The sequence below is a fragment of the Rhamphochromis longiceps genome, linkage group LG13 (assembly GCF_057381845.1).
Source record: "Rhamphochromis longiceps isolate RC_006_pf linkage group LG13, R_longiceps_female_GT1.1, whole genome shotgun sequence".
NCBI classification, from domain to species: Eukaryota; Metazoa; Chordata; class Actinopteri; order Cichliformes; family Cichlidae; genus Rhamphochromis; species Rhamphochromis longiceps.
Genome location: NC_140569.1, coordinates 26148437 through 26218624, shown reverse-complemented (window position 1 = coordinate 26218624; position 70188 = coordinate 26148437). Strand labels below are relative to the sequence as shown.

At 41.3% G+C, this 70188-nt stretch overlaps 6 protein-coding genes across 7 annotated transcripts in view; 4 read left to right on the top strand and 2 right to left on the bottom strand.

Annotated features, from left to right (window-relative positions):
- pdlim1 (PDZ and LIM domain 1 (elfin)) overlaps window positions 1–1607 on the top strand; it is a 5836-nt gene extending 4229 nt beyond the window's left edge. Inside the window, exons 6-7 of the mRNA XM_085428745.1 lie at window positions 1–114; window positions 949–1607. The exon at window positions 1–114 is cut by the window's left edge and continues 4 nt beyond it. Coding sequence (XP_085284871.1) covers window positions 1–114; window positions 949–1135 — 301 coding nt within the window. The 3' untranslated portion in view covers window positions 1136–1607. The remainder of the gene's footprint in view (window positions 115–948) is intronic.
- Window positions 1608–1958: 351 nt separating this feature from the next.
- Window positions 1959–2990, bottom strand: neurog3 (neurogenin 3). The gene is made up of 2 exons (XM_085427322.1): window positions 2897–2990; window positions 1959–2598 (listed from the first exon to the last, which is right to left on the bottom strand). The coding sequence occupies exon 2, from the start codon at window positions 2595–2597 to the stop codon at window positions 1959–1961; it is 639 nt and encodes a 212-aa protein (XP_085283448.1). The 5' UTR covers window position 2598; window positions 2897–2990.
- A 4931-nt stretch (window positions 2991–7921) lies between these two features.
- sgpl1 (sphingosine-1-phosphate lyase 1) lies at window positions 7922–16842 on the top strand. Of its 2 annotated transcripts, none has more exons than XM_085428743.1 (14): window positions 7922–8183; window positions 10669–10834; window positions 11254–11321; window positions 11621–11768; window positions 11918–11997; window positions 12228–12356; window positions 12716–12804; window positions 12903–13011; window positions 13096–13194; window positions 13281–13427; window positions 14984–15222; window positions 15320–15466; window positions 15549–15669; window positions 16523–16842. In XM_085428743.1, exons 1-14 carry the CDS (start codon window positions 8172–8174, stop codon window positions 16664–16666), a joined length of 1698 nt encoding a protein of 565 aa, XP_085284869.1. In that variant the 5' UTR covers window positions 7922–8171; the 3' UTR covers window positions 16667–16842. The 2 variants fall into 2 exon arrangements, with proteins under 2 accessions (XP_085284869.1, XP_085284870.1); XM_085428744.1 differs by lacking the exon at window positions 7922–8183 and adding an exon at window positions 10064–10222.
- Window positions 16843–22003: 5161 nt separating this feature from the next.
- Window positions 22004–25171, bottom strand: pcbd1 (pterin-4 alpha-carbinolamine dehydratase/dimerization cofactor of hepatocyte nuclear factor 1 alpha). The gene is made up of 5 exons (XM_085428741.1): window positions 25018–25171; window positions 24183–24314; window positions 24006–24086; window positions 23116–23204; window positions 22004–22973 (listed from the first exon to the last, which is right to left on the bottom strand). The coding sequence occupies exons 1-5, from the start codon at window positions 25018–25020 to the stop codon at window positions 22910–22912; spliced, it is 369 nt and encodes a 122-aa protein (XP_085284867.1). The 5' UTR covers window positions 25021–25171; the 3' UTR covers window positions 22004–22909.
- Window positions 25172–25882: 711 nt separating this feature from the next.
- LOC146655973 (heparan-alpha-glucosaminide N-acetyltransferase) lies at window positions 25883–50969 on the top strand. Its single transcript, XM_085428742.1, has 18 exons — window positions 25883–26008; window positions 26302–26396; window positions 28471–28592; window positions 29424–29539; window positions 31238–31307; window positions 31399–31465; window positions 33395–33477; window positions 36306–36382; window positions 37215–37245; window positions 37353–37513; window positions 40481–40593; window positions 40975–41096; window positions 41744–41867; window positions 41964–42050; window positions 44604–44681; window positions 47581–47651; window positions 48730–48842; window positions 49299–50969. Exons 1-18 carry the CDS (start codon window positions 25927–25929, stop codon window positions 49478–49480), a joined length of 1794 nt encoding a protein of 597 aa, XP_085284868.1. The 5' UTR covers window positions 25883–25926; the 3' UTR covers window positions 49481–50969.
- Window positions 50970–52775: 1806 nt separating this feature from the next.
- The window catches only part of ret (ret proto-oncogene receptor tyrosine kinase), an 18441-nt gene continuing 1028 nt past the window's right edge, over window positions 52776–70188 (top strand). Inside the window, exons 1-19 of the mRNA XM_085428740.1 lie at window positions 52776–53078; window positions 62045–62290; window positions 62533–62826; window positions 63264–63499; window positions 63583–63766; window positions 63845–64044; window positions 65152–65434; window positions 65549–65680; window positions 66148–66258; window positions 66357–66473; window positions 66591–66835; window positions 66923–67070; window positions 67191–67298; window positions 67381–67595; window positions 67726–67848; window positions 67935–68005; window positions 68204–68341; window positions 68506–68605; window positions 69231–69378. Coding sequence (XP_085284866.1) covers window positions 53012–53078; window positions 62045–62290; window positions 62533–62826; window positions 63264–63499; window positions 63583–63766; window positions 63845–64044; window positions 65152–65434; window positions 65549–65680; window positions 66148–66258; window positions 66357–66473; window positions 66591–66835; window positions 66923–67070; window positions 67191–67298; window positions 67381–67595; window positions 67726–67848; window positions 67935–68005; window positions 68204–68341; window positions 68506–68605; window positions 69231–69378 — 3166 coding nt within the window. The 5' untranslated portion in view covers window positions 52776–53011. The remainder of the gene's footprint in view (window positions 53079–62044; window positions 62291–62532; window positions 62827–63263; window positions 63500–63582; window positions 63767–63844; window positions 64045–65151; window positions 65435–65548; window positions 65681–66147; window positions 66259–66356; window positions 66474–66590; window positions 66836–66922; window positions 67071–67190; window positions 67299–67380; window positions 67596–67725; window positions 67849–67934; window positions 68006–68203; window positions 68342–68505; window positions 68606–69230; window positions 69379–70188) is intronic.

Sequence of the window (70188 nt, the reverse complement as noted above, 5' to 3'; positions counted from 1 at the left end):
CTCGGATAAACCATCAGGCTTCAGGAGTGTGAAAGCGCCCACAACAAAGGTTGGAGCATCAGTGGGGAACACAGAGAAGTTACCCATGTGTGACAAATGTGGATCTGGGATTGTGTAAGTATTTTATGGTCAAGCTTGAACTCTGTAGGCCTCTAGATTGTGTTCATCTGAATCTAGCAGCACTTGGGAGAAATACTGTCTCCACCTTGTGGGCAAATGAAGTAACAACAACACACTTGTTTCCTAATTCCTGCTGCTGGAAGATATTTTAATTTTGCTTTTTATATTTTTAGAAAAGTCCATAAATGTTTTATTTTCCTTTCTTTAAGAGTATCCTTGAAAATCCTTACTTCATACAGATGTTTAGCACACTGTCCACACTGTCCCATCAGAAGATCTAAGTTTAGAAACTTCTACTTAAATCTGCCATGCCGAGGGTTTAGTATGGGGTTTACCAGGAACGGGTCTGCTCACGGGTTCACCAATGCTGGCTTATAATATGCGTCTTTTTTAGCAATAGATTAATTGCTTTTGTTTCTTACCATTATTTTCAACGTGGTTGTGGATGTTAAAGCCAGATTATAAAATCCTAGTGTACAGAATACGACACCGAATCTTTTCTCCCACAGGGTCATTTCAGTCCTTTCCTTTTTGAGATACTGTACGAGAGTATCACTTCATTTTCTGACATTTTCATGTCTGTGCTGTTTTGGGAAGTGGGAACATGGAACGTGCCTGTAATGGCAAGCAAAACATTATAAATCAGGCCTAATTTCTGACTCAGACGTTTCCTGATGTTCATCTTTCTCCAAAACACCTTTGAGATCTAAAAGTAAATGTGTGTTTAGGTTTTCTAACTTGATCAGCTTAGATCAGAAAATGCTCTTTCCTATAGACAGCGACCCTCACTGCCATTCTCACTTATTTTTGTTTTTATTTACACTTCAGAGGGATGGTTGTGAAGCTGAGGGACAAGTTCCGTCATCCCGAGTGCTACACCTGCACAGACTGCAACGTCAACCTAAAACAGAAGGGACATTTCTTTGTGGAGAACCAGATTTACTGTGAGACGCACGCCCGCGAGCGAGTGACTCCACCCGAGGGCTACGACGTGGTTACGGTCTTTCCCAAGTAGTTCCCCTCACTGAGCTCGGCCTCGGACTGCACGCCACCATAGGACACCAAGACATAAACCGAGACTTACAATATTTAGCTAATGCTACTTTAAGACTATGAACTGGTCTCCTTTCACACTATACTTCAGTACTGTCACTGGTAGGCAGGACAGTAAGGAACTACGTGTTTGAAAATGTTGATTTGCACAAAAACTTTGGCCTATAAGAAAAACCAGTGAATACTGTAAGATGGCATTTCTTTTTTTTCGTATCATTTAAAATAATTTGAATGACAGCCACTATGTTTTGATACTGTTTGTACATTTCAGCATCTTTTGAATCATGGAAGCAAAAGAAAGCCAGAATATTCCCATCCCTGTTAAAGGAAAAACATGTTTTCTACAGTTTTTATTGAATAAATAAACATTGTTTTATACAGCAAAATACATTTGAATATAATTGCCGAATAAATATTTTTTAGCTTGAACAAATTCTCTCATGTCGTCCTGGTTTATTAACTGTCCCTTGTGCTCTTTTTCTTTACTTTTAGTGACACTGATTGTAGGGTTGCAAATATTAGGGGTGCCACATGATCATTAAATTGCTTTCAAACACAAAGAATGATTTGAATGACAGTTGTGGCTTCAGAAAGTCTTTTTTCCCCCCTTTTTTTAAAAAAAAAAAAAAGCAAAACAAAAAACTTTAGTTGCTTTTTAAGAATAAACACTGAACATGGGTAACTAATGTCTTTGGACCTGGTCTTAAGCGTAACCTCGCTAAAGCGGATGGGGAACTGCTGCTTGCACCCAAATGTCTTTATGTGAGATGGAGCGGTATAGAGAGTCAAAAGTGCCACATACTCGTCAGGTCATTGTCAGCACACAGGGACTTGAAACAAAAGGTAACGGGGATGGCGCTGGATTCTTCTCCTGGGAAGATTCTGCAGCTCATCTCATTAACAGCGGTGAGAGAGCTTCTGTGGCTAAAGTCAGCATTGGTCCCATAACCACATTCTGAAGGTGATGCTGAGTCCCATTCGGCAGATAAAACGCTTGCCGGGCTGCTCAGATCTGATGCCAGATAGTCCTGAGTGTGTGCGTGCTGGTCTGCCATCCGGAGAGTCTCGGTCAGAGCCCAGATGTAGTTGCGGGCAAATCGCAGAGTCTCGATCTTTGTTAGTTTCGCGTCTTCTGGCAAAGCCGGCAGGATGCTCCTCAGCGCGTCCAGGGCGGAGTTCAGATTATGCATGCGGTGGCGCTCTCTATCGTTCGCCTTCATCCTTCGCCTGCCCCGCTGCCCGGACTGCTCACATCTGTGTTTGGGGTTTTTCACTGAGGACACGTCTCGGGTAACAGTCGCTGGTTTTCGCGGGAGCTGTCCTCGTGAGTCTCCTGAAGTGTCACCGGCTTCGTTCACTCGGTTGCGCAGTGTTGGAGAAAACCCGCGCAGGGCGTCGGGGACGCAGATTACTTTAGGATACATCCTGTGGCGACGAAGAAGATGAAAATAATCAAAAGTGATGCCAATGAGACAGCTTGGCTATAAAGAGAAAAAGAAACTCCAAATGATGCCCTGAGATATGCCACAAACCCTGGAAATCACGTTTCCCATTTTTTCTACGAGACTGAAACGTGTATCTACACCCCGAGTTCGTTAAATGTTTTAACTGATTAAAAATAACAACGCAACTGCACCAGTAACTAGAAATGAAATATCTGAAAAACATTAAAGGACATATTTTAAAAATAAATAAATAAACTTCTGAGTGTAGTCGCACTTACGTTTGCAGGCCTGCTCCTGACAGGCGAAGCTGGGATAAAGACGTAGTCCGCTCTTGTAGCTGGAGGCAGCAGACAGTGTATATGTGCAGGTGACAGTGAGGGATGGATGCGCATCTCTTGTCACTTTATATGGCCTTTATCTTATCTGTTTTTTGCACCGTGGACGCCTGAATCAACAGCGCTCGTCGAGTGGCCAATCAGCTTCCAGGCAGCGAGTCCTTCACCCTCTCCCTCATCCTTCAGTGTGCTTGCATTTCTTTGTGTATTCATTGTAATAGTTAATTAAATACATGTGGATGGCAAAGTGCCACGGATGTATGTCAGGCTAATAATACTCCTATTTTATGGACTAGGGTCATGTTTTTTTTCTTGGAGAAGGTAAACATTACGAGCCGATTTCCATAAGTTTGTCTGGGGGCAACAAACATGCAGCGTTCAGGATTGTGGTGGTCCTAAACTACCACTCTGGGAATCTTAATATATCTGTTTATTGCTTGTATTTATCATTATGCCAGCTATTCACTAATTTCCCTGTTTTGCTGGTCAAATGCTGGAGGTCCTGGTAGGAAAAGAAAACCAAAACATTTTGTGAGCTTTGCTTTGACCTCGGTTTAGTGAGGTCATGCGCTTGTTTCTGTCTAGTGAGATGCTGGTCTAGCAAAAAAAAAAAAAAAAGCTTGACACGAGACACAATATGGATCTTGTATATATGATGTGATACTCGATTACAGATTACCTTTAATTCCCATTAAAGCTTTCAAGGCTAGCTGTCTTCATCTTTATTGTTATAGTAAATCATAATGTGTTTATGAAAAGACTTTCGCAATGGTTGAAAAGTAAGCAACGTTTAGTTTTATGCGCAAAAGGTGGAACCGTATTCAATATTTGTATTGTGTTTAATTAAATATCACTGTACACAAAGTTTTATTTTGGAAATATTATCCGATCTCTATCCATAAGAGGTACTTGTAATGCTACATTTTACGCACTCAAAACATCGGCACATGCCCTGCAGAGCACATTATTGCCAGACTGGCTTCTAAAATCAGCTCCATGTGCACCAGAGTACGCTAAAAACCGAGATGAAGAAGAAAATGCAAAAGTTCTCTGCAGTTATTATTTTAATATTGTTTATTGTTAAAGATTGGGAGACTCTTTGCGATTCTGCGCACATCACACTACCTGGTAAGGCGGACGTTAAAAGAACTTTAAGCTCCTACAAGTTGGTCCTTACTTATTGCTTCGATGAGTCTTTTTTAAAGATTATTTTACCTCTTTGTTAGCTCAGAAAACCTTACCTATATTAAACAAGTGTTGTTTTTAAATGGCATATATTTGGATAAACATTTGCTTCTTGCGTTAGAGCGCAAAGCTCCGGTATTTGGATAAGACAATTACGCATGGAGCAAACTAAAAAAGGAGAGGTGGGAAGGTGAAATCCGCTGTGTAAATCGATGATACAAAGGGTCTTTTTGTGTTTCGCAACAATAAAAGCTCGTTTTCTTCTATAATGTGAGCCTGTGTCTGTGCGCTATGACATCTCCAAAAACTTGTCCAAGATCGCCACAATTCAGTGACGCGTTGCTATTTTCTAATAAAACTTTATTTTAACACATTAAAGATTAGAAAAAAGAGTCAACAGTGTGCAGATACGTTCTAGCCTGGGTAAGGGAGGAAAGGGAAGCGTGGCGGGGCTCAAGCATGATTTACAATTGCCAACAAAGGATCACAAAAAGCTCTCCTTAACTTTCTGTCTAAATATGTGTTTTGGGAACAATCTGATAACCATATGCTTTCAATAAACTGGACAAATATACTAGGGCGATAGGAGATGGTGCCTTGCTGTTATAAAAGGCCCGAAAAGTCTAAAGTAAACTGAATATTACCACTTTACAAATATTCATTGATGCCAAATCCATATTAGGATATCGTGGACAGGTGTGGGTTGAAGTTGTCAGTCTGTCTCCTTGATTTTTTATCAGTGTGCTGTAGTGTCCTGCTTGTTATGCAAAGTATAGGCAAACATAAGCGGCCAGTTGCTGTGGTAATGGTAGATATCGGAGCAGACTTGGTACGAAAAGTGATTTAACAATATTTAACAATAAACTAAGCAAGCTACCGAGCAGGTGATACCTGCCTGATGCTCCTGATTAATACTTCCTCTGCTACTTCACTTTACAGTCTCCTTTGCTTATTTATTAAACGAAATCTATTTATTATTATTTTAGCAAACAGAGGTACCAGGTGGGGCTTTATTTTCGTCTTCGGCTTTTTGTCTGAAGGACGTTTTGAGGGGGACAATCAAAGTCCAACAACTCGCTGACCAGATTGTTGTCATCCCAAACTAGCAGCGAAGCCATTCAATGTGCCCCCCTCCTCTTGTTCTTTCTAGCAAAGAGCTGCCGGGAGAGAAAAAAAGGAAAAGGAAACTTCTTCAAGAAAGGAAAAACATCTTAAAAACATTTAATTGCAACCCGGATGCCATATGTACACCTCTTGTGAGACCCCTCAACAATATGACTGCCTTTTAGAAAGTATGGAGTGCGCCTTTGGAGACGTGTGCGCTTTTGGAGAAGTGCGCGCGTCGTGACCAGCATGACCCCGAACACACTTTACACAAGAAGTAATTCACTTTTAATGTGCTTTGGAGTTTCCTTTCACAGGCAAGGCATTGTACCTCTCACCCCAGCTTTTGAAGACAGTGTACACCAATTATAGCGGAATAGGTGTCCTTTGGAGACAGTTTGTCTTTTTGTAAAGATTGGAGATTTTAAACACAAATAGGACGGTGGCTGCAAGTCGCCCCCTTTCACCCTCTAAACTACTACATAATGTTTTTTCTTTGTTTCTGATAGCTTATTTGCGAAACCTCGTGTTCATTAGCGGCTCTTTGTAGATAAAAAAGAGCAAATGTTGAATTTTCAGCGAAGGGATGGTAGCTTCAAGGGACATGTGACATTAAGGTTTTAATCAGTTATAAATGTTTGATTTAGACAGTAAAGATAACCTATTTATAAAAAGTTATTTCTGTTGGCGTTTTTAATTTATGAAGACTATTTTAGTCTTCTACAGAACACGTAAAGAAATATGGTGGATTTGCGCTTACCTGTCTGTCTGCTGGCAGGAACGTACCTGAATAAATCAAAAATATGATTTTATTTGCAGCGTTGTATATTAAGTAAGACAATAAAGAAATTATTTAATAAACTTGTAATTCAACAAACATATGTACTAATCGCCCAATTTCGTTCGCAACTCTAGTGAATCACAATGAACAGTTAACAAAAAAAGAAAGAAAAAAAAGTCAGTTCAGCTGAGTTGTTTGATGAAAGTACACAATCTAAAGGGTGAAAGCTTCCATATCAAAATCCCAAACAATTGTAATTAGCCTAAAAGCACAATTCTGGAGAAGTTTTCAAACCTGTCATATTTCAGGTTTAATTTGGGTTATTCGTATACATCATAGTATATATGATATATACACATAGTAAGATGCATGTAAAAAATTGACCCTGGCCAAGACTTTGTTCATAACAAGTGCCTATATTCAATTTTGAACAATAGATCTATTTAGAATATAAAAATTCCCATCGAACAGCAATAAATATATGATTGTTCCTTAATGAGTGTTTCAGAAAGCAGGGGGAATCTATTTTACTGGTATTACAGCACTCATTTTTAGAGGAAAAACATCTATTACCAGTAATATCATATCTTCTTTTACTTAAGAAATGAAAAAAGAACAGTCATAATAACTCAAATATGTTTTATTGAAAGTGAAAATGGCGAAAACATCATTCTGGAACAATTGGGAATTATCATATAAACATTTATAACCATTACATCCATTAAACACTCTGCTCAGTTCTGTATCATTAAAAAAATATCATCACTATCGTCTATAATGATTAATATAAACATTTTTTTAATAGTGTAACACTTAGAACACAAAACATAAAAGTTTCAGGTTTACCTCAGAACAGCCTCATTGCACAAGATTTGATAACACCTGTACCACAGGCTAAAATTTTAAAATGTTTGAATTTTGTATCTTTTGGGTCACTTTAGGGGAAAAAATAAATACATTTCAGGCTAAAAGAATTATATTTAGGATGTTTTTACTGGTTTTATATGACAAACAGATGAAGAGCTCAACTCTAAATGTGATAAAAGTGACGCACAGACTATCCAGGGCAATTTAACTACATGGACTTCAGTTACCACTACAACAACAAAAGAGCAAAACACATAATGTGTCTGGGTTATTGTGTTGGTTTAGCCTTATTCCACAAGTCAACCTAGTTTAATAACTTTTTATTCATGTTCTTTTAAGACGATCAATTTAATTTTATCAATAAAACGGCAGCTGTACAACTACTTTTTTAATTGTCTCCAAAAGAAGATATCCCACTCAAAAATAGTGTATTTAGATGTGCAGTTACAGTACCCGGCAGCTCTGCGGCGCTGTTTTCCCTTCTAGACAGAATTTCGTCTTGTTACACAAAATGCTAAATGAGGCGTTCACTGATGTTAAAATATGTATACTTTAAGTAGAATAAAAGTAAACGATTATGATCCAGTTGTAAACAAGAACGTGTCTATCAAGGAATGAGAGCCATTATCTGTCTTTATAATTATCTGAGAATCAGAGAATGTGACCCTTAGTAATATATGCTTTTAGATACCTTTTTTTTTAGGTTGCCAAAAAATTGATTGTTCTCCGCTGAACAAAACTGAAATGCCGAAATGATCTGAGCAATGCACAGTCATACATCTGAATAAATGTGGATAAATTAAGATTTATTACGAAAAGGTACTTTGTTGTCTGCTTGTCAAACATTTCTGGGGTAAAGGTCACTGACTCGAGGCGTAAATATTTCAATAAATACGATGGTTTCCATGGCATTACTGGACTCACATGACGGCAAATTGTCTTTTACGTGGCGTCTCTGAACGCAGCATTTCACATCCAGTTGTGGGTGTGAAAACGTGCGACGTTCCTGCGACTCGGAGAGAAGATCTACAAAGCACGCGGTGCCTGGTAGATTGGTAGATTTCACAGCGGCACAGCATCATCAGATCTACACATGCGCAGACCGCGTGCAGTTATACGCGAGTGTATTTGTGACTTCCTCAATCAGGGTTAGCTTGCTGCTGTGTTTGGTAGTAGCATGTAGATGAGAGCAGAGGACTCATAGCAAAGGCTGCTGGAGGTGACTTCCCCGAGAAGCAGGCTAAATAAAGGGAACTTTCGGTGACAGTTTGCCTCGAGAACATGGACTACTGGGTAGGTGTCTCTGTACTTTCTCTCCGTCTCACGTTACAGGCAGTGTAGCAGACGGGACAATGACAGTGCGGCTTCAGGACGCCCGAAGAAGCAGACTTGTTTATCAGTACTGAAGTGAGCTAATGGCCCGAGTTGTTTTCCTGTGAGGGATGCTCCGAGTCCACAAACACTGGCAGGCACTCTTGTTATGAGAGCTTCGTGTTACAGACATATGGTTGTTTTTCAGGAAACATTTAATCTTCATCGATACTTTTTGGCCCTGTTATAAAAAGATGGTATACAAGATGTAACTACAGGTTCATGGTGCACTTTTATTGGTTTAAAGTCTAATAAAATAAAATCCTTCCTCTTTGTGTGCGTGTTTTGCGGCTCATTCACTATTGTTTATTGTGGCTGCCTCTGTCTAAAAGTAGAAATCCTGTTCAACATAAACCTGCAGGAAGTTTAAACAAAGCACTACTCTTAGTAGTCCCACGGGAGAGTTGTTTAAGGTTGTGCAAGCAGTGCTTTTTTTTTCTTTCTTTCTAATTGAAGTAATCAGAGGCAGACAAAAGACATGGCAGCTGGTCTGAAACAGATCTGCTGTCCGGGCAGAAATCACTCTGAGCTCCTTCAGGTCATCACAGGAGAGAGAAGAATTATCTCAAGGGGGGAAAAAAACATAAACATACTTTTGATGTTGACCTAAATATCGTTTGATACTGTGGCAATCTGGAGGCTTTGTAGAGGTTTAAATAAAAAATTTCCAGACGCCACATCTGTAATTATTCTCCCCCCTCAGTGATCTCCTCATCTCTCTGAGCTTTGGTGATGTTTTAGCAAGCTGACTGTTTTTTCCTTCATGTATCCAGGAGCAACCACCTCACGCCCAGTATATTTCCACGAGAACATGACCTCCCATTTGAAACAACAAAAGGTCTCATTAGAAGAATAGTTAAATGTTGTATAGGGTGGGTTTGAGCAAAAGAATGGGTGTCCACTGTTCAACAAGGAGTAGCACGAAACTAGTACAAGAGGCTTTGTGTGAACCTGGTGTAGGTTTTCCTGAGGGGAAGCTGTGTGTGTGGGATCTGAGGCTGAAGTAGAGTCAAAAAAGGGAGTGATCTAATCTTTATTTATTTATTCATGTATTTATTTATTTGTTTAGTTGACAGATGTGTGACAGCAATCAAATGTGGGCGGTGTGCTAAATTACATGCCTGTCATGACTCAAGTCAAGCTTCCCATTCAACATATGTTAGTTGCTTATTTTCTGTTGCTTCAGTCAGCTCTTTGCAGCTGATCTTGCTAAACCTGTATGAGAACAGGCTGTCCAAAACAGGCAGGTATGGCAGCTGCTGTCTGGTCAGGGGGTAGGACTCCCATGGCTCACTAACAACCCTTTACCTAGGATTTAATGGGGGGGGGGGGGGGCAACATCTTAGGTTGTTCTTTCACACAGTAAACGGCCTTTCCGTCGCACTAAGAGGACTCGCCTCATTGTGTTATTTTTGCTGTGGCAGAACAGATTGTGATTAGTTAAGATACTGCTGTTGAACCTTAAGCTTTCTTATTGCAGCTGAGGTGGCAAGTCCTCACGATCAAACTGCCTGCTGTTATGTTGTAAAAAGACTTTGTGAGGGAGATAATGCAAAGACAAATTTGCTGCGCTTATGCAATCCCATTGACGGGCACTTCACTGTGATTAAGGCTCACTTAGATCTCCTCGGGCTAAATCATTACATGCGCATTTGAACTGACAGGAAAGTATTCACCTGTGATCGTGCTTTGAAAGAGACGTAAATTATACCTCGTCGTAAATTTGTAGCTCAGTCTTTCCCGTCTCGTCTAATCCTGACTGATTACCTTAATGGGCTCGATGTGTTATGTGACTAGTGGGAGGAGTCTGCTTGTAGATCTACAGTTCGCTGAACGTGTTCTCTCACTTTCACCTGGTGTACCGAGTGTTGGCTGTCTCTTCACCTGACAGTCAGGAAAAGTGCCGAGTGCGTTTAAAGTGTGTGGGGGTGGGATCTGTAGGTCTGGCAATGTCTTCAAAAGTAAGTACTCGCACTTGAAAGATTAGTTACTTTCCCTTAAAGTAATTGGATGTGTTGTCAGTCACTGTCTTTGATGGTTTATGGCCTGACCTGCAGTGTTTTACTGGATGCCTGTACATCTGCTCCTATTGCACAGTCACAAGTCATGTGTCTTGTTTAAAAAAAAAAAAAAATTCAGATTAAGTGAGATGAAATTTAACTGTTACCTCATTTTGCAGGAAAGCAGTCATTATGCTGTCAAACAGTGACTAACTTTCTCAATACATGGCACTCAGTGGTAGCTTCCCCATATCACCATAGTCGTGTAAGAGATCTGTATCACAGGAAACATGAGTGCTGTTGACTGAATAGTTTGAGCCTTCTGTAAATCCAGATTGTTGTTAGAGAAAAGCTGATGGTTGCTCTGCACTTCTCTTGTAATGCATATTGTGTGTCTCTATGTCCAGAGTGCCTTGGAGGTGTATAAGGAGATGGTGCTGCTGTATTTGGAGGAGGGCCGGCAGCAGGTGAACTCGCGCTGTGCCCATCTGGAGCCGTGGCAGATCATCGGAGTGACAGTGATCACCACAGTGGGAGCACTATGGGTCAAAGGCTTCCTCTTCCAGCAAGAAAGTAATCTTTCACACAATAAGAATGGGTCCAAAGTAGGCCTGCTAGAGTCTTTGAGACTTGAGATAACGCATGTAATCAGCTAACCATCTGCTAATGTAGTGCACACTATCTGGAATTGCGGCACAACCGAGCAAAGCCATCATTTGTCTCGACTTTCTAGATCTTCCAATGAATCGGTGCTTAAATTCCTCAGCGAGTAGGTCAGAGCCAGCCATCTGTAGCTCTCTGAGAGGGAAAGGTCAGAGTGTGGCTTCTTGGTAAAAATCTAGCTCTTTAGTGTGTTTGCGAGCAGAGTGAAAGGGGCTCGTGACTACGCCTTCCCTTAACGTATGATTATGGGTCACAGTCAGCTGCTTAATATTTGTGGATGCATGCTAACATTTCACCACAGCTGCTGCCTTGTGTTTTCTGGTTAATAGGTCTGACATCACGAATCAAGAAGCAGTGCTTTAGACTCATCAGAAAAATACCCTTCGTTGGCGGGGCAGTAAGTATCAGTGGTAAATCTCTTCCCTTTTTTATTTTCCCCCCTTCTGGTGTGTGCTGACGAGTGTCTGGGGTTATTATGAGTCATTCTTGGATGACTGCATATCAAAGTCATGGAGGGGGATGGTTGGGAATGACAGACCTTTGGCACGATTAAGATGATGCTCTGGTGATAACATGTGGTTACTTCTGTTCAGTCAGCAATACTGTTACTTCTCCTATATCCATTTTAGGTTATGGGTTACGTTACTCTACTGCTGTTTGTGCCTGTAAAGTAACTCTGTCCTCTCTTTGTATCAGATCCAGAGCCAGCTGAACAAGGCTTTGGATGACATGTCTGCTAGTCTATTTACCCTCAAGGAGGGGATGAGCTACACCACAGAGCTTCCCTCCAAAGGTCTCTCTCAGGCCAAAGTAATGGAGAAAATCAAGGAGTACGACACCCTGAGTAAGTCCTCATTCAGCCCTGAGATTCCTGCTTCTTTATCAGTATTTCTAATCTTCATTGCTGATAAGAAAACTTGTCTACTTAGCTTTCAAAAGGATAATATCTTTGAGAAAGCCAGTGGTTTCTCAAGACTCAATCTTTTGTTGCAGATGAGGTGAAGTGGGATAAGGGATTGGTTTCTGGGGCAGTGTACTGGGGTGATGAGTCACTGACCAACCTCCTAGTGAAGGTATGCATCTCTGTATACATTTGCAGATTTTGGCATTCCAAGCATTAATGGCCAGGGTCAAGCTTGAATACATTTTGGAGTTTTTACAGTAACAAAGTAATTTTTTTGATTTCATATCCTGGTCGGTCCTTTCGATGACATTGGTTTCACCCTGGTTTGAGGTTTGCAGTTTATGCAACACTTTACTACTTTTGTCATTCATTTGTTTGTTTGTTTGGGGTTATTTTTAGGTATATGGGGATTTTGCATGGAGCAATCCACTCCACCCAGACATTTTTCCTGGCGTACGGAAGATGGAAGCAGAGGTTGTCAGAATGGCTTGCACACTCTTCCATGGTGGGCCTAACTCCTGTGGCACAGTAAGTCACCATACAGTAGACACTTGCAAGAAAAGGATTTTCTTTATCGGCAGGATTTCCGTCACAGTTATACAATAATAATAATAGACAGGGACAATTTAAAACCCACTTCTAGTCTAGTCTCCTTAATAGAAATACAAAGAAATAAAATTGCAGTTTGTGTTGTAACTCAAAGTCATGAAAAGTTATAATGAGACTTTGCTGAATATCTGACCACTTTTATGATCAGTGAAGAAATTCTGGTGATCCCAAAGATTTCTTTTTTGCAACTCTGTTATCAGACCGATGCACAAACCTTTATCCCTACATTTAGAAAAGGTGGACTGAATTTGTCTTATCCTTGCCGCTCCTTTGTGCAGGTCACTTCAGGAGGAACCGAGAGCATACTGATGGCCTGCAAAGCATACAGAGACATCGCACACGAGCGAGGCGTCAAACACCCTGAAATGTAAGCCGAGCTTTACAGGACACAGGGTCCGTGTCAAGGCTTGTTCCTGCCAGAGAAAGTCATGAAATCATTTTCGTGTCCTGCTTTTGTTTCCGCAGCCTTGCACCTGTGAGCGTCCACGCGGCTTTTGACAAAGCGGCACATTATTTTGGGATGAAGCTGGTTCACATTCCTCTCGACAAGAAAACTATGAAAGTGGATGTGAAGGTGAGCGAGAACACGCGTAGACAGCATGTGCTGACTTCTGTTTCCAGGCATTATTTATTCCAGTGTTGTTTGTTCTCTTTCAAGGCCATGAGGAGAGCCATCAGCAAGAACACAGCCATGCTTGTCTGCTCAGCTCCCCAGTTTCCTCATGGAATCATAGATCCCATTGAGGAAGTAGCCAAGGTTAGAAGTGCACCATTTTTTTTATATGTACTGTTGACAAAAACTGGGAAGTCAAATCCCTCACACTTTCTCTCGATGTGTTGCAGCTGGCTGTACGCTACAACATCCCGATGCATGTGGATGCCTGTCTGGGTGGTTTTCTTATTGTGTTCATGGCCAAGGCTGGTTACCCACTCGCCCCATTTGACTTCAGGGTAAAAGGTGTTACCAGCATCTCTGCAGACACACACAAGGTAAGGAGTGGCTGAACAGCCTTCAGATCAAATCTTTCTAGAACAATATACATGTGTGTGTATATTAGAGATGGACCGATCCGATATTACGTATCGGTATCGGTCCGATACTGACCTAAATTACTGGATCGGATATCGGAGAAAAATAAAAAATGTAATCCGATCCATTAAATATCACGAAAGCACCTCACAAAACTTGCAACACGCCGTAACTCACCTCAGAACGTTAGCACGTCGGAGCAGTATGCATCACGTGATAGAGCGGCTGTGGCATGCTGGACCTGTCGGTGGTCTGGATAGCATGTGGAGTTTCGCTAGCAACCCGGCATTTCATCTCCGACAAAGTTATCCCCGAGAGAAGTAAAGCAAGTGTGTAAGTCCATCTCTGAATGTTTGTAAAGCATTCCTGCGTTAAGCTTACCAAACGATATATGGAGTGACTGCCTCTTCTGGCTGCTACTTCAATCATGAAACTGCTTAATGATCAGCTGATCGGCTTTTCTGTCGCGAGTCCGTGTCTCTAGTTTGCTTTTGGCCCACTTTGCACCAGAAAGAGGAAACCAGCGGCTGAACAACAGCAGCACGTTTAAGCTTGATCAGCTGTTGTTAGAATTTATTTAATATTACTTTCTACTCGAGGATCTTTTTCTACGTAGCTGACGCTGGTAACTGTGCAGGGGCGGATCTAGCAAAGTTTAGCCAGGGGGGCCGATAGGGCATGAACAGGGAAAAGGGGGCACAAAGACATACTTTTCTTTCTTATTCTCATTTAAAATGTCTAGCTTTTAATAAATAATTATCTGACACCCAAAGTTTTAATTTGATGTAAAATGAATAGAAGTCAATTACTGTATATAGTTACTATTAAGTCTAATATATATACCCTAGTAAGCTATAGTACTTTTTCCTTTGGGAAGGTACCATCTGTGCAGTCTGCAATTTTGTTGAAGAAAGATGTTGAATCTATTTAATATTTCTTGAAAAATAATTGATTTCTGTGCATTTTTTTTTCACACTGCATCAAATTAAGGTTGATTACGTCGATTAAGCATCATGAGGTGGCGCGTGAGGGGTGGTTCCCTATTTTTTTATTTATTTATTTATTTTTGTTGTTGCTGGGAGTTGGAACCCTATTAGTTAGGTTGCTTAATATTTACGCTAAGTACTCTTTAAAATACCAGAATAGGGAGGATGGTGTAGGTTTAAGTTTATTAGATTGATCAGTATTGCTGAACTATGAAATTTTTTTTTTTTGCATATAGGTATAACAGAATAGCTTTAGTGTAGTTGTTGTTTTAAACTTGAGTATGAACTTATACAAAATGCAGCAAGATATTTTAAAAAAACAGTTTTGTTGATTAAAAAACATTATATCGGATTCATATCGGTATCGGCAGATATCCAAATTTATGATATCGGTATCGGACATAAAAAAGTGGTATCGTGCCATCTCTAGTGTATATATACATACCACACATAGAACAATGTGTGGTATGTACAGGGATATGCTTGTTTTAATTCTGCACCTTGTGTGCATGTGTTACGTTTCTCTCCAGTATGGCTACGCCCCCAAAGGTTCCTCAGTGATCCTCTACAGCGATAAAAAGTACCGTCAGTACCAATACTTTGTAGCTGCTGACTGGCAAGGGGGGATCTATGCCTCACCCTCTATAGCGGGCTCCAGGCCAGGAGGAATCATCGCCGCCTGCTGGGCGACCATGATGTATATGGGAGAGAACGGCTACGTAGACGCCACCAAGAAGATCGTCAGCACAGCTCACAAGATCAAAACAGAGTAAGACACAGACTTGTTACACTGAACATAATAAATTACAGAGTCTGTAATTTATTATCTTCTTTAAAATTCTTCTGTCTTCTTCTCTGTTTGTCAGAATCCGCAAGATTAAAGGGGTGTTTGTGTTTGGGGATCCGGAGGTGTCGGTGGTGGCCATCGGCTCGGATGATTTTGATATTTTCCGTCTGTCTAACGCACTGACGTCAAAGGGCTGGAATCTGAACACATTGCAGTACCCGTCCAGGTAGATGTAAAACAAACGATAACGTCTCAGTAAATGTGATGGCATGATAAATATTTACACCTCACAATCGTTGCTTTCACAGCATCCACATTTGCTGCACAGTTTTGCACACTCAGCCAGGGGTCGCTGATCACTTTATTCGTGATGTCAAAGAGCAGGTCGCCATCATCATGAAGAACCCCAAAGAGAAAACTACAGGAATGGTGAGTTTGGTTTACTTATCTACATAGTCATCATTAACATGTGGGTTTTTTAAGAAGTTTAAATAACACAAAGACACCAATCTTTCTTTATCATTACATCACAGTTTTGCTTTGATGATCCATGACAGGATGTTGTAATCCTATTGTAATGACAGGGTCACAGTCTGAGCCTACTGCATATAGATAAATTCATACCTTATTCAGCTACTTCACCTGACTTTGGACTGTAGGAGGAAACCAAGGGAGATTACATATTACTGTAGATCCAAACTATACCTTTATCATTCAAATCAAGCTGACTTCACCTTTGTAGTGCTCGCTAGTGTAGCCACTGGAGAGGAATCATGCTGAGTGCTGTGTATTTAGCTTTCTTTTCGGTTTAACATTCTGTGGGTATTTTGGGAAGGGAAGTGGCATTTTGCATTGTTGCTGTATAAAACCTTCGATTTGAGTCGACACAAGCAGCTATTTTGTGTGCCAGCTTTTAAACTCCACCCACGTGGGACAAGCAGCACTGTGCCCGACAGGTTTGTCAGCAGCGTAGTTAACACTGAGAACAGATCTTGCTGCAGATTAAGGTGAATTCCATATAACTAGAAGTTAGTTTCTGAAGTTTCATTTGTTCTTCAGTCAGTTCACTCATCACATTGGAGAGGTACAAGAGGTTATATGAATCCAAATGCAACAAAAGCAAACAAAAACAGTAACATCTGTGCTGCCATTTAACTGGAATTTTTTTATTAATGCAGCTGCCTTCTGCGTCTGAAAGTATATAGCTAAGAGAAAACCTGTTTTAAGAGACGGATGATGTGTCTGGATGTTTGTAAGCTCACTTATGTTCCTGCTCTTGCAGGGAGCGATCTACGGCATGGCCCAGGCCATCCCAGATAGATCCCTGGTCACGGAGATCTCCCGAGGTTTCTTGGACTGTCTCTACAGCACTGAGGTGACCAAGTCAAACATCAGCCACATGAATGGCAACGGCAAAGCCCACTGAAAAGGGATTGGTCCCTCCTGGCCCGACAACACTGCATGCAGGGAAACGCTCTCGCCTCCTCCCAGAGCTCTGATTTTTAAATCGTTCAACGGTTGCCTTATCTTGCATACCTGCACTATATATATATATATATATATATATATATATATATATATATATATATATATATATATATATATATATTAGATGGATAGATAGAGATATAGATAGATGGATAGATAGAGATATAGATAGATGGATAGATAGAGATATAGATAGATGGATAGATAGAGATATAGATAGAGATATATATATATATATATATATATATATATATATTAGATAGATGGATAGAGATATATAGATATATATAGATATATATATAAAAAACCAAACATCTGCAGCAATCTTTGAAGCACAAGCCATTGTCATTCTAATCAGCCTAGAGGGAAATTCCTTGTAACACTGCGCCTAAATGGTACAGAGAAGACATGACTGGGTCCAAACGAGTTTTAACCTCTGATTTGATTTTAAATTATGTAGAGGAAATGTGTTTGTTTTTTCTGTTTTACATTTCATTTCGATTTTAGCTTTCATTTAATACACGTCTGTCATGATATCTACTGATTGCATAGTAAAACCTTTCAGTTTTTTTAAAATACCAGAACATTTCAATGCCGTCACCGCTTCACTTCACTGTCCACGACGACTTTGCAAAAACAAACTACTCGAAAGCTCAAAATGTGCTAGAATCGCTGTGCTGCCTGTAGCTTATAAACTGATGCACTGCTCTGAACTGGCTGTACATGCCTGTGTATTATCATCAAAAGGGTGGTTTAATGTAAAAGCATTGCAATGCCCTAAAAACTACATATCAGGTTAATATGTACATCACTTGAAACCAGAATTTATCTGCAAGCCTGAACATGTATGTCCTTGTTTTGTTAGCACTCATTTACCTTCATTTGTGGTTCATCTACTGTGGTTGGTATCATAGACGGTGGGAATGGGAGTTTTTAATGTTATTAATATCCACTAAAACTCTTAATTTTAATAAGAGAGAATAGGGGCATTAATATTTTGAAAGAGGCTAGTGATATCCAAAGCTCTCCAGCTACTTATCAGTTACTTGGATAATCAAGTAGCAGAAACTCAATTATTCCTCTGTATTCTGCAAAGTCACCTGTGTGTCACCTCGTTGTAATAATTTGTGTCCTAATTCAATCTACCTCAGTTTCCACTAAATGCAAACGTCATTATTTCATCCAGTGAAACCCATTCAAACTGGGCGTCAGTTTTCCATTTCTCACATAACAAAAGCGTTACAGCATTTGGGGCATTTGACCGACTGCACTAAAGTGTTCGTAAATACACTGAAAGGGAACATCTCCGCTGTGACCGATCCACAGATGGAGATTCTTTAAACTTGGGAGAAATCAGCTGTTTGCCCTGACTGACTGTGGACATGATGTATTCTAGTAAATATCTACTCAGCAGGATATGTTACTCACAGATTGATAACCTAACAATGCATACTGTAACACCAAAAGGACCTTGCTCTCTGTTTCTCACGAGCTTTCATCTAACGTTGCTGAAAATTCCTTGAATTTAGTTCCATGTTTGTGCAATATGTAACTTCTCCTTGATGAAGTGTAACAAATGGGAATGCTCTACATGTTTAGCAGAAACATTGTAGTGAATGACAACTTATCAGCCTTGATTAGTAAATTTTAAGCATTTGTGTGACCGCTCCTTTTTGCTTCATTTGACTCTTTTTGTCAACGTTTGTGTTTCAACTGTTTTTATTTACTGGGAGCTTTTTGAAGAGATTTGGCATGAATGTAATTAGTCTCACACGTGCAAGAATTTCCCATCTTGTAGCCAGTGCCTGGTTTAAAGACTGATTAAACAATCCAGCTAACAGTAAAAGTTCATACCATCGTGTGTCCATGCTTTCATCCTGAAATACTGTTGTCAGTAATAAGGTGCGGAAAGCCATGCTGATACAAAAAATTAAAAAGGACTAATCCTATTGCATTGAAGAAATACTACAAACTGATGATTGAATGTTCAAGAACTCTACGTAAGTTGTTTTAGGCAGTAGCTGGCACAGATAACCCTGTAACAGATTCTCTGAAGGTCTGCACAGTAAATCTTCACTGGCAGTGACATTATGTAGCAATGATGTGTTTGACCTTGTGCTGACATTGCAGCCTTTCCAACAACGGGGATTGGGCTTAGCTGACTGTAGCAGATGGCTCTACAGTGATGTTTTCAATAAAACGGATTCAAATCATTTCTTAGTCGTCTTTTTAAGTTACAACAGGAAACAGTGTGACGGGGGGAAAATCATTTTAATGACAAAGTTGAAAAACACTTAGTACACAACACACATGTTGGGACCAGAGGTGTGGTGCTATGTGATGAACTACCAGAGAGCACCGACCACACGCATTTCCACGTTAAGCGGAGCATGTAAACATAGTGGCAGTTTACATACTTATTCATTTGTCACTGATCACGCGATCAAATGTTAGATTGCCTTTATGTACAAATCTTAAAGTCGTCTGTGCACAGTTTCAACTTAGGTTCCCTCCTGCTCTCTCTGTTCCTCGCTTTTTTCCTTGCAGAATAAGTGAATTTGTAACCGGTTAAAACTGATGGGAGGTGTGTGATCTTGTTGAGACAGCTGTTCAAGAGAGGCAGGTGGTGCGTTTCCTCCAGAGAAGTAAAAACCTGAGATGTGTGTGTAACAGCTGGATTTCTGGACACTAGATGAGGCCCAGATATGAAGATTGTGCGGCCTGGTCGTCAACCCAGTTCCGACATAGACCGCCCACAATAAAAGGCCAAAGGGAAACCTGTGCAATATTCATGCTGTCTAATCAGCACCTTGACATGCCACACCTGTGGGCAGGGATGGATAATCTCGGCAAAGGAGAAGTGCTCACTAACACAGATTTAAACAGATTTGTGAACAATATTTGATAGTTATGGGTCCTTTGTGTGAGTAAAAAATGTTTCAGATCTTTGAGTTCAGCTCATGAAAAATGGGAGCAAAAGTGTTGCGTTTATATTTTTGTTCATTATAGGTACAAAATAACCGGCTAAGAATTGCTAGATAATATTAATAATCCAGGTTTGGCTAGGGAGGTGTTTTTCTTTCTTTTTTCCAGGAAAGTAGCAGATGCAAACGAGCTGAGACGTGGACGGAGTGGAGGAGAAGATCCACAGGGGGAAATGGCAGGACCGCCGCGTCACTATCCAGAAGATAGTCATACTAATACTTGTTTTTGTTGTGGTATAAAACTGTTTTGGCTGCTAAGAGGGGCATCCTTTTTGTGAAGCAGACCGCTGGTTCACATCCAGGTGTGCTAGATAGTAGACTTCCAGATGTGTAGAGAAGCACATACCCCCATCACCGTCAACGGCACTGCTGTTGACGGTGACAGATTGATCTTCTGTAGAAAGTATGGTGAATGGACTGCTGAGGACTGGGGCAAAGTCATATTCTCCAATGAAGCCTCTTTCCGATTGTTTGGGGCATCTGAAAAAAGGCTTGTCCGGAGAAGAAAAGGTGAGCGCTACCATCAGTCCTGTGTCATGCCAACAGCATCCTGAGACCTTTCATGTGTGGGGTTGCTTCTCATCCAAGGGAGTGGGCTCACTCACAATTTTGCCCAAAAACACAGCCATGAATAAAGAATGGTACCAAAACACCCTCCAACAGCAACTTTTTCCAACAATCCAACAACAGTTTGGTGAAGAACAATGCATTTTCCAGCATGATGGAGCACCGTGCCATAAGGCAAAAGTGATAACTAAGTGGCTCGGGGAACAAAACGTTGAAATTTTGGGTCCATGGCCTGGAAACTCCCCAGATCTTGATCCCATTGAGAACTTGTTCAAGAGGCGGGTGAACAAACAAAAACTCACTAATTCTGACAAACTCCAAGAAGTGATTATGACAGAATCGGTTGCTATCAGTCAGGATTTGGCCCAGAAGTTGATTGAGAGCATGCCCAGTCGAATTGCAGAGGTCCTGAAAAAGAAGGGCCAACACTGCAAATACTGACTCTTTGCATAAATGTCATGTAATTATCGATAAACGCCTTTGAAACGTATGAAGTGCTTGTAATTATATTTCAGTACATCACAGAAACGACTGAGACAAAGATCTAAAAGCAGTTTAGCAGCAAACTTTGTGAAAACTAATATTTGTGTCATTCTCAAAACTTTTGGCCATGACTGTACAAGAAGCGTTGTCAGAGGAAAGCAGGGAGGATCAATCACTCCTGTCACCCCAGTCACACACTGTTCAAACTACTTCCGTCAGGCAGGAGGTACTGCAGTATCCGGTCCCGAACCAGCAGACTAAAGGACAGCTTCTTCCATCAGGCCATCGGACTGCTGAACAGTGACACTTCATAGACGCCTCGCTCTCACCTACCGGAACTTCAACACTGTGCACTCCATAATGTACATATATGCTATTCTTTTTTCACAATATTCAAACTGCTGACGGACGTGATTTGATGCCCAGCGCGCTGTAACTTGTAATTTCAACTGATAAAGTAAATGAAATCTCAAATGGAAGAACAAATTATTCTGCAAGGTTAGAAACACCAATGGTGAGAATTTGGAGGAGTTTGAGTCAGCAAGGGTCAGAGGTCACTAAAATTATGGACAACCCATCACACCTGCTCCATTCCACCCTTGTAAAGAAGCACGGCTCCTCCCTCTAACTGATTCAAACTTTCAGCCATGAAGAACACTTCAGGAAATCATTCCTATTGTTCTCTCTGTAAAAGTGTACAATAACTCTTCATTATGTGGCAGGATAAATACAGCATCTGTCTATCTCTCTATGTAGAATTTTCTGTGGGCAGTTCAGTGGGCTGTAAGCAGGAAGAGGAAGGGTGATCCAGAGTAGGAATCCAGTGAAATATTGGCATCACCTCTTACAGTTTCCTTGTACTATCAGCTGAAAGTTGAGAATATGTAAATTGGGTAGAGTTAATTTTCTCTGAAACCATACAGTTAATTGGGCTGTGAGTCGGAGTGGGAAGAGTGAGGATGACCTAGAGTAAGAATCAAGTGAAATATTGGCGTCACCTCTTACAGCTTCCCTGTATTATCAGTTCAAAGATGAGAATATTGTAATGTAATTTGAGTAGAGTTTACTGTTAATTTTCTCTGAAACTGTAAAATTATTTGGGCTGTGAGGCAGAGGAGGAAGAGTGGAGGTAACTCAGAGGAAGAATCCAGTGAAATATTAGCGGCACCTCAAACAATTTTCTTGTAACAAAAAAAAACCCAAAGCAAACAACAACACAAAACCCCCCACAATATCAAAAATACAGTACAGCAATTTTTATTTAGTTGGGCATAAGGTCATGTGAACAGAAATGTACAGTATAGTGAGAAGACAATGCTTTGTATATGTTATCAACTCTTACAGAATATATAACATTTTTTGTTATTTTTAATGTGCAGTGTGAGAATCATAAAGTAATTTGTTATATATCAACTGCTAATATTTCAAAAGTCGAAGTGGATTGAGCAGTAAAATCGTGAAACGCCAGTATACAGAAAACTCGCGTTTCTAAGCCATTCGGCACCCGTACCGTAATATGCGTAAGAATAGTGCAACAACATTTTAGGTGCGGCTATCTTGACTGTGACGTCGTATGTGAGGGCTCACTTGACTGCGGTACAATACGGTGTAGACGAACACAAACTCATTTACGGTCAGGACCTGACCATACTCCCAGTTAATGAAGTTACTGTGCTGCATGCGCACATTACTGTTTTCCTCTCTGCACGTCATGTGATGATGGTCCAGTCTGATTGGAAACCTGACCAACACCTTGAAACATCGCGAACCCTTCAGATCACTGTCAAGAAATGAACTTGCTGCCTGTATTAACCATCCTTATGGTTGTGTGACAGCCAAAGCTTTAGCACCCTCATCATTTGGAGCAAAACAAATGTAACACAGTTACTGTCAGACGTGTTCCCGGTATTAATTTCAGCACAGTTTGAAGTTAATTGTATACACATACACTTAGTAAATCGTGTATGTACGATTTATTTAAATACGATGCTGCCCCCCAAAAAAGTTTGACTGGGAACTCCAAACAGATACGCAATAAGCTGCAAATATCAGTTTTATAGCTTTGACCATACAGTTTGGTTTATTGGATCATTAGATATTCTTTAATGACGTTTAAATTTAAGCCAGATTAGTTCAATTACAGTATTTTATTTCTTCGCTTGTTGAGAACTTGGCGGAGCATCGCTCCATTGCGCTCTGGCAGGAATGGGCCTATAGTTGGGACAGAAAGATGAATGTACCATTGGAATTTATACCATTTCCTTAAGCTTATAATTACCACCCCCCTTTAAATAAAAACCCATGTGAAGAGCACTTTAGTTTTCTCTGCCTTGACCGGTGACATTCTGCTCACATTAGAGATGCCTGGTCAATCAAGGTGGCCAAAGAGATGTCACGTTGGGACAGCCCTCCACAGTCATGCGTGCTGAGAGTTATCTGGACCTGCGTTAAGGAGAATGCACAAAGTGGTGAATCAATGCAAATTTGAATGAGTTTTCTTCAAAATACCACTCGACAAAGAGCTTTGCCGCCATTTGTTATGGAGTCATTACAGGTGAAGCATGAGCACAAGGTAAGACCCTGGGAAAGTGTCCTTTAAGGTTTTGACAAAACCAGACGACACCCTGAGTGCACAACAGGAAACACTGCAAGTTTAGCAAAAGCCATTTTGACTTGGAAATGAGAAACTCACGTGGTATTAATCACATTAATTAGGGCTCGTGCCTACACAAGACACGCGTTTAGTAACACCTGTGTTAAATTACAATTTCATGCTAAATTGGCTGCCGTGTAACATGGATGTAATTAACCGGTTACACATTTGATGCTGAGAAAAGTCTGTTAGCACAATTTTCAGACACAGTCATGGGTTAAATTCCCGACGAAGAGACCTGCAGCTGCCATCTTTAAACGGTTCACAGCTAGCTAGTCGTTTACCTGACATTTGGTGTCGACTAGGTATCTGGTGTTTTAGAGCTTTGGGTGAAAATTACTTATCCCATCTTCCCCTAACCCTGGGTTAAAAAAATAAATAATACTTTTTAAATTCAAAAACAAAAAACACATGTTCTTTATTGTTTTAAGGCAAAAATGACATTTAAGAGAGGTCATTTTGAAGCTAATTCATGATCCCAATGTTGGGCTTTTCTATAGTAACAAAAGCCAGCTGTCCACAGTGCCAGGAAAACAACCCCCACCCCATAGGCTGTAATCTTATTTTCATATATTATTAGGCTTGCGTACCTTATTATAGACATTGAACCACTCAGGATGGTGGTCCAACTTCTCTGCATGTAAAGCCACTCTGGACATGAAGCCAAAAGCCTGGAGGGGGAGAAATACAAAAATTAAAATAAAAAGGTAGAGCGGTTATATGGGTCATTTAAGTTTAAAAGTGATATTTGACAATGATGCAAGAACCTGATTGAAGTCTTTGAAAATAAACTCTTTGTAAATAGCATCTCGTCCAACGACCTCCACCCACTGAGCGTTGCGTAGCAAGGGGAGTATGTGGGCCCTCTCCTCTTCAGTCAGAGCTTGGACCTTACCAGCCTGTGAGGACAGAGCAGAGGGAACAGTGCAGCAGATTTGAGAGGGGCAGTTTCACAAACACAAACTCTGATTGGTTGTAGAGGAAACCATCTGGAAACAATGAGAGGCCACATTCCTAGTTTAAAAATCTAGCTGGTTCAAAGGCATGTGGTGGTGGAGAGGGGGTGGTGGTGGTTGGTCTTTTCCTCTAACACATGATGCAGGGTCACAACACAGGTTCAAAGTGAAATTTATTTCATTCAGCCCTGCAGAGTCAACATTGCATAACATCGTCCAAATAGATAGCATTTTATTGCACAATCTACACATGAACGCTCTGTCCCTAGCTGAGCAGTCACAATTATGTACCAGCAGAGCAGACAGATGTCAGGACCAGAGCCTCAGACCGAGCAGTGACATCAACAGGTATCATAGCAACGGTCTAATCTGCTCGATCTGTGGCATGAATGGGCACTACAGAAACGATTACCGCTGGTTAAAACCTCAAACTTCAAACAAACCTCACCGTGGCTTGCTGTGAACATCTCTCCTCCTCCAAACTCATGTTAGCATGCATGACACTTTATTGTATTTATCTAGCTTGAAAACCTGAAATGTCAGTCTGCAATGAAATCTTATAATGTAGAGCAGAGTGCTACCTGTGACAGCGAGGAAATGTCAACAGCTCCATGTGGGAGACAGTGTAGAAAGGTTGTGTACTCACCATGTCTGCAGAGGCTTTTCATGCACAGGGGAGATTCAGCTCCAGCAGCCTGTTGCACAGATGCAAATCTGCTGTGGGAGCCAGTGAGAGCAACTGGAATAAATCCATTCATGGTCCCCGCCTAGCTGCCCTTGCAGGAGCCTGAGCAAAAATCCTCACTGCTGCTAAGCTATTCAACCACCTATCAGCATGGGTTTAATCATAAACTATCATCTGTTGCACAAGGCATGCATTAGGCCAGCTATTGTAGCACGATTCAGCACAAAGGCCAGTGCAGCAGTGTTTGCTGTGTGAAGAGAGAAGACACTGTACCTTTTATGCACACATATCAAACATGAACTTAATCCTAAGAATAATTACCTGCTGATATTAATGTCTTTTCTCCAGTTGACATCAGATTTAAAAAGGAGGTTGGCTCTTCAGCTTACCAGAGTTCATGTCAAAGGTTAACAACCCGCTCTTGTTAGATTGCCCCGGTGAACTCATCTGTCACTGTGAGCGCTCAGAGAAATGAAGTGGTTAATGGAATGAAAACAGGGAGAGGATGTGACAGGAGATCAGCATTTAACAGCTGACTGGACCTGGAAATGAGAGCGCTGCTAAAGCCATTTAGTTAGCTGTGATTTAGAACAAAACCATTAGACTGGGGTGAAACGGAGAGTGTCTGCTGACTGTGGCATTAATACAGAGCCACAGATACATACCTGTGACCGTTTTAAACTCACTGATTATTAGTCTGATTTTACTTGTCAAATCATGACAATGATTACATGTGATCTTAAATGTAAGCACAAAACAGCACATGAAAAGGGAACCAACAATTACGTATGCATACTGCCCTTTGACCACAGGTTATATTGTGAGAGTTATAAAGATGAGCAGTAGACAAGGCTGGTTACGGCTAGAAACATGGAGTCCAGGACGCTGCTACATGCAAGTCTAACTTTGTTAATCCTCTTTACCAGCGGCATCGGAGGACACATCGAAAATGGTGAGGAGGGTGGGGATCGCTCTGGTGAAGGCATCTGTGCACAAATGTCCTGGTAGTAGCAGCAAAAACTGTACTGTCTATACTCTTTTGATCTTCTTGTGAAAGTCACTGTTCGGTCTCCTTAATTCTGGTTTGAATTGAATTACAACAAATGGACATGTCAGTATGGGAATTTAGTCAGTGTCACGCTCACAGTGGTGATAGTGATTAGATGCCATGTTCTGTCATCTTGTCTTTATAATGTCCAAGAGAACTCTCAGCTAATAAATCAGGCCTGTGTTAAATCTATGCAGGCTCTCATCTGAAAATGGATCAGGCTTTGCTCATATTTCATAACCAGCTGACTGAAGAAGTGCATGCTTCCTACACATCAGATTACTGCTACAAGGTAAAGAATATCCACCGTCACTGTGGTTTTATTAAGACACAGCATCAGCAGGAAAATCGCTTTCAGTTCCTCAAAAAGTTTATAGTCACGCAAACTGATCTTAGCAAACATACAGATGCAGTAAAGTTAAACATTGTAATTCACTGTGAAGTTGTTGTCAAATTTCACATAAGGGAAATGTGTGATTTTCTCTCCTTTGTTATAAAATGAGCTTGATTGTCTCTGAGAGGAATGTGCTGTGGGTACAGCGCTACAGTTACTGCTGGAAAAAGCAACCATGAATTATTAAAGACATCAGGAAACGTAAAGGGAACATCATAAAAACATCACGAGACATATGAATATACGTAAAACCAGATAAACCTGTATGAAAAAACAAGACAAGCATAAAGTAAGAAAAATTTAGTGCTTAAAGTCCAAGTATGTGCTGTTCCTTGAATAATTTAACACTGCTGTTCAGCAGCATAATGGAGGCTGGAACATATGATACCTTTTGAACTTTGAACCTTGAGTATGCTTCCTCATGTCAAATGTTTGAATCCTGAGACGAGAGGATGTTACAAGTAAAGTACCTGCTTAGGCAGGCTCTGTATGGACTTGTATTTTTTCATTTCTGAAAATTCATTTGCAGCCATGCTTTTTTAGTGCATTGTTAGATTACTAAACCATGCTGTAATTTCATATTGAATAAGCTTTCTATGATTGCAAAACCGTAACACTATTACTCACTCCATACAGTCTTGGAAAGGAATTATCACTGGGTGTTTCCCAACTTAGTTTGTCAATGAGGAGACCTATTGTTTATACGTAGGCCGTCTTGGCTTGTAAATTCACTGCTCTGCACATTATATTACCATCCAACCTTTAATTATATTTTACTGTGCAACTGTTTTTGAGCCACCTGTCATTTCTTTATATTTTGCTTCCAGGAAGCCAGACTTTTCTTGCAATGTTTTAAAGTGTTCTTGAGCAATATTTCTCCAGGCCTTCTGAAGTTTTCTTTGGACATTGGCTGCTTTTTCACTCTTTTTCAGTCCTGACCAATTCCAGAGGAATGTGTTTTGTTTGTTGAACCACTTAACACTGACCTATGAATCATGCATGCATATAAAAGGCACTTAACTCAAGGGATGGACCAGTGTTGTGTCTACACAGGCAAAGACAGACAAAGAATCAATTTTAAATTTAATCTTTAGGCACTTTGTTAATAGCATCCTCTCATAAAAATCAACAAGGTGATTCCCAGAGCTATTAGCTGGAAACGTGGCATATTGCTCCATGTTCTTAAAAAGTGTAAGGAAACTGGACAAGTGGGGGACAGAAAAGGAAGAAGAAGGAGTTTTATGAGAAATTGTTTTAATGGAAGGCTGGCTGTCTAGAAAAAATTATCCAAGAAAAGAAACAGAGGAAAGGCTGAGGAATGCCAAATTACACAAAAACAGGTCTTACTGAGTGATGAATCCAAATTTTGTCCAAATCCTAGTTGAGCCTGCGTTTCAGTCGATAGTGTTGTCTTGTCAAAATTTATGGAATTATGACCACAAAAAAGAATCATCAAATTTTGATCCGCAATGCAGCACCATGTGGAAAGCATCGCATGGGCAACAGTTTCATTTTCCAGCACGACAATGATCCCCAACACAGTGTCAGCGCTGTAAAAGCGTACCTGGATAGAAAAACCACACGGTGCAAAACTAGCAGTCATGGATTGGCCTCCTCAGAGCTCGGACCTCAACGTTATTGAAGCAGTGTGGGATCATCTTGACAGAGAAAAGACCAAAAGGCAGCCAACATCCAAAGAAGAGCTTTCAATTTCCTTCAGGAAGCCTCAAGAACTCTTCCAACAGACTACTTAAAGAAATTACAAGGAAGCTAGAAGTTCAGACTGTGTTGAAGATTAAAGGAAGATTAAATATTGACTTTCTAGCTTGTCTGAATTGTACTATTTTTTCCCTTTTTGCACATTCCTTTAAATCATTAAATCAAATTAGTCTTTTACTTACAAACAATTATTCATTTTTATTAAGTTAATGCTAGGCCCATTTAATTATTATTTATTTGTTTTGCTTTTCAGTGTTTGTACCAACATTTGGTCACAGTGAAACCCAACAACAATAATGCTTCTGCAATAATCAGCACCAAATTTACTCTGACAGTACAAGTGGAATCACAAACCAGGAATGCAACCTTTTGCAGGTAACAAGTTAAACATTTGTTCAAGATGGTACTTAAAACAAATTAGATGCAAGTTGTCTCTCGTTTGCTTGTTTGCCTGTGAAAGTGCATTGCTCTTGTTTTAAGATATAATATAGTGTGGTGACATGATTGCATCAGCAGCCTGTGAAATTATTTACAGGGTTGGAGGAGTAACCCTGACCCATTTTCTGGACCTGAGTTATGCCCTCCCTTAAACCACCTCACAGTGTATTGATCACAGGCTGTTTTGGGGTTAATAAGACCTGACATTCCAATATTGATGAAAAGGGCTCATTAAAGCTTGAAAGCCACATGTCCTGGGGAAGAATCAGCTGGGATGTTAAACAGTTAGGACAGATCTAATATGTATAAACACCCAGAACATCCCACACAGGAGGGCAAAGCTTTCTATTTTGGGGCCACCTCTAAGCGATGGTGCACCATGAAAAGCCTTTGTGCTTTTTATGTCCTTTCAAAGGGCTGGGTCTTCTTAAATCAATGCTGAGGTCTCTAACCAGCCTGTGTTGCTATTGATTTACTTTTCCCAGTTTGAAAAAAACACTCCAAGTGATAGCTAGTATGTCATCCCAACAGTGGATCAATATGAGCGAGTCTTGCACAGGGATGTTTTTTTTGGGGCCTGAAACTGGAGACGGTGAGAAGACAGGGGCATGCACTTTAAGCCTTCAGACACTAGGTGGTGCTCCTGAGCTTTATAGTTGTGCTACTGCAGCAGGAGAGCAGCAATGTGCTTTTAAAGAAAACAGTTTAACCGGGCATCAAATAGGAGCTTTTAAGACTTTGTGACTATTTCACTGTTTTTCCATGCAGATGGAGTCAAACGTATGAGGAAGGTGGTCACTACTCTATTTGGATTTACACCCTAGATGCAAATAATCGCAGCTGCACTCACATTGTGGATAGAAGACCAAATAATGCTTATCTGCGTAAGTACGCAGCACTACTGAAAAATACATGAGGACAAATTTCCATGTTTTGAATCCCTGACCGACACTGCTGGGATTCAGCTGTGAGGGCGCAGTGACAGCAAAGGTACCTGTCTGCAAACTCCAGCCAAGCCTTTGATCCCATTAATTGAGTCAGCAAAGAGGAGAATCACTGCTTTTGTCCACATCCACTGAGCAGCAGTTCTCATCCATCTCTTGGGACATGATGTGTATTGATCAGATCAGACTCGCTTTCTTGAAAAGGGATAAAAGAAAAGCTTTTCTGCTTGTTTTGAAGGCCTGCTTCTGGCTCGTAGAGCATTGTGGGTAATACATTAGGGAGTGTGGAAGGATTAGGGCGTAATGGGATTTTGAAAGCGCCTCTCTCCATAATGCACACACTACTTAACAATATTGCAGATTATGTTGTAGATCAGACTTTTAAGGCCAAGTAGCCATTATCTGTTATGGTCAGTGTGACTGCACCTCTCACAGTATGATGATCTTCCATTAGCTCCACAGACCGGTGATTATACAAACTCCCCATAGGAATTGTTCACCTTAAGTAACGGTCTGGTCAGCAGCTCAAGAAAGGTATGAGGTGCTCTGCTAGGGAATTTTAAAAGTTTACTTCAGTGTCTGAGATTGATTGGCCACAGAGCAGCATGAGATCATTTCTTTAAGCATATGTTTCTGTGAAGCTGCTATCAAATGCACCCTTTAATCGTGTTAGTAGTGTATTCTGTATCACACCACAGACCACAAGTCACCTGCAGAGCCCTTAATTCTTACAAGGAAATCTACAGGATCGACTCCTATTAAGTCTTTGTTCGACTTTTATACATCAATGAACTCAAATTAATTCAGTTGTTTCAGTGTCTACCATTCATTTTCTATTTATACCAACGGTTACTGATGGAGCGAGCATGTCTGTGGCTGAGCTCTAATGTGGTTCATGCGCTGAGAGCTTTGTGGTGTTTTTATGAATGGACACCAGAGATGCCATGACTTTTCCGAGGAGATTAAGTGACCGCTCTTTGTTCAGAGTGGATGTCCTTGTGTGGATTCAGCTCGGCTTAAAATGGCATCTTTTTGTTTGTTCTTCCACTGCGTGTACTCTGCTCTCCTGTGCTTTGACGAAAGAAGACCATGTGGAGATTTCATAAAGCCTAGGTAGTTTTATAATCAGTACTACAGGTGTAAAATATCTCCCTTTGTTTGCAAATCGGTGGCTTTCAGAGCTCTATTCCTTTTTTTGGGGGGGGCAAACAAAATCCATCTTCGCTACAGTGTTTGTGCCCTCTTGCACTGTAAACCTCAAGTTGACCCTGCTCCTATCTGTGCTGCCCTCCGGCAGTCTGGCAAAGTCATTGTTTTCTCATCCTTGTTCCAGCACAGCCTTACATTTTCATTTTCACATGCCTGCAGGGTTAGATTACCCGCAGTGATTACTCCTCGGCGGCTCAACCAAGACTTTTTCATTAGGTTCTTGTTTGTCACTTGAGGGATCCCCTTTGACATTGGTTGACTGAAAGACAGCCACAGGGGAGCCCACAGGCTAGTATAGCAGACAGTTTGGACTGGCAGTCATCCCCTTTATCCCCACTCAGATCCTGGTCTGATAGAGATGTAGTGTATAAAGTTTCTGACATGGACAGAGAATGGTACAGAATGATTTCCTTTTACTTATTTTTCCAGCTATTTTGGTGGCAGCACTCCTGCTGGCTGTAATCGCTCTGTTATTCGTTGTGATACCCTACATCTGCAGGTACATGTGTGTTTTTTACATCATCTGCAAGAATCCTGCACTGATTGCTTTTCCATCAGAACCGGGCAGCCTAAAGTTTTTCTTTTTCCAGGAGGCGTTGTACATCAAAATTTATAAAGACTATTTGCTGCCAAGGCCCACAGCATTCAGAAGAGAATGTAAGTTAAATGCTGCTTCTAATAAATATATTACATTAGATTTTTTTTTATGTCAGATGAGATTATATTTTGATTAAATAAGTCATAAACAGCTCAAAGTATGTCCATTATGAGTTTAAATTAAAAAGCAAATTATTTTTTAAATATACAGTAAATCTTTGCTACTGTTCTTGAAATACAAAATATAAAGTAACTACACAATCTCTTTCATGTAGAAACCTTTTTCTGGTAATCAAATATTGTTTGATCCAGCAGTTAAACTGCGCCATTATCATTGGCCGGCTATGCAGCCCGAGATGCATTCTAAAATTGCTCTGAGGCTCCAGTCATCAAGCCGTTTGGGAGACACTAATGGAGTGATTGATATAAATGTTAGCAGAGCCAGTTACACAGCAGACTTACATAGAAAACGATACAGTGTTGTATCCGTCCAATCATCGGGCTTCATGGCAAGAGCTGCCATGTATTTTCAGTGAACATGAATAGCTCCTCTCATTCTTTCAAGCAAAATGTCTCTGGCTTCCATATGTTGTCTGGATGGCACGCAAATCCATCACGACATATTAGCGCGGGTGTCTTCCTGCTCTGGCTCTTTAAAATGCTGCATGGAGGCCAGCACGCCAGGCTAATCCAACTGAGAGGGCAACAGGCCAGAGTCATCGAAATGTTGCCTTTCACACAGTGAGAGGGGGGGGAAGACGCGGGGCGGAGAGAATTTTGAGGAGTTGTGAATGAGGAAGCAGTGAACCTTTGACTTTATCAGTATTTTTAAACAAGTTTGCTACCTGTTGCTACCTACAAATAAAAAGCCAAATGTGTTGCCATTTTATGTACAGTGTGCAAAAGTCTCCACTTAGTTCTTTATATTTTGCTTCCAAGGAGCCAGACGTTTTTGCAATGTTTTAAAAGTGCTCTTGAGCAAAAGTTATCCAGGTTTTTTCAACCTGTCACAAAAACACATGACATAAAATAGAATTTTTACACTGACGAGGTAAATTCCCAAACAGCTTTTAGCTGGAAACATGGCACATCTTGGCACGGTCTGCAGGATGTCCCTAAAAATGTAAAGAAACTGGAAAAAAGAAGAAGTCACAGGCCTGAAAGGCTACATACATAAACTGTCATGTTCTTAAGAAAATTCTTAAGAAAGTGAAACAAGGAGAAAATACTGCGGTAGGACATCAAGTCTTATGGAAAGATGAATCCATGGTTTTTATTTATTTTTTATATATTTGGAGGAGTTCAGCAGAGATGATTATCTATAACCATCTGTAAAACAAGGTGGAGGTTGTGTCATGTTTTGAGGTTGCATTTCAGTCGGTGATGTTGAGGATCTTGTAAAAACTGATGCAAGTATCAATGTAGAAAATGAATTTTCAGCATGATGGTGACCGTACCAAATACTGACTTTAAAGCTTGTTAGGAATAGTGCAGTTTATCCCTCATGTATTGTATTTCCATGTATTTTATCACAGGTCAACAAAACTCTGCCCCCGTTTTCCCATTTCCCAAGTAAAATCTAAAGAAATGAGCCCACTTTACATTAACTGGCCAGCAAGCAAAGACAGACAGCAGCACCTAGTTAATAAAGCAGAGCATTAAGCTGCTTAAGAATAACTCAGAGTGTTGTGCTTCATGTTTTTGGAACATTTGTGTTATCAAACTTTATGATTTGTTAGATGTCAAAAGTGTTTCTTCTTCTTCCTTTATTGATTTTTTTTTGCTGATTAGAAAACTATCTAGATATGAAAAATATGTAAGTTTGATTTGGGGTTTAAATATCTGCTTAAGCGACCTTAACCCTAAAAGTGCAACAATGAATGGAGCTTAAAGCACTGGTAATTGTCAAATCCCCTTAAGTAACCCACACTGGTGTTTTATCCCAGTGAGTGTTGACATTATTTTGTCTCCCTGCTGTTTTTTCTCCAGGAAGAATCACATGCTAGTGAAACTGCACACGGTGCTGTTAAAGCTAAACCAACACGTCTGCTCTCCCTGGATACTTTCCGAGGGTATGTTCACCTTCAACAGTCATTCGTGTTTATCGCTCTATCACCACATGGAGCTCGTTCACATGTTAATTCTTTTTAGAGAAGTTTGAGGCATCATAAAGATCTACAGGCCTGACATAATGAATAATTACAGGGGTCACAGTCTGGCCACATGCTCCTTCAAGCTTTTGTTATCAGGCGGTATAGCTTTGGGCATGGTTTCTGACAGCAGTGTGTGTTGGGTTTGGAACAGTGTGTTTCTGTTGGACAGGAGTGATGCATGTGATTGAATCTGGGCTCCCTGCTCGCCTTAATTGTGGCCTAGGGCTAGACACAAAGCACGCCTCTCTGGAAACAGGATGCTGGTGTGGCTTTGACCTCCCCCTCGCCAAATAATTGATGTAATAATACAGTCAACATATCAGCACACATCCACCCAGCAATAGATCTCCTGCCAAACTGAAGAGCGAGAGGAAATCCAGCAGCACACAGGCAGCATCCAGCAGACAATTGGCATCTTCTCCATCTGTGGCTTCCTTTTGGACGAGGAGCCAGCTGAAAATCACCGAGCATATGTGGCGGGCTGAAAATACAACATGCTGTTATTTAGTTTGGGAGCTCAAGCGCTTGAGTGCATTTTCAGAATCTGTATGAGTTCAGGGGGAGGATACATTTCAGTTTTATTTCCCTTCATTTCCACTTCCTGCCTCAGTCCTCCTCAATCTCGTTAGCTGAAATGTCACTCCGGGGTTACAGGTGCGTACGTCCTGAATGGTAATACCGGAAACGCTCCTACCTGGCGTCACACTTAATCAAACTGTGACTCAGCTCTAAAGATTAACGCTGTGTGCGCCTCCTCAGACCCATGACTTATGATCCCTACCCCCGGATAAGTAACAGCTTTCTACAGAGAACAGACACATCAGTCATCTGCCATAAATGCTGAGACATTTCTGAAGCCAAACAGCTTTTCTTCCCAGCTGAAAGGTTTTTCTGATCATTGCTCGGGCTCTCCTGACATGATATACAGAGAACTGTGGCGTATGGTCGCACGTTAATTTTTCTAAAAGGATTTGGATTTTAATCTTGTGCCACATTGCTAAAAGCCTTTCACCAGTTTCGTCACCGTTGAAAATTGCACTGTCAGTAGTTAGCAGCAGCATACAACTGACGGAACAACTATTACAGCAAAACCAAGAACTGTGAGCCGCATTTAACAGCAGGTGGCTGACTCATTCTGTGCCTTATTTTGACTGAGATCCAAGTTTTCCTACATATTGGGTTTCAGATACGCTCTGATGTTTGGCCACAAAAAAATAGAACCTTGGCTTTTCAACTGTAGTTGTAATTTATTATGACTAGATTGGGTGTCCGTGTACTTGATATGGCCAGTACAGTGGGTAACTCAACACTGTGCAGGGATAGACTGCAGCTATCCATTAGCAATGGGGGGAAAGTACTAAGCTGATACTCTAATTGGTAATGCATGTACAATGATTCAAATCAAAGACGTCCATAAGTGTCTATCAGTGAGTCATAACTGGCTGTCAGTGCTGCAACAGACAGGTCTCTCTGTAATCTGTTAGCTATAAATCATTCCTGCTCATTCCCAGAAAGGAATTAAGTCTATTACTAAAGTGGCAAATGTTCACTGCAGAGCTTCAAAGGCATATTAACAACCTAAACTTGATTAGGAACCAAAAAAAAAAAAGAAAATGCCTGCTGTGTCAACCTGCACCTTATTAACTTTGATCCAACAGAAAACAAAGAGTTCCTTAGTGTACATTATGTTAATTGAGCACTCATCATAATTAGCAGCCTGTATTGTCACAGATGTGTGGCATATGTAAAGTGATGGGGGTCTCATTTCCAATCGGACAGCGGGGAATTTTAATTATAAGTATGGCCAATAATCTGGGATATTACTGCAATTTTCACAGGGTCTCATCTGGCTGGCGATTTAACCTTTGTCTTTGTTGCCATGACAACTAATGGATGCGTTCATCAAAATTTACACGATAGCTTGTGTGCGTGTGTGTGTGTGCATGTGCGTGTGTGTGTGTGTGTGTGAGAGAGAGAGAGAGGAAGAGAACATGGACACATGCAGCAGGGTTTACTCTGCTTTAATAGCCCTTTTGAGATGATAGTGACCGATTAAAATCTTGTATCAGCAGGTTGGGGCTAAAAGAGCAGTAATGGCTTCAGTGCAGCTCTTAATTGAATCTAGGCAGAAAAACAAGAGGAGGCAGAGGTAGATACAGTGCACCTTATCAGGCAGGCTGTTTCTTAAAGGTTGTCGTAATGTTGTTACGACCCCCCCCCTTTATGATTTTATTACTCTTTTTGATTACGCACGAAAACATAAATTCACGTATTACAGATGGTGAAAAGATTCAGCCTGGCCCAGATCATTGCATTACCGTGCAAGTTTGTGTTGTGACATGTTTCTGACATGCAACGCAAACACCTTTTTCCCTCCAGTGTATGATTCAGTGAAGCACTCCATCACGTGCGCTGTGTTTCAGCAGACTCGGCCAGTGCTAAAGTATAAAGTGTATCATATATTAGATGCAAAGTCTTTAGTCAGCACTCCTGCTTGAGGAGATCCAGAGGACAAGCGTTCATTTCCTGAGTGATTCATAATGCTTAGATTGCATTACCTTGTATTTGGAGGGAGACTGAATAAAAGCCCCTCTTGTGTTCTCTTTAACTTTAATTCAGAAGTTAATTTTTAATTATAATCAAGGATTGCACTTGAATAATATATTTTTATTGACAGTTTTTCAGCCTCACTCACACATTTTCTTCATTTGTTCTTTCCTGGATATCGACTTGTATTGTCTTTATAGGTTTTCCCTGACTGTGATGGTGTTTGTGAACTATGGTGGTGGAGGCTACTGGTTCTTTCAGCACGCACCTTGGAACGGTTAAGTACATGATGCACGTGAATTGACATAAGGGAAAACTAAATCAGTTGCTTGTACCCTACAGCCCGCACCTTACTCCCTGCACACAACGATGATGCAGCAATCGCCTGATCTTCAGCGGCGAAATCCTCCCCATAGTGTTAGCAGAGTTTTCTGACGCGTTGTCACTAATTATGATGAATGTAGTTAAGAAAAACACAGGGTGTCATTTCTCATACAAGCAAAATCAACACCATGATCCATAGATGTTTATTCTTGTTAATGATCAGGGAGGAGAGGAGGAGGATTTAAATGACAGCTGGAAGAAGATGAGGGAGGAGGAAGGAATGAGTAACACTCCAATGTTATGATAGCCAGTATTGAGGTACTCTTAAGCAAGGCATCTTGGTTGAAGTAGAGATTTTGGTTGAAAAAGTATTTAAAACAAGAAAAAGTAAATATTCTTATAAACTTTCTTTTTTTTGTTTTAATTTCAGTTTCAATTTTTTCTCGAAAATTCCTGTAATTGTTTATGGGTGTTCACAATTTTAACTTTGTAATAGCTTTTTTTGCCACATGTACAGAGGTGCATTGATTTCAGAGCTGGATTGATTAATCTTCGCCTGGCTGCAGGACTGCTGCTGTCACAGGAGTGTAAATATTTATTAATCACGCCTCTTCAAAATGGAAAGTTAATGACAGAAGCAGCGCTTTAAGGACGGAGCATTGTTTTTAATTCATCTTATTGTCTTTGTGTGTATGGAAGGGCAAGAACTGTAAACTCTCTGATGAGATCAAGTGTGTGTTGGTCTGTTGGTATTAATTGATTTTATGCTTCTGAAATTGTTGCAGGTCTAACTGTGGCGGATCTTGTCATGCCATGGTAGGTTTGGCACAAGGGGCCTGACCTATTTAACGTCTTTTACTACTTTTCTTGTTTGTACAGTTCATATGTGGGTTTGAATGGCATAATCCTGTTATGTCTTCCAGGTTTGTGTTTGTAATTGGGACCTCAGTGGTTTTGGCTTTCAGTTCCATGCAGAGGAGAGGAGTTAGCCGCCTGCAGCTGCTACGAAAAATCACCTGGAGAACAGTCGTCCTCTTGCTGCTCGGCTTCTGCTTTCTCAACTACTCTCCCAAAGACGGACCACGTAGGTGCACATTGTGTATTCTGATTCTCAGTCAAACTAAATCCTCATATGTGTGTATCTATCGATCTATCGATCGATATGTACTTTTTCAGGTCAGTTACACTACGCAGACTCCAGCTCATGTAGTAATATGTTCGCATACAGCAAAGCAAGTTTATTAGCACAGGTGGGGACAAGGATTTCTGTGTGGTAATACACCCGCTCATGTGCAAGCTTGAAGGCAAAGTGCATTTCCTGTAAATTGAGCAACATCAAATACTTTTGACACAGATGTCGTAACTAGATATTTCATTCGTCACTGCAACCAGTAGCTGCTGAATTCATTTTTTTAGGTGAAACTGAAATGATGAGTTTAGCTTTTCAAATGTGATAGCTACTTTTTTTTTTTACAGTCAAGTAAATTTCTTTGTTTGTTGGTCTGCGACAGAGATGTTAAGTGGGTTGATCTCCTGATTTGAGATAAAAGCCAAACTTCATGGCTGGGTCAGGGTTAAAGGAGAGGAATAATGCTGAAAATCCCCCATCCACCTGGGATGCAAAGGGCGCCCTTCACACATTAGCTATCTGTGGTGCTAATGGACTTTCCTGGGTGGATGTCTGCTTAACTGGGTTAACAAAAATATTGTTGTTGTGTGTGCAGTCTCAAAATCCAGCACCAGGGGACGTTTAACAGAGGCAGATAGAGCAAAAACAACCGCTGTGGTAATGGACAATTACAAACAGATAGTGTTACAGCCGTCAGCTCCACGCAGCTGCTGTAGACTCTGCTGCTGGAGCTGGTCACAACAGCACACTGACTTTTACCATAAACTGCAGCTTTGCCCTCTGTCTCCAAGGACGTCCTCTGCAGCTCAGTCGCAGAGCTTGATCTAATAAGAGAATGGAGTCACATTAACTCAATATGTTAAATGCTTTTCAATGTCAGAAGAGAGAAAAGGAGGTATTAACCTTTGACATCAAATAGGAGTAATTTCAAAAACCCTACCGTGGTTAGATGTCCCAAAAAGTGGTCAAAGCAGATTCATATTAAAAACCTTGAAATGTAGTTACTTTATTCTCGAAATAAATACAAACTTACTATACAAAATATGATTTGGATGAGATGCGTGAGGCGTGAGAGTTGATTCATTCAAACCCCTGCCACCGAGTTGCCTTAAGAGGACGTTCGAACACAAAAAACCAGTCGTTTTGAAAAGTTCTGGCTGCCCTACTTTTTTAGTGGCTTTTTCAGTTTTGCTGACTACCAACATATTATAATATTGTCTATCTATCACTGAAAGTGCTCATAGATTGGAAGCAGACAGCTTCAGTTAAATAGTATTGAACGTCAAAAAAGGTGTCCGTTACACACAAACACAAAGAAAATGCATAAATGTGGGAGAAAAACTGTGTTACAGTCTGCTGCAGCTTACTTTCAAACTCTTGTGTAAATGGATTCAACTTAAAATGATAATTCTTATTAAACATGAAATTTTCCCATTTTGCTCTTTTCTGCTATTTGATTCTTAATTATTTATTCTAATACTGTGCAAAAGATTTGAACCATCCTAGATTTCTTTATATTTTCTTCCAGGGTGCCAGACTGTCATGTTAATGTTACCACTGAGCCACTAAAGGCTGATAGTGTATTGTCATCAATACAATTGACTGCTTTTTCACTAATTTTCAGTCTAGTCCTTGTGCCTAACCATTTCCAGGGATGCTTGTTTGTTACGCTCTTTAACAAACAATTAAAGAACCGAATCTTTAATCTTTGTTACTTTGTTCTGTAACTTGTCACAGAAACACATAATTTCTTCCCATTTGTGTGAGGAGAGCGCTGCGACGGTGACTGTTAGCAGCCTTCTGTTAAACACGGTGGAGGCTCAGTCATGGTTTGGGCCTGCATTTCAGCCAGTGCTGTTGGGTATCTTAGCAAAATTGATAACATTACGAATGCAGGAAAGTACCATCAGATTTTGATCCACAATGCAGTATCATCTGGAAAATATCTGGTTAACAACAGCTTCATTTTTTCAGCATGGAAATGATGACAAACACAACTCAGCACAATCAGCAAAATGATACCTGGATAGAAAAACGCAGTGAAACACAATTAGTCAAGGATAGGTCTCCATAGAGCCCAGACTGAAGCGGTGTGGGATCATCTTTACAGAGAACAGAACAAAAGGCAGCCAACATCCAAAGAAAAGCTTTAACTGTCCTTCAAGAAACCTGGAGAACTACTCCTGAAAACTATCTGAAGAAAGCTTTCCTAAGACAGTTCAGGCTGTGTAGAAAAAATATATTGACTTTCGATCTCGTCAAAATTGTCACATCAAACTCTATTTTTGCCTTATATGTATAGAGGAATGAACAATGGCTCAATACTTTTGCACATTCCTGTAGGACGTGATAATTTTATCAGGCGACAGACACAGTCAATTATCTCTGCAGGGGTGTGTAACATATATCTTTAACTAAAGTGTCATTAGTAAGAGCTTCCCCTTTTCCTGCGAAAGAAAAGATTTCCGCCTCTTATTTGATTTGTCCGGATCAATGATTGGGATCATATTGTTTTTACGGCACTTTGCGTGGCAAAGAGGTTTTCAATTAGCTAATGTGTAGATTACCATCAATCTCTCTCCAGCAGCAGCAAGTCCTATCCTTCCCAATTTGGTGAGACCGAGAGATAACTGTTGATGAATGTTTGATTAGCTACCCTCTTTCTTGACATGTTCGTATCCTGAAGGCTGACATGAGCTCTCTCCAGCCTTTATGCCGTACATCAACTTGCTATCAGAAGTAGTTGTAGTAATAGTGGCGTCGGGATAATTGGGAAAATTCTTGATTTCTTGTGTCTACAGAAATGACTTAATATGCGTGCTTTTTGTGAATTATAAGTTCATATGTTATTTAAATCACTGTCTGTCAGTATTAAGGTGCCACAGTGAGCGTTCATGCTGTGTGTTCTTCACTGTGCTCTAGTGTCCTGGTCCTGGCTGAGGATCCCAGGAGTGCTGCAGCGTCTGGGCTTCACCTACTTTGTTCTGTCTCTCCTGCAGACTTTCTGGGGCCAGAAAGAAATCCCACTGACTGCGGTGAGCAGTTCTGTCAAGTTCAGTTATTTCAGTCATTACACACAAGAGAAAAAATTAAAGGAGTCTAACCTGAAAAAGCACACGAATAACAAGTCAAAGAGTCGATGGACCTGTGAGTTCAGTGCAGTGGAAGTCTTTGTTGAACAGTTCAACAAGTTCCATCCATTCGTTACGTGCGGAGCTCAGATATTCGTCCAGATTAACAGACAGACATCTCTAAAGCTCCAAGAAGAGTTAAAAATGTTTAGTAATTATGAATTTGTTGTGTATTCAAGTGGACCAATCTATCCCAAAACTTAGTTTAATGCTAAAAAAATACCTAAATGCGAAACAGTTTTGGACCTAAAAACAAAAATATTATGTGCTTTATGTATGATGCAGTATAACGGGTGGAACCCGGTCCAGGATATTCTCCTTTACTGGCCGCAGTGGCTGATCATCATCCTGCTGGAGACTTTGTGGCTGTGCTTAACTTTCCTCATGCCTGTTCCCAACTGCCCCACGTAAGTCTGGACATGACTCCCACTGTCATATAGCATTTCAGGTCAAATCTCCTCACTAATGCATCGTACACTTAAGCTAAAAGCATAAATTTCCTATGTGTCGAAGCTGAGATAATCTCCAGTTGGGCCTGTTTGTGCTGCAACAGTGTGAGTGTGCACCTTGTGTTGCAGGTGTTATGAACCGTTGTGATTTATGGGCCCGTGGTGGATGCTTCAGAGAGCCTAATTAGCCAATCTCAGTCTGTCATGTGCAATAAGAGGAGCGGAGGCAGAGGATCCATCTTCCTCGCTCTGTGTCTTCTGCTTTTTGTCTTTTGTTTTGTTTTTTCCTTCTCTGTGACCCTGCATGACATCACGTTTACAGTACTGTGGGTTCAAGCTGTAGCACTTTTTACTCTCAGTCCTTCTGTGTCTTTTCATCTGATTGAGTTTTGGGTTTTTTCTTCCTTGAACGTGAATGTGTGGTGGCTTGAGACACAACTGCTATACAGGGTTTAAGAATATTAAAATCACCTTTGGTATTAGAACACCGAGCGTTCTCTGCTGCATCTGGGTATTGTGTTTTCATATAAACACAAAACACTTCATTAAACATTGTTTTTTGTAATAACTACAGCTACAATAATTATGTTCTTGTTTGATAACAGAGGGTATTTAGGAGCCGGTGGAATTGGCGATAACGGGCTTTACCCAAACTGCACGGGAGGTGCAGCGGGATACATCGATAGGTGGATGTTTGGTGATAACATGTACAGATACCCCACGTGCAAAGTAGGAATGTTCATCACATATTGCAATACAATGCTTCTGCTATAAACCAATGTAGGTGAAATTATAAACTGCATGGTTTTGTTTTGCTTTTTCCAGGAAATGTATCGCACCACACAGCCCTTTGACCCAGAGGGGGTTCTGAGTACCATCAACTCCATTGTCATTGGATTTCTAGGGATGCAGGTAAGATCTAAGTTTCTCCTGTACGATGCAGTGAGTGGCATGAGTGGCAAAAAAAAAAAAGTCTTAGTCCTGCCTTTGTATTTTTTTGCGCAGCCTTAATAAATGGCTTGCTTCTGCCAAGTTTAGTCCAAGTGTCTGCATTTTTAGTGACCTGCATAGGCAGATCTTGACAATTGTCCAATCCACCACATCCCAAAGGTTCTGTATTGAATAGAGACCTGATGACTGTAGTGACCACCTAAGAGATGATTTGAGCTTTATAATATGCTGCGTGTACCCACCAGGTGATATGTACACTGTGGTCACAAAGCGATGGACTGATTGGCAACAATACTCAGGTTGGCTGTGAAGAAGAATGCTCAGTGGGTACTGAGTGTGCCAAAAATATTTCCGACACCTGATAACAGCACCACCACTAGCCTGAACTGTTGATACAGTGCAGGACAGATCCACTCATGTGTTTTTTATGCCAAATCTGTATTTGTTCACTATTCATTTAGGTAAAATTACCTATGCCATACATAGCTTTGGTTAAATTGTTTAAATCAGCTTTTAAACTCTGCAAAATCCATCCATCCATCCATCTTCATCCGCTTTATCCGAGGCCGGGTCGCGGGGGCAGCAGCCTAAGCAAAGAGGCCCAGACCTCCCTCTCCCCAGCCACCTCCTCCAGCTTATCCGGGGGAACACCAAGGCGTTCCCAGGCCAGCCGAGAGATATAATCTCTCCAGCGTGTCCTGGGTCTGCCCCGGGGCCTCGTCCCGGTGGGACATGCCTGGAACACCTCACCCAGGAGGCGCCCAGGGGGCATCCTTGTCAGATGCCCGAACCACCTCAGCTGGCTCCTTTCGATGTGGAGCAGCAGCGGCTCTACTCTGAGCCCCTCCCGGATGGCCGAACTTCTCACCCTATCTCTAAGGGAGAGGCCAGCCACCCTTTGGAGGAAGCTCATTTCTGCAAAATTAACAAGCTAAATGTCCCAGTCCTCTTTAATGTGGACAACACTCATGGTCATGTGGTTGCTGGAGTCCAGCCCAGCTGGTAGACTGGCATCCTGTTCAGGTTGTAACCCGTAACCCAGTATCACAGGGCTAATATGTAGAGACAGTGAACTGCTGGCATTCATATTTACACCAAGTTAGAATCTCTAGTTAACCTAACGTGTGTCTTTGGGCTGCTTGAGAAAGCTCGATTACCTGGAGAGAGCCAATGCAGTCGCTGGGAGAATCTGTACAGTCCACACAGAAAGACTCCGGCTGGCTTGCGGCTTCAAACCCAGAATCTCTTTGCTGTGAGATGACAATGCTAACCACTGCACCACTGTACTGTTAACTGAGAAAATAGTTGCCATGAATTGATTTCGAGCCTAAAAAATATATGTATGTTTTGTGTTTTCAAAATGCATTGCAAAAAAACCTTAAAGTTTTATTTGCCTCCACTGGACTTGATCCTGAATAGAAACTGTATATTTTAGAGTCTCTGCAGGTTTATAAAACATTAGAAGTACACAACAAAATACTGCAATAATAATAATAAGCCCACTTATTCAAAAAGGTCTTATAAACCCACAACTAGTGGTTTATGGCTCCATCTACCTGATTGTGGTTCTGCCTGATATTTCTTCCTGTCAAACGGGAGTTTTTCCTTCCCACAGTCACCAAGTGCTTGCTCACAGGGGGTTGTCTGATGGTTGGAGTTTTTTCTGTATTATTATATGGTCTTTGCCTTACAATATAAAGCACTTTAGACAACTGTTGTTGTGATTTGGCACTATTTTAATAAAGTTTAATTGAATTCAACTGAACACAAAACTTTCCTGTCAAAAACAAAAAGCAGGCTGAAAATATCTTAGAGACAGGAAATGATCAGAACCTTCTGAAGATGTGACTTTAAAATACTCAGTTTGACTTGATTAGACTGAAAGTTTTAATGGCTTCATTGTGCAGACAGTGATGCTCTTCAGTGTTAATATGTTAATATAAACCTACAGTGTGACTACAGTAAAGATTATGTGACAGATGTTTTCCTGTCTCACTGTAAATGCACAGCTGCCCTACTTTAATGACAAAATGCTGTTAGAAAGTAGGAAGGCCCTTTTTGTTCTTCAGACCTGCGTCTCAGATGGTGACAGTGGCACTTATAACCATTTGGGTTGTGGGAAGGTAACATGAAAAAGTGACCACATTGCTCAATTCCCCGTGGGCGGTTTGCTCTGAGCCCTTCAGTCAGCGAGTCTTAGACGACACGCCAGGTGTCCGCTGGCTTCCTCTGTGTTGGTCCATGCTAATGTTCTCAGCTGAAACATATTCATCATCACCAAATTAATCAGAGGGTGCGGATGACTAACACCCCACATCTGGCTCCATGGGATAGGAGAAACGTGACCGCCATGTCAGGGACGTGGCTTCGACAGCCACATCCCAGGCCTATTTGGTTACCCAAGGGCAAGTACGCGGACACACCGGGTGTTGGTGTTTATGTGGTATTTCTCATTAAAGAGATGAGTGAATAGGCTGTGGGGTCTGTACTTATTTCTGCCTCTTTCTTTCACAGGCGGGGAAAATTATAATTTTCTACAAAAAGATGAATATCCACATCCTGTGCCGATTCCTAGTGTGGACCCTCATCCTGGTACGTGGAGGTTTTAAGCAGAGCTGCTGTAGGAAATGAATATAAAGTCAGTTGTTAATTTAAAACCAAGACACCCAATAACTGTCCTGCTCCTGTGATTCACTCAGAGCCGAGCACTTTTATGGTCTCAGTGTTTCACTTCACCTTGCAGGTAAATTCTGCAACGTGTTTTCCAGCCTCTTGGGTATTAGTCATACTGTAGCTTGCTGAAGTCATTCATTAGCAGGACTTAGCAGAGGACATGTGTGTGATCTCAGTACAATTAAACAACATCCATGTGTGGCTGTGTTTCCGGGCAGACATGGGTATCCGGACCCTCGGGGGAATACACGCTGCGTCTCGTTGCCTCTCTGTGCTTTACATGTGGTTTTGGATTGGAAGAGTTATGCATATTACTTACAGTCTGCTGCAAGCATAAAAGCATCTACTTTAAGAGTATGATCAGTTTAGGAAGCTGCAAGCGAGGTCTCAATAAGCAAACCAAACATGGCAGATTTAAGAAAGGAATTATTAAAGTGCATTCAAACCTAGGATAAAAAGGTAATGCCTGTCTGAAAAGCTTTTAAGGTCATATTTGTTTGAGATTCTGGGTGGTCTTAAAACACAAAAAGAGCCAGGCTGGCCTCCATTTCATTTAGAGGGGGAATGCGTCCTCCAGGGAGAAGCCAAGTGTTACAGGAGATGGCTTGTTTTGTATTTCTAAACCTGTGACAGGAGGCTGCTAGTCTGCTCTAGCAAGACTGACAGACAGACACGTAGGAAGGCTAGTCTCCGCTGAACTGTGCTTGCCACTGTTTTTATGTACGTGCAGCGTGATGCTCCAGAGATATAGCTCATTTGTGAAACGGGGTTAGGAGGAGCCTGCGTGCTGTGGAGGCAGACATCCTGAACCGGCAGCTCTGTGACCTGGAGCGATGATAGAGCTGGAAGAGCTGGCTGCATCGCACGGCCTTTGAAATCAAGCTGCGCAGGACGGAAAATCTGTGCAGCGAAAGAAAAAACACACAGAAGCAGGGAAAGACTTGTCTGAAGTTCTGTAGTTCCAGTATATTTGGGTGCCTTTTCTGTCCAGCTTTGGGTATCAGGTTCCTTCAGAGTGTTACGTGTATGACTGCAAGACGTTTATTTACTTATTTGACACATGAGTTGAAACAGCGTTGAAGGTTCTGGTGTTAAAGAAATTGTTTATTTTATTTACTACTATGTCATAAGGTTTTTCAAGTCAAATCTGTTTATTTTTGTAGTCTAATATGTCCAAAACAATATCTCAGTGAAGTTTTAAAGGTCTGTAACAGCAGCGTTTTTCCATCCAGACAGTATTTTCCAAAAGGACAGTAGGAAGAAACTCAGTGACAGAGTCCTGCTCGTATATGTGAGAATCAATTGAAATTCTGTTGCGAGAATTTAACGTCATTAACCTCACTTCTTAAAGGACAAAGCTCCATTATGTCTCCAGGTGTTGAATCTTATTGACTATCATTGTGCGATGAGTGGCTGGAGGGAGGTGACATAAATTAGATCCATTTAGCTTCTCCCAGCGGCGCACAGTGACAAAGTAGCTCATGCTGTCATAAATAAACATTAGGCTTTAATGTTTTTTCCACTGTATCTCATTGTTTACCAGCTGATAGATGCTGCGGATGCTACTCAAGATTACAGTGTTGGAGGTGCGATATTCTGGATCTTACAGTATTTAGATGTGGCTCGACAGAGTAGCTTAAATCCTGGTTAGCTGAGATAGAAAAATGCAATAGAATAGATTTTCTCACATTGCATCGGCTGGCAGTGAGAGCAGATCATCGTTATTGATTTTAGGAACAGACACGGGAATAAAGAATCAGCGCAGCATATATTTGTTTCACCGTTTCTGCACGTGTATATTTGATTTGACTTTTTTAATCTCAGTGGTTAAGTCTATTTTTGGTTGTATGTCTTACCAACACAGAAAGCAAAATTAGTTTTAGCGATTGGCCTGCTCTTGATATTGACTTTTCTAATAAGATTTCGGCTCAAAGGGGGAGGCAGGAAGCAGAGCCGAGCTGCCTTTTGTTTCAGACATGTGCTCTTAACATTAGCAGGTTTCCTCAGAGGAGGAGAAAACTTATTACTGCACACACCCGACAACTGGGTCGGCGTTAAGCACAGGAAAAACAGAAAGTGTGGATACAGTAAACATCAGGCCATGGTTTATTGTTTTGTGATCTCTGTGGCAGGCTGATATTCACAGGCAGCCATGTGTCTTCCTCATAATAAACAGCAGCCCCTGTTAATTAAAGTCCAACGATCAGGCTCCAGAAGTGAGAGATTGAAATTGAGCGATTGCCCCACATACCAGCCCCATCCCACATCCTGCTGCCTGGATAGCCTGGAGACTCAATCCAGCCCCAGCTAGGCTATTTCCACACCATCGATTCTGTCATCTATACACATGATGGATATCCACCTAACGAGCATGTTTGGATCCTGATCTGCTGTCCTGGGTTTCTCTGTGCAGCACAAAATCTTTCTTCATGTATCTAAATCATACAGGGAGGGTGGGGGATAGTTAAGACTATGAAAGTGCTTACTGATGTAGAGTTGAGCAGATCATGAGTAAATATGAACATGGAGTCAGTTGGGCCTCAGTGTGTTGGACTTTGTAGATGCCTCTCGGTGGTGTTTTACTGTAGTGACAAACCCACGTTTTAATGTTTTTCAGCTCATTGTTTTGGTGTGTTTGCAGTCCTGTCTAGTGTTTTGTGTGTGTGTATAAGTTAATGGACCATGTCCACGTAACTCTCTGATTGTCGGTTTATCTGGTGGACTCTGCTTGATACTGTTGCCTCACGTTTTAGCAGCCCAATACAGATTGCTTTATCGCCCTCCATCGATTTGAAATCTGTTTCATTTCCACCCTCAGGGAATCTCCGCAGCCATCCTTTCTAAGTGCACGCGAGACGGAGGATTTATACCTGTCAATAAAAACCTTTGGTAAGTGCTTCCTGACCCTCTAAATCCAGCCACTTTTCCTCACAAAAAAAGAAAGGATGGGATTTCCAACAGACACAAATCAAGGCTGCTAAAACACGCGTTTACTTACCTCTAACGACAGCTACGGCTGTAAATAATCACCCGGGCTGTTGGGAGTGTGAGGTGTTGCCGTTATACATCCTCCCAACATGATCACGCTTCCTTACGGCCAGCGAAATAAAGAATGCTTCATCCTCCCCCAGAAGCACTCACTCACTGTTTTACCAGCTCTGTGTGATGGAAAGAGCTCAGACTCTGGGAAATGTAACTGTATAACCACAACGCAGTCTTAACTGCTCCCAAACTATTAGAAGCCTTTTTAGAAAAACAAGGCACAGCACTTTGGTAAATGTTTGTAATGATTTTGCATGAAATGTGACACAGTTACCACCTCACACATCGGTTACTTTATGACTCGTGCATTTGTTTCCACTCCCACATTTCCCTTTATATGTGATGTGAATCATTCAAATGTTGTAGCAGGAAGAACGCCATTTCATCTGTGATGTGTAAGCAAATTCCTCATGATGTTCCACATGGGGCATCACTTGCCATTACCTACCTGGCTTTTATAGGCAGTTCATCATGCACAGGTTATTGAGCTCCTGGGTACAAGTCCTTGCCGGGATGTCTAAAAGTAATTAACTCCAAGCTAAGAGTCGTTTTTGGCTCGACTTCAGCTGAGATAAAGAAATAAAAAATAAATGCAGGGAGGCTCTAGAAAGGAGCCATTTTACATGCGATAATATTTCATCATGCATTCTTGCACTTAGGAACAGACAGAGACGTGGTTAGCTGGCACAGCTCCATGAGGCACATGCCAAGGGTCCATATGCTGATGCTATAGACAAGTCCAGCAAACTGCCTCACTGTTTGTAGGACAGACTCTGGGTGTTATTTATCTGCAGCAGAGGATTGATGGACTGAGTGTGTTTACACTGTTCTTCACACCATTCTGCTCAGATTTTAGTGATGCCCAAATGTGCCAAGTAAAATGTTGCTGTTGTAGTAAAGTGTTGTCGATGGTCTGTTTCTTCAGGTCGTTGTCCTATATCATGTGTATGGGCTGTTTGTCTTTCCTGCTGCTGGGAGGCATGTTCTTTGTCGTCGACATCAAGGGCTGGTGGGGTGGACAGCCATTCATATACCCAGGTATGTTTCTTCTTGTACTGACAGGTTGCTTTACAAAGGTGTATGTGCTTTGGTTGGAATAAAAACCTCACAAACGCTGGAACGTAGTTTAAAATATTGACTACAATGACAATTGTGTTTGGCAACTCATTAGCTGATTATGCAAAGACAAACATTTTTCAGCCTAATATAACAAATGTCCTGAAAGCCTTTGTAGGGATTATAGTCTAGGTTTTGGACTTGTGGTCCTCACTCTTTTCTTCCAGTAATTTTTTTGCATTATTGGCCAGACTCCCAGAGAAGAGTTTAAACTGATTAGCTCATTTGGAAAGCTTTTTGGAAAGCATCCCTGCAATAAAGCCTTTACTTTTTGCACATAACTTTAGTCATTCAGCTATTATGGAAAGCAGGGAAAAATCCTTTAAATTGTATAAATCCTGTTCAATAACTTGTCTTTTTTCCACCCCTCTTCCACAGGGATGAACTCCATCTTTGTGTATGTTGGCCACTCTCTCCTGGGCTTCTACTTCCCTTTCAGCTGGGAAATGCGCTTCCAGCAGAGCCACTGGGAGTGGCTCTTTCAAAGCCTGTGGGGGACTGCACTGTGGCTGCTCATCGCCTACCTGCTCTACAGGAAGAAATTTTTCCTCAAAATATAAGCAGGATAATCCATCCCACTTCTGTAGATTGTATTATTTTATATTTTAATTTAAAGGCAGCCTCTAAAGCTAATTTTAAACTTTTTTTTTAAATTTTCCTTTGCTAGAGTATATTATAATCCTTATTTATGTTATACTGGAATTTAGTACAACCATTCAATGGATCCTTACTTTAACTTTCTTCTGATTGGCTGCTCTTTGTAAATAGTAGGTGTGGACAGCTGGTGGGCGGAGCTTTCGAGCTCACAGCCAGAGCTGTGTGTGTCTCTCTGACATCATGCAGACCTGATAATGGAGAAAAACTATTAGAAGCTCAGAAACATTAGGGGCAGTCTGAAGCCTGGACTTTTGGCTCAGGGATGACGTGTATGTATGTTGACCTAATATAATATGAGCTACTAAAATTATTATGTTTTTCTTTTTAAAAGCACTCTTCTCTGTAAATTATAGATTATTAGAGCATCTGTGGGAGTTTAAAAGAGTTTTTAAAATGACCTGCTGGTCTAGGCTTAATTAGTTTAGTTTGCTTTTCTTAGATGCAAACTTACCACACATGTTTTTTATCAAAAGCAAGATGCAGAGCAGTGTACAAAATGTGAAAATGCTGATCAGTGAAACCCATTAAAGCACTGTCCTGTTTCTAAAGAACATGTCTGACGAGCTGTCAGTGTGGGCAGCTAAGGATTCATTTGATAACACTTGTTTTATGCTCAGAATAGACTGATTAAATTAAATATATTGAGGTGGTACTTAACAAATTAGGCCAAGTGATTCCACTACACACCAGGACAACCATTATGAGTCTGTTGCCATGGCCACTCCTCCTGTGTGCATGTGTGTCTCTGTGTTATGTACCATCTGCTGTCCAAGTCACAGTACTATAATTGGGGTCAAGATGCACACAGAGGGGTGTCATCAATGGGGCCGTCACCTTTTGCACTTATTTCATTAGAAAAATCAGGGAAATTACACAAATCCATTTCATCAGACGAGCCCCTCTCAGAGACCCCGAGCCCTTTACATGTGTTCTAGTTTGCACATTTCACACTCGAAGCCTCTTACTTAGTGAAATAGGGTTCATTCTCAGTAATAGATCAGAATATTTCCTCATGACTGACAAGCAGGTTGAGTGATTTATATCTGTATGTATAATGTATATGTACCATTATTGAACGCGCTCAGGTCAGTGTCCCTCAGCACTCTCCAGAAGCAGTAATAACATTGTGTAATATGGTGTAGGGGTTTTGGTAATTGTCTTATGAGCACAAGTTATTTGAATCCCAGAAGGTGCATCTAGCCTTCCTGAACAAGACTCAAATCCTTAATTGCTTTCCAAACTATGGTGCCAGCAATGGAAATGAACTGCTGATTGGTCGAGAGATGAAAATGAAATCGATATACACTCACCACACAGGTCTAAAGATATCTTTTGTGTTTTGCATGCCATCAGAAAGCTTTGTGTTTTAATAGAAGCATTTAGCTGACTCATTCGGAGTAACATCACGAGGAGGTTAAAACCTACGTATCGAAAGCTGCTGCTAATAAAGATCAAAAGGGTCAAAACAAGAATCTATGCTGCCTTTTTTTTATTTATTTTTTTAGCCTAGAGCATTTTTTTTAACTTGCTTAAAGCACATAGAAAACCATTGTGGTTGCAGATGCCATGTCCACACCACCGTATTTCCTTCTCTTTATTGATTCTCGTTGAGCATACGTCTCAGGATACCTATAGTCTGTCATATGGAAACATTATCCCAGATACAATACACTGTCCTCAGGCAGACTTCTTGGCTTCTTATATCACATAATGCCCCTTGGTACAGCAAGTAGCATTACATTTGAATAAACTGCTTATCATGTTATTCAATAATACAGAGAACCCCCAACAATCATATGACCCCCTTTAAGCAATGCTTTGGGAACAGTAGGACGGAAAAACTTCCCTCTAACAGGAAGAAACCTCCAGCAGAACCAGGTTCATGGTGGTGCAGGCGTCTGTTGTGACCAGTTAGAGATGAGGGGAGGAAGACAAGACAAAGACGTGCCATGTAAGAGAGCCAGAGATGAATAATAACTCATGATTATGTGCAGAGGTGTATAAAAACATAGCGAGTGAAAATGAAACATTCAGTGCATGGTTGGATTCAGCGTCACCTGATCCAGCCCTAACTATATGCTTGATTTCAAAACAAAGTATTAACAATAAAACCAATTTCACAGGTTACTCTTTTCGTATCAAACGTACAGAAGCATACAACCTATCTAGCTTTGTTAAAATGCCATCTCTTTCTTTACAGCTTCACAGCTAATTTTCTCCTTTAACCTTCCTGTGATCACCAATTTAAGGGCATATTGTTTTTAAAGTCTTCTTTAAGATACTGACGGCTCAGTGAGGGGAGGTGAAAATGTAAGCACTGTAAGTAGCAGCTATTATATTTTCTCCCAGTTGGTGAAAGTTAGTGAAGCGTCTGAGAAAGCCCCCTTTATCTTCTGTAGCCCAGTGAGCCTTTGTGTTTTTGCTCCATGCAGAGACATTGATTGGAAAGACACTGCTGAGAGAGTGACTGGTGTCCTGGCCCGAGGCTGCAGCAATGCATCACTCCACGCTATCTCCTCACTGTTCAGTCACACAGAGATCCCGCTCTTTAACACACCCTCAGCTTCTGACATACACGCACACACACTCAGACCTGAGAGAGGAACGGTCCCACATCATTTAACCCCCTGATTTCATTCTGGGACTTTGATCCAAAGACTGCAGAGGACTTCTACTCAGCTGGGGAGTGTTAATTATCCACATGGAGTACTTGGATGCAATAAAATGTCTAGGCAAAAAAACCCAACAACAACAACTTAGCCCTGTCACTTCACTGGCAGGAGTTTCACTTAATTCTTGCCACCAACTGGAACATTGTGCTCAAAGTCTATTTTTTATTCAACCGAATTAAACAAACGAATTCATCGAAGCTACTTCAAGCTTAGCAAAATTAAACAAAAAGGCACAATTACAATTATCACACGGCTGTTATAATGAACCGGTTACTAAAACGAGCACACCTGATGCCCACCTTTAAAGAGCGCCTGTGCCTTTAAAGTGAACCATTACTCGCCCAGTCATAATTGTTAATAATTACGCCCCACCACCTCCCCCGCGCAGATCCTTAATGAGATGACTGACCTGCTGTTAAATTATGCTCTTAAATTTCCTGTAGATGCTATGCCGCCCTGCTTCTGCGGAAGCAGCGGGGCAGTGAGTAGTGAAGCAGTGAACCTCCTCCCCCCCACCTCCCCCCACCAGACCAGCCAGTCAGCCCAGCAGCAGCCTCTGTAGCCTCAACACAGCAGCCCGTCTATGGGACACTGAGGACTTCATCTGGATGCAGAGCGCGCACTGGTTTATACCCCCCATCTTTGTATATTTTATCGGTTTGATTATTGCTCTTGTTATCATTATTATTATTTAATTTTCGCCCAGAGGAACTTTTTTGGATCGTCTTTTCATTCAGAAACTTTCACCTATGGTTCGCGAATATGGGGTCAAGTTGTGGTTTCTCTCGGGGAAACATCGTCGCGCTGTTTCTGCTGCTGCTGCTGGAAGGTAAGGTCATCATCAGCTCTCCTGTCACTGGAAAAGGGTGAAGGAGCGCACGATGAAGTTGCAAACTAATGCTGTTGCACTAGTGTGTCCGAACGTTTTTGAAAACAAAATAAATGCTCTGGTCTTAACTATTAATACAGAGGAGACGATTTAATGTTCGCTTCTTATTTTAAACGCGTTCATCCTTAGTATTATAAATTATTCAGACAGCATTAGCTTTAGTCTTTGAGTTTTTATCTCCGTCTCTTACTGACCTTTCTGCCAGAGAGACCGTTTAGCGCAGAAGGAATTAAAATATGTTTATTTAAAATTTATATTTAGTATCTGCAAAGCTGGCCAAGGTGAAGAGAAATAGGTGCTGCCACAGAGCGAGCCACTGAACATGAAGTCTAGATTGCAACTGACAAATACACAGGGCTGCTCAAGTGAAAAGCTAAATTGCAGCATTTTGGAAGCTGAGTGATTTTTAAGGCCTTTTTCCCCCGACGAAGTATCTGAAAGGGCACGAACACAACGCCAGCACTGTGCCACACAGCAGAAAAGTGATCCTTGCATTGTGCGCTGGCTATGCGTGGCATGACAACAATGAAACGTAGAGTAGAATGAATGCAGCCATATATCATAATATTATAATCCCGTCCACAATCCCACAGCCCAACTGCACTAACACTGCCCTCTCATGAAGTCTATATTTAAAGTGTCCCTCATAGTTCAGGACTGTGCCGCCAGTATGTCAGATGTAATGCTCGAACAAATACAGGGTGTTTTTTGGACTTCAGAGGTTATCATTGCTTTTATAAAGGGAGGCAAACAAGCATTATGATCAAAGTCTTTGAGTGGATCTGGGATGTATAAAAAGATGTTCATTTCTATGTGTATGGAGCACTGCTGGTTTTTTCCTGCAATAAACTACAGGCCTACTTAATCACCCAGGGGAGCAGTTTTCTGCAGAGTAGTTAAAAAGATTAATGCAACTGTTAAGGTAGAACACTTTTATGCAGTGTCCTCTGATTATTTTTTCACTGTTACACGCGCTGTTTAATCAGTCCATAGTCCACACACAGTCAGTCACACGCATGCTGTTCTTACAGACCTTACATGCATCCACATGGCTTTTCCTGCTGGGCTCTGCTTGCACAGTCACCAAAGCAGGCGTTTCTCCTGATATTTATAGAAGAAAAGGGCTGGTCTCGTTGCACTTCATGTGTCAAGGACGTGTTGGTAATTAAATGGGTGCTGAAAGCTGCACCCTACGTGAATGTGGCGCCCATCACCTGCCTGTTTGTTGCAACAAAAGACCTACACTTGTTCAGGGAGGAGAAGAGGCGAGCCATGGGCAGGTGTGCAGCAGCTGCTCCTATCTCTGGGCAAACACTGGCTGTTTGTTTTCTTCAGGAAAATATCGCCTGTTATGCAAGCGGACGGGCCGCTTGGGCTGCTGCCGGGCTTGCCACAAAGTGACATAGTCTGATTTTACCGGATCGATGATTGTTTTTATTTTACCCCACTTTGTGAGGATGTTCTGCCTGTTGTGACTCCTTTAAAACATCTTAAATCACTAAATGGTTTTTACATATGAGTCATTTTCCAAGTAAATGAGTCATGTTGTGATGCACTTTTTGCATCACATTACGTCTAATGTGGATTTTTATTGCTGTTTTAGTCACTGATTGAATCTAAAGAATATTTTTGCTTTAAATTTCAGTGGTACTACTTTGGTAAGCTCTCTGCAGTTTTACCAGAAGGTGGTAGACGGTTTTGTGGTCTGGTGTGAACTTATCCAGCTCCAGCTTAGCATTGAGAAAGGAGTTAGCAGTGGCCTCGAAAAGATCGAGGACTCCTATCATTCTTGTATATTATATGAGGGATGGTGGAAATGAGGAGGGCAAATAACTAGGATAAAATGAAACTCTCTGTCCTGCCAAGGCCCTTTTCCTTTACTGTATGTGAGACCATGATTTAGATATTTTTTGGAGTTCAAACTCAGAAGTCTCCCTCATTGCAGAGAGGAAGATATTGCCAAAAATGTATCTTCAATACGGACAATATATCCCACCCTGCACACTGTTCCACTTGCCAGACTAAGACTAACTAAATGCGCCACTGGATGCCATAGGGGGTCTTTCCTTCCTGTGATCTCGTCCACTCATGAAGTTCCACATAAATATACATATGCATTTGTCAATTTAGTTTAACTTTAGTTTTTCTGATCTTCAATGTAATTGTACAAATGGCACAGTCATGAATGGCTATTACAAAGGAATTTCCCGGTGGGGTTTATATAACTCCTGCTCCAGGTTCCAGTTTACTGATTAGTTTAGTGTTTCTCGCTGAGATCATCAAACAAAGGAAATTGGCAATCAGTGCTCACTTTTGTAGCAATCAGCATTTTTAAATGTTCCTGAGACATTGCCCTGCACTTAAGACCAAAGTAAAGTAGTTCAAGACATAAGCTGAAGTGAACTGGGAGCTGGGACGCCTCTATTCATTGTTCTTTATGAGGATTCCCATTAGCTGCCACTAAGGTTGCAGCTGCTCTTCTGTCTCTGTGCTTACGTCGTTAGAGATCGTGCAGTCACATGCACTTCTGTGTGAACAAAAAAGACCAAAGAAAGGAATATCTGGCTCGTCGTTACTTTGTTTTTATTTACATTTTGAGGAAATCTGGAGAGCTCACTGAAACAACCCTTTATTAATTAGATTAGGCCTTCAGCATCAGCTGGCAGCTTTATAAACAAAGCGTTTTGAGTTGAAAATACATTTTGTGACGGAACCTGGTCAAAGCCAAAATCCACTCCCCCTTTTTAACACACACATTTGTGTAATCTCTTACACAAAAAAGTGCCACAGATGTTTTCATGTAAAAGCATTGATCTGTTTTGCTTCCACCGTGACCTTGTTACGGTATCTCTGACCCTTCCTCGCCCTCTGACCGGTGAAACCATAACATAGAGGTATAGTGCTCCTCCTTCCCTTTAACTCAAAGCGATCATTTTCATCAGCATCTTTTCCTCTGGAGAAGTACCAGACCAACAGATCTCATTTGATACATGGTGCTATTGGATTTAGCCCCTTACAGCACGATATAATTAAGTAAAGCTTCTGTCTTGTGTTCCTCATGGATGCATGATAAATATTGTCAATTTTCCACGCTTGTTGTCACTGTGTTTATTTGAGTGTGAGTGGGAAACATCATTATGCAAGTAGATCAGATCTTTTTTACCGAGCTACGTCAACAGGAGTGCTTTTCTTTTTTGCATCTTAGAAAAAACATATTGTGATTCTTAAAACTTGCTATAGCAAAAAGTTTCTTTTTTTTTTTTCAAAATGTGGCAAACAACAGACTATATTATTTTGATTCAAAACCAGAGCTAGCTGGCGTGTTCCCTCTTTTTTTTTTTAAGCTCATGAGCGACAGTAAACATGCTGTCAGCCACAGACACTCTGATACCTGTTGGAACAGCTGCAGCACTTTAGGCTGCTTTGTCTTCTCCCGATTTTCCCACTTTATCAGTCACAAGACTCTCATCCTTCGAGCTTCCCAGCCAAAGTGGACCCACGGTTTTGAAATAACTTTCATCCAAATCACTGCTACTGCCTTGAGACTCCTGAGAGTCCCGACCTCTAATCCTAGGCTGCCATTTCTGCCGTCGCACGGATGCCGCTCCTACCTGTCAAACCCCTGTGTCTGATCCTCTAGTCAGTTCAGGGTCACACTTCGCTCTCATGCATGGGTAGAATCTAATTTGCTGTGGTGAAAGGACAAGGAGACATTGATTGAAATTTTACCCTCGGGGCATTTAGTCCTCTGGTTTCACATGGGTCTTGACAAGTTGTTTTCCAGTCGTGCAGCAGTGCACATCGTGTTTGACCCGTCATTACAACAATAAGTAAAACAAAGCACAGGCCCTGCTTATCTGAGTCCACATGGTGTGTGTGACACTGCAAAAATGGGAGTGACTCTACTGCCATACTGGTGCCAGAATCAAATTTGCACATTTACTGCAATCTCTCTAAAGAGAGCAAATCATAATAGTGGGAAATGTCCTTAAATTAACATTTTCCATAAATGCTGCTGATTCAAACTTATGTTGCTGTTTTCCCCCATCCTCTTCCAGCCCCACTTTGGCATCCATTTTTTTGGTCCTTCTTTTTACTAAAATGGATAAACATGCTGGAAATCTTTTTTCCGTCCTCTGCAACCACCTGCCAATGCCAGAAACTCTGAAAGCTCCACTTCCCTTTGTGCTGGTAGTTCAGTGATCTCCACTCCCCGGCATAAAGCAGCGACTTTTCCCATTGTTTCCACCAGATTCTCTCATGTTAGGACAGTCGTAACAAGCAGTCATAGTCTAGCAGTGCGAATAGTGGCGACTCATCTTAGTAGTGCCATTTAATGACGCTGGTGCATTGATGATTCCCACAGTTAGGACACCTTATATATTAATGCATTTTTGCTGTGTTTGCTTCTTTGAAACAACAAGACTGTTGATGCTTCTGATGCACAGTATGTGTAAGTGATACACGTGACTGTGTTCAGCCTTGTTAGTTTTTCTCTCACTGCAGTGTTGCTCTGTTGTTTTTGCCTGCTCATTTTGCACCCGACTAAAATAATCTAACAGCTACTTGATAGATCGCCTTGGAAATGTGTACAGACATTCATGGCTCTGAGAAAATGAATCCCGATGATCTTAATGATCCCATGATTATTATTTTTTTGGTTTGCTTTATTGAGCACAATAATTAGGTCAAGATTTTAATTTGTCCAGTAACTGCACAACTAATGACATCTCCATCAATCTCAGACCGTATTTAGCACTGATTAGAAGATGCTACAATACAAACACTGGCATTGTCACCATGATGCAGCGTTACTGATGTTAGCATTCAGAGTACAGAGTAATGCTAAATGTAGATGATAAATACAGTCTCAAAGAGCTGGTAGCATGAGTCTAGACTGCTTGGTGTAGTGTTAAAACAGGCTGTAAAGCAATTCTTTCCCAAATCTGGTACTTTAAGCTAAACCCTTTATGAAACCTGTGGCTGTGAGCTATTTATGCAAATATAAATAAGCTCTCTGTGTTTTGACACGGGCATTTAGAGTATTTGCCTCCTTCTGTGTACATGTCAGTAAATCTGATGGCTTTTTACCACTGCTGTGGTGAGGGTAGATGATTTTATCAAAGCAACCTAATGACTGCTTCATCAAACTCAGTCTGGAGCTCCATGATGTACCACGTGTTCAATTTTTGATGCCACAGTCCTCCCCAGAGGAATCCTTAAACTGAGTTTGTACTTGCAGCTAACCCCTAAGGAGAGGTCCTATTAGATTTCTTGATGACTGATGAACATGGTTCATTGGACCTCAGCTCTTGTATTCTCTGGGGAATAATTGGATTACATTATGTGGTAATTGATTATTATGTTACGGTATGCATCATGGTAAACTGAGTAATCTACCTGGAGCCCGGCTGCCTTTTCCAAACTCAGATCAGCTATCTTATTAATCGGATGAAAACTTCGATGTCTGTGTCATTATGACAGGAAATGACTTTCTTTCCTTATTACACGTGTTGTTTTGAAAGATCGAAAAGCATCAGAGTCATGCCTATATAAATCCAGGTTCTGAAACCAGTGTGATACGATGAAGCATTTGAGCATAATAGGACAGGAAACAGAGGAGGGGGAAAGATTTCAAAACATTATGATCAATATTAGCTTTCATAAGTGGAATTATAGTCGAATGTGCAGCTTTTTAGCTAATTGAATCTCTGAAGAAAACCATTCCAGTAGCAGCAACATCTCTGGAAGCAGAGCAATCACGATACGTTTCCGAGTGATTATTATTTATATCACCGTGATATAACTGGGTGAACTGCTCCTTAATGTGCCTGGCTACAGCTTCTTTGTAAAAGATGATGGATTCCTTGAAAATGTGGATATTGATGGGCTAAATTGTGGAGCAGGCTGTGAAATTACACGTGCACAGTAGAAGTAATGTTTCAGCGTCCACGCACAAGATGCCTAAGCAACTCCAATATTATGTTCGGCGGACGTGATTGCACTTGTGCAGCTTTTCTCTCTGTCTGTGTCATCAGTGGAAAACAATCAGCATCACTGTTGATTAGTGTGGTTATTGATTGATATGCTGCCAGATACACTGCCTGTCCAATGGGTCGTTACCAGGGGCAGACGCAGACCTCATTGACCTTGGGAGAAAAAGGGGCACGAAGCTGAGCTCTTACTGTTGGAGGTCCAGACTAAGAACGCAATTATAATGTCAAGTTATCACACAGCAGCAGCCGGGCAGGGTCACGTTTCCTCATCTGCCACGCTGCTGACAAGGATGCTCAGTGAGGACGTCTGAGTGGGAGATCCACATTTTGTTTCATTGAGGATCGGAGGTAGATTAGTAAGCCAGTGGGTTACTCCAGCACATGAGCTCATAGCTAGTAAATCTATCAGGCGAAGCACGCATTGAGCTAATTGAGTTCCTGTCTTTGTCTGGGACGATGGAGGGCGTCCCACCCTATCAGCTCAGACCTGTCCCAGACATGCTGTGGTCTGTGGCTGACGGGGAGCGTGGTTTCACATTTTGTGATGAGCTTTTGTCCTTTTTGTTCTTTTGCAGTTATAATACGAGACAAAAACAAACACACGCGCGCCCAGGCACGATTAACTCATGGAGACTGCGATCGTAAACGACAACCAGGAAGCGCACACGTTTATAGAGACGTAAGAGGGTTTTCCACTGTTTCGTGTTCCTGTTTTTCAGCGTTGGATAAATCCAGTTTCACTATCCACTCGGCGGTACATGATATCTACAGTAAACATGGATTGCTACATGAATTGTCCTGTTTAAACACTCTCTGTTTGCAAAATTACTTTCAAAGGAATGACACTGTATGCAGAAGCTCAGCATGAGTTCTATAGGTGATCGAAGGCTGTAAAACATCTGCTTATGATGCTAATGTTTACACACTGTGAGCAATAACAGGCCAAGGCTGTTCCAAAACAGCCCACTAAAATCCGGAAAGAACGTTCTTTAGCGGTCCAGAGACAAAGCATGGAAATGAAGCCTCTGCAACGTCTTTTTAATCTTTTCGGTCATTATTTAGACATGAATATAATAGGTGAAAATGTCACCACCAGCTGTATTTCTGCCATTCTTGTGCATCATTTAGAGAAGGTAATGAGTCATGCCTTGGAAAAGCATCATCATGGCTTCACAGACCAAAGATGCCATTTGCTCGGATGGGCCTGCTTGATGCATTCAATTAATTAGTTTTGATATAAACTGCTTGCTTTCTGTTGGCTTCTGTCCTAGAAAGAAATTGAATTTTGAATGATATAAACGAATTGTGTTGCAGGGGGTCCGGCCACTGTGGCTTGCAGCCAATGCCTGCCTTCATAAATGTGTTCAGCTCCCGCTGGTTAACACGTTGGACCATGTAGCTTTATTTGCAGAGCTGCTGTCATCTGCTGTATTCAATTTGTGGCCGTCGTCTGTAAGATTTCTGTAGATTAATTAAATTGTCTGTATGCATCCGATGAGGGATTGTAGAGAGTAGTGGGGGTCTTTTCTGACCTGTCAAATAGAAATTTAACATCTTATCCAAGCAGTAGAGACATTAGAACAGTAATATATTATGATAATGATTAAGCTGCTTTTCGAGCCCGTGCCACTGTGATAACAGCCCCCTCTAATGGTTGTTTTGGGTATACAGTTGAAGCCCTGATGCTCAGATTACACGTCTTTTAATGTGTTTCATACCTTTTAACTGTATAAACTGAGTATAATTACAACCTAAAATAATCTGTTGGCAGTTCTTTACTTTTTTTCTATTTTTTCCCTCAAATCTTTCGTACAATTTCTCAGAAATCTTTTATGCATCATGAAGCCAATTACCTATTTCAGACCTTTTCATGGTATGAAATAGTAAAAATAAGCTAAGATGCAATGGAAATATAATAAAATACAGTCAATAGTATGAGTGTGAATGACTGCATTTTGGCTGTAATAGATTTAGGGGATGGAAAAATCATCCCTAGTCATGAAACCGGCTCCCACCATCCCCACCAAGATTAACAAACATGAGCCCTGCTGTTTGTTTTGCCTCCGGAACACTTTTAATAAAAAGGTCTGCAGCCTCATTGAGCGTATCTCCATCCTTGAGGAAGGACGGCCACATTTTATCCATCAGCTCGGCCTCCTGTCATCTAAGCCCCTCAAAATTAAATCAATGTCTGAAACCAGAGCCGAGGCTTCAACTGCACCAACAGAAATAGAAAATCTAGTTTTGCTGTCTGCTAATGACATTAGTGCGTTCCCTAAATGGTCGCCTACCGTCATCAAAGAGGAACACAACAGGGATATAATTACAGAAGGAACACTCGCATCTCCATTTTCCTGTAAAACACACACGCAGCCTGCTATTTTGCTTTATGGATTACTTGTCAACCCCCCCAACACACACACACGCACACACACAGACTTGCAGGCAGTGATACAGGTCTCCTCCGTATCATGTTATTCCTTGTAATTAAACTTTTCAAGGTGAACACAAGGAGAATCGGAAACCACATGTTATTGACCACATGAGAAATTCATTAAAGGAGCTGCATAAGTGTCATTTGAGCCCTGCTTTCAATTTCCGCTAACGTGGGAGAGAGATGAAAGATATATTAGAAGATAAAAAAAAAAAACCTGGACCTGTCGTAGTCCATGTATGTGTTGATTTCCATTCAGTGCCCAGATGGCATTGTCAGTGGCTATTGTTGACTCAGTTAAACATCCAGAAAGAGATGTCTGATATGCTGTCATCAGCACCTGCAATGTAATCGTGCCTTATTTTTCAGTTATGGTAAAATTTTCCTTAAAAGCAATAATAATAACACTTTTTTCCTGTGATTCGTTTGGTTGCCAAATTTTAAACATCTGGTTATTTCATGTCCACTTGGTGCAGGAGCGACGTGTCTGTACTTCCCTCAGAAGGAGTACATTGAGACTGTATATGTTGGGCAGCAGGCCGGGACACCCATCCTCCAGGTCCACGCTATGCGGGACGATAAAACTGAGAAGCCACACTTCTACCTGTGCCCAACAAAGACTGCCACGCCTCCACACTACAGCTCCTGGTTCTACATGAACATCAACACCGGGACACTATTCTTGAACAAAACCCTGGAGGAGAGCGACTTTGCCCAGCTATGTGAGTTGGATACAAGGCTTTTGATGGTAATGCACAGTCCTATTTCAGTGCCAGGTATTCGCTACACACAAGAGTAAATTAGTTTCTGGACATTTATGCTCTTCGCATACCAATAATGCTCTGGCTTCGAGTTCAGGATGATAATGTGATTGCATAAAAGCAAAGAAGAGCTGTGTCATCAAAAAAAAGCACTCTGAGATTAAAATGCCTCTTGTTTTTGTTTTGGCTCTGTGTCCCATCAGATCAAAGGTCGTGGTCTGTGAGAAAGTTATTCCTGAATGCCATGGTGCGATCTGAGTTCACCAACAAGCCCTTTTGCCTCATGCGGAAACCTGTGCAGATCACCTTGGACTTTGTCAATGCCACATTGCCTCAGTGTGCTCAGACAGATACGAAGGAACTCTGCTTCCCACACAGAGATACGTCCAACCCACACATCATGGAAAACAGGTTCCCAGGAGCCCTGCGGCAGCTACAGCGTCTCACCAGACTCAATGTCTGCCCAAACTACACCATCTCTTACAGTGTGGAATCAGGTTAGACACATCGGACCAAAAACATATTATCTTGTGAAAGGAGAACCATATGTACAACTACATATGTATGCATGTATATGTATGTATGTGTGTATTACCCGCCAATATAGTCCATCATGGGATAATCAGAAGTAGTGTTTTTACATTTTGGCTGATGCCGGCAGCATCCCGTGAAGGAGCGGAGGCCATTTTCAACCAAAGTGCTCATTTTTTTTTAGTTGTAATTTTTTATGTTTTAAATATCAACACTTAGAGTTTCAGTTTCAACAAACTTTTTCAAATGAATGAAACTTTTGACCCTGGTTTAGCTCCATTGAGATGTTTTACGATGCTGCTTTTATGTCATATTCAGTATGCCACCTGATTCATGTGGTTGCGTCCACATGCAGGCTCGTTTGTTCGATTGTTTTGTTTAATTTTGTTCCTTTTTTCTGCAGACCCTCCGGGACCTTTTGCTGTAAACGACAACAAAGAGCTGGTGGTAAACGCTCAGCTGGACCGCGAGGAGAGCGAATGCTACAGACTCCTGCTGGTTTGTAACGTCCAGTCAGAAACCACCATCATCAAGGTGGAAACGACGCTGAATGTTTTTGTCAATGATGAGGATGATAACGCGCCATATGTGAACGGAACAGACTCGGCAGACGTAGTCATCAGCTATAATCGGACGAAGGTGATTGTGTACAGATGCGGTGTTGGTTAAGTTCATGTTTACATGAGGCCTGAAATTTCTCAATGTGACTTTCTTTTTTTCAGGGTGGAACTTTTGGCTCCTTGTATGTCTTTGACAGAGATCTAACCCCGATCTTAGGCGACAACCACAATAAGTATGTGGGGACTTGGCTCAACACTGACCCATGGATAAAGGAAACATTTGACATAAAAAACTCCTTCACTGAAAAAAAAGCCAAAGGCATTCGAGAGACTGTGCACAACTACCGTAAGTACTCCAAGGCTGCGCGCGCGAGAATTAGTTACATTAGGAGATGAGGCTTTTCATGATTTCTCTTGATTTCAGAGCTGGTCCTGAAGAGGAACCTGCACGTGACAGAGAATCGCACCCTGCAACTCGACTACCTGGTCAATGACACCACCTATCCCGGTCTAGAGGGAACAGTGTTGCTGCACTTCAATGTCACCATCTTACCCGTCCAAATCCACTTCCCCAACGTCACACATATATTCACAGTCTCACGCAGAGCTTCTCCTTATGCACAGGTACTCATGACTGCATGACTGCTTATCATGCAAACCTTGAACTTTGTGTTTGGTCTAGATTTAGATTAAAATATATATTATTATAAACTTTTAAGAGAGCTGGGATAGGCTCCAGCCCGACCCAAGAATTGGAGTAGTAGAAGAAGATGGATGGATTAATGGACACACAAAAAAAATTATCTTTCCATCGTGATAGCATCACGGACAGTGACAAAGATATAGTCTGAATCTTTTTAATGATCGTATTCATGACATAATTAACAAATGAATCATTGTTGGCCTATGAAAGGGACCAGGGACAAAAGTCATAGGCAATATGAACCATCAGTGGCCTCATATCAGTTTCTTTATACTGAACTCTGACAGAGAGACTTCAAGAACCGGAATTGTAGGTACTTGCTCCGTTATGATGCATTGGGAAATGCATTTGATTTGACTAACCCTGCTGTACACTGGCTTTATAAGCCATCACATTGCACATGCTTTAGTACACAGTAACTCACAACTACAGATCTCTCTGTATGTTTTAAAAAAATAAAGATATTCACCTGTGTCTTGCTTAAACCAAACCTGTTTACAGTCAGCAGAAGGTAAAACTTCTGGGAGGTTTAGTAGCTTTTATCCATTGATTATTGTTCAGTACTAATCCAATGTAAGTGGCCATCAGTGCAATCCTTTGACATTATAGTTACATTAAAATCCTGATAATAATAATAATAATAATAATAATAATAATAATAATACATTTTATTTATGGTCAATGGAGCTGTTTAAGAACAGCTCCATTGACCGTTAAATCTACAGATAGACTGCCACCTGCTGGCAGTAAAAAAATAACATCTCAAATGTTTTCTGTTCATTTTCATACTTTGTAGCAAAAACAAAACTATTCTGGCTTTATAAAATGTACCACAATCAGTTTAAATGTAATTATTTGAATTAACGGCAGATTTTTTTTTCTTCAGATCATGTAGGAATGAACTAGTAATTTGCATTTCAAATTGTTGTATTCAGTTGTTTACAAAAGGTGTGTGCATTATTCCATCCTTACACTTGTATTCTCCAGTGTCATTCACGTTTTCAATCTCTTGTCCCAACTCCTGTCAGGTTGGCAAAATCTGTGTGGAAAACTGCCAGCAGTTCGATGGCTTCAGTGTCATATACCGACTTGAGGTGCCAGATAAGAACATGTCTGCTGACTCACAGGCCTGCTACACAGCCATAAGCATCACCCAATCCCCAAACTGGAAGTGGGGACATCTGTATGTGAATGACTCTGAGGCACTGCGCAAACCCGAGTGCCAGGACTTGCAGTACCTTGTTGTTGCTCAGGAGGGAAACGAACAGCTGGAGGCGAGCACTCAGATCCACATCAAAATAGATGGCACAGGTAGGTACTACTTCACAGCAAGCACACATGCAGACTATTTTCAAGCATGTTACCCCGATCTCTAGTGTCCTTTAAAGATTTGGTAATGTGCTCTTTTGGCTTTGCTGTACGTAGCAATCAAAGCTGGTCAGAAGAGCCAGCAGGTCCTGTCCTGTGCAGAGAACAGGCAGCGAACAGATTGTGAGTCTACCCGAGGCCTGGGGGCAACAACCGGCAGATGCCAGTGGAGGCAGGGCACTGAGAAAGGTACTTTATATTTCATAAAGACAAACTTTTTTTCTCCTTAACTTGTAACTTTTTAACATTACTGAATGATTATGAGACCTTGGGGGAAGTTCACTAGAACCAGATGAGTACATGTTTTCTTCAGTGTAAGTAATGAAACAAATTAAAGGGCTAAAGGGCCGAATACTGCATGTGTATCCTTTTCAGTAAGATCATTTTGCTACAGGAAGTGGCAAAACATGGTCCTAATTTGGCTGAAAAACAAGTGTGACTAACACCCTACTGTTGCTAAAGCAAGCCAACACTGAGGTGCAGGCTGCTGTTAAAACCGTTGCATGTTGCAGTGTTAAGGACACATGCAGTCAGGTTAAGGCAACTTTTGAATGGGTTTTTGAATGCAAAGTACTTGCAGTTTGGTTACCAGTCTTGGCTGTTTTCCCCCTTGTTTCCTGCTGAGGTTTCTTTCTTTTCTTGTGTTCATATTCCAGGAATAACTGAAAATTATTCAACATGCTCCCCTGACCTGCAGACATGCCCAGATAGTGTTTGTGATGCAGTGGAAAGTAAAGATCCTTCAATCTGCCCGCAAGACTGCACAAGTATGCTTTCCCTTTTAACACACATTCAGTGTATAACAGCAAGAATAAGGACATTCTGCTTTATGTAGACTGTGCTCACGCTGGATTTGTCTCTGCAGAGGAGCCCGTTATTGGAGGCCATGAACGAGGCTTGAGTGGGAACGGGATTAAGGCCTGCTATGGAACCTGCTACTGCTTCACAGAAAGATGCTTCTGTGAGAAGGATGACATTGAGCGTGAGTTTCCCTAAACCACACAGAACTGCTGCTGATTAACTCACTCCGTTTTAACTCTGAATCAGCAAAGCACTGAGTGCTTCTTTCTTTAAAACTGTGCAACATACTCTCTTCCAGAGACGCTATGTGATGAAATGTGTAAGACCGTCATTGCCACAGCTCTTCTCCTCTCCTTCATCGTGTCCATCCTCCTGTCCTCATACTTCATCCGCCGATACCACAAGAACTCGCCAAAGCCCCCGATAGCATCTGCTGAGATGACTTTCCGTCGGCCAGCTCAAGCCTATCCCATTAGCTTCCCTGCCAACAATGTCCGCCGGGGCTCGCAGGAATCAATTGAGACCGAAACCTTTAAAATACCTGTAAGGTTCTTCCAGCACTTTCATCTCCTGTGTCTCATATATTGAATCTTTTGAGAAGTACAAACCGTCATTGCCTTGTCTCAACAGGAGGATCCAAAGTGGGAGTTTCCTCGTAAAAACCTTGTGCTTGGCAAGACGCTGGGAGAAGGAGAGTTTGGGAAAGTTGTCAAGGCAACAGCATTCAGGCTGAAAGGAAAAGCTGGATACACCACTGTGGCTGTGAAAATGCTTAAAGGTAAAAGTACCCAGGCAAAGGCCAGACAAGCCTAGCAGCACTTGTGATATATGAGGAGTGAATGTCTGAAGAGGTGAGTGGTTTCATCATTATGATCCCCCCTCTTTTCCTCCGTGACAGAAAACGCCTCTCACAGCGAGCTGCGTGACCTGCTGTCAGAATTCACTCTGCTGAAGCAAGTCAACCACCCGCACGTCATAAAGATGTACGGAGCTTGCAGCCAGGATGGTAAGACCTCCGTCTTCTTGCCATCCCATCCCAGAACATGCGTGTTGCACATTGAGTCTAAGAGCCCTGCTTCTCTGAATAGGTCCATTGTATCTCATCGTCGAGTATGCCAAGTATGGGTCACTCCGTAATTTCCTTCGTGAGAGTCGGAAAGTTGGCCCGAGCTATATGGGCAGGGATGCCAACCGAAACTCAAGCTACCTGGAGAACCCAGACGACAGGGCTCTCACCATGGGTGACCTGATCTCCTTTGCCTGGCAGATTTCCAGAGGCATGCAGTACCTGGCAGAAATGAAGGTATAAGGCCAAGCTGGTGTTTTTCTTTGTAAAATATTTGAACAATTCAGTGGAAGATTCATTGTAAGAAGCTTAAATGTCTGTTAAAGAAAAATGTGAGGCACTTTAAATGAGTGTGCTGGTCCAACAGCTTGTCCACAGGGACCTTGCAGCACGAAATGTCCTTGTTGCTGAAGGGCGGAAGATGAAGATCTCTGACTTTGGCCTGTCCAGAGACGTGTATGAAGAGGACTCATATGTTAAAAGAAGCAAGGTAGACAAAATAATAGAGAAGAGTAGTCATGATACAGGTACGTATACTGACATAGTCACTCAGCAGCATCTCTCTGTATTTTTCAGGGCCGTATACCGGTTAAGTGGATGGCAATAGAGTCTTTGTTTGACCACATTTACACAACACAAAGTGACGTGTGAGTATAATTACGTCTTAAAGGAAATATTCTGACATTTTGGACAACAATAAGACAATAAAGCCCATGAATTAATCAGCATGCTTTTTTTTTGGGCAAGAACGCAATTAAGGGTGTTTTCCATTTGCAAAAAAACCCCAAGTCTCACTCTTATCTGTTCATAGAAATATTCTTAGGACCTTCTGTATTTTATTCCAGCTGGTCCTTCGGTGTGCTGCTGTGGGAGATTGTCACTCTGGGAGGAAATCCATACCCAGGTATCGCTCCCGAGCGCCTATTTAACCTCCTCAAGACTGGCTACAGGATGGAGAGACCAGAGAACTGCACGGAGGAAATGTGAGCTCTATTCTGTCACTTTATCATATCTACTTTAGCATCTCCTCATTACCATTGAGTGTTATAACTCCCCTGCACCACATTCGGGGGGAAATGACTCAGCTGGGAGGATTAAATGATACTCACTGTATTTCACCCACTTGAACCGTGCTCCTCTTTTCCAGGTATAACCTCATGCTCCGATGCTGGAAGCAAGAACCGGACAAGAGGCAGACGTTTGCAGACATCAGCAAAGAACTGGAGAAGATGATGGTGAAAAGTCGGGTATGTTGAAGCTTTAAAATACCTTGTAGTGCTTTATTCATTTCTCTCCCCGGCAAGGAAGCAGGGGAGCTATAAATCAGCCTCTTTCTGTGTGTTACTGGCGCGATTTTGACAACACTTCAGTGAAGATCTGACAGATACAAGTTTGAGGGGTTTTCCTTTCAGATTTGGAGCAAGTCTAAAATAAGCAGTGTATCGTTTTTTAAGGACAGCATGTGCTTTGTCCAGCACGCACACAGACACATGCTGTGTTATGTTGTATGAACTGTCACTCTCCCCAAATCTCCTAAGATACCATAATTAGTGTTTGAAGAGCAATCCTAAATGTGGCCTTGGGCAGTGTAATCACAGAGCATGCCAGTCAGGCTCCTGCTGCAGAAGTGAGGCTAAATATAGAGCGTTTGAGCAGATGGGAATGCAGGCATCCTATAACGCAGCGGGCTCGTTCTTCACTGTTATCAATACCAGATAATGAGCAAGACTCTGGATGTGGTAAAGAGAACAATTTGGCAGAAATGTCTGCTGGAGCTTGCAGTCAGTGCACGGGTCACTCGTCCGACCTTTGCATGCTACAATCCCCCTCCTCCTTAATCAGCCTAATCACACCCTCATCTGCTCTTGTCAGGATTACCTGGATCTGGCGGCGTCCACTCCAGCCGATGCCCTGCTGTATGACGACGCCCTCTCTGAAGAGGACACACCACTAGTGGACTGTAATAACGCCCCTCTCCCTCGAACCCTCCCCTCCACATGGATTGAAAACAAGCTCTATGGTAGAATCTCCCATGCATTTACTCGATTTTAGAAACAGGACACACTACACAAGCTCTCTTTTTTGGCAAGTTGTGATTGGCTTTTTTTTTTTTTTTTTTTCCCGTAGTCAAGTGTGTGTGACTGTGATCTAGGCATGCCTTTCGCTAATGCTGACATAGCTCCCATTTCATCGTAAATGAGAGGCTCAGCTTAAAAAAAAAGAAAAAAAAAAAAGCTCCTGTGTCTTGACTTTTTCTTTGTTTTATTCGGACCTGCTTCTAATGTACACAAGCACTGACCAAAAATTGCTATATTTGTAAATATTGAATATAAATCTCCTTCATTCTTATTTATAATCCACTCCTCATACTCATGCTTCATCTGCATTTTTAATTTGTAAATAGTTTTGTTTGTTTCCCCCCCATTCATTTCCACATTGTCCTCATCTCGTCATTTATTTGCACTGGAGGAAACGGTGTGTAACATTTGAAACAGGTCCTCGCTGATTCAATCACTCATTGTGGTTTGAATTCCAGATTGTGATAAATTTCCTGTCTTTCTAATGTACATTAGCTCTTAATCCATTATGATGAACAGAGAAACAGTAAGGCTTTTGAATGCAACTCTCAGCATGTTGCATATTGCCCCGAGCGAAATGTAGGGGCAATAGTAACAATGCAGGCTTAATAAATGACAAAAAAAAAAAGGAAAATAATAAATTATATTATCATTTATTCTGTGTCGCATATACAATACAAAGCCATAACTTTACACTTCTCAGAATCAGATCAGGATTTGTTTTGGAGAGTTTTGTTTGAGAACCTTACTGT

Bases quoted from the DNA above. Each gene is read 5' to 3' on its own strand.
- LOC146655973 (XM_085428742.1), top strand. From the start codon at position 25,927: ATGGAGTCCAGGACGCTGCTACATGCAAGTCTAACTTTGTTAATCCTC. The intron at 42,051-44,603 runs GTAAGATCTAAG...TTTCTTTCACAG, and splicing joins TTGGATTTCTAGGGATGCAG to GCGGGGAAAATTATAATTTT. The intron at 47,652-48,729 runs GTAAGTGCTTCC...CTGTTTCTTCAG, and splicing joins CCTGTCAATAAAAACCTTTG to GTCGTTGTCCTATATCATGT.
- sgpl1 (XM_085428743.1), top strand. The intron at 13,428-14,983 runs GTAAGGAGTGGC...GTTTCTCTCCAG, and splicing joins TCTCTGCAGACACACACAAG to TATGGCTACGCCCCCAAAGG. The intron at 15,223-15,319 runs GTAAGACACAGA...TCTGTTTGTCAG, and splicing joins GCTCACAAGATCAAAACAGA to AATCCGCAAGATTAAAGGGG.
- pcbd1 (XM_085428741.1), bottom strand. The intron at 24,087-24,182 runs GTTCTTGCATCA...CTCCCCCTCCAG, and splicing joins TTTTCAAAGACTTCAATCAG to GCTTTTGGCTTCATGTCCAG. The intron at 22,974-23,115 runs GTGAGCAGAATG...TCCCAACTATAG, and splicing joins ATTGACCAGGCATCTCTAAT to GCCCATTCCTGCCAGAGCGC.
- neurog3 (XM_085427322.1), bottom strand. From the start codon at position 2,597: ATGTATCCTAAAGTAATCTGCGTCCCCGACGCCCTGCGCGGGTTTTCT.